Below are 56,605 nucleotides of genomic sequence, written 5' to 3' on the forward strand. Positions count from 1 at the left end.
GTTCTGCAGACCAGAGACAAGCTGAGGCTTTTAAACTTGAGCAGCGGAGTACAACAGTGTGCTGCTTTTCAAAAGAATTACAGCCTCTGACTCTGTTACTGTTCAGTAATATAACAACATGCCATCTAACCATACATGTTTTTATGCTCCTGCACATTTTGAGATACAAGTGTTAATACAATTCAACAGGTAAGTTCTCTTCTTGACCAGGGAAGACTGGGAAAACTAGAAAATGTTTTTCTTGGAGTTGTTTTCTCTCTATTTAACAAAGTTAAGTCTGATTTGGTAATTCTATTTTCCAGATTAAGTTTGGCTTCACTGGGAGCACATAATCTTTTCAGTTTTATCAGTTTGTTAAAAAGTTCCCCTTTCTGACCTGAGTCAAAAACTCCATGAAGACGTTAAATAATCATCAAAATCCTGCAGATCTAACATTGGACTGTCTAACAGGATCCAGGAAGATTGTATCCAAACTCCTAAGATTGATTTCAGTCATTTTCTGTGGTATTCTAGGAGACCATACTGTACCAAAGGATTTCCCTACTAAGGGATTTTCAATTGTATGCTATGTAATATTAAATTTTCCCACTACTATCACACGCACACGCACGCACACACACACACACACACACACACACACACTATCAAGGTTTAATATTGGTGCTAGTCTAGCACAGCAAGTACTTCAAGTTTACTGTTTCAGAGTTAAACTGAGTTGTTTAAGGCAGAAACACACTGGTCTACCAAGAAAGAAAGAAAGAAAGAAAGAAAGAAAGAAAACACAAAAAACAAAGCTTAGTAAACGCCTAGAAAAGTGATTAATAGATCGACAGTTAACCTAGAATTATTTAGCATGCAATATATCCTACTTCTCTACAGCAGCTTCGCCTACCATCCTCCGCTTTCAGACTGGTAGAGCAGGAGAAGGATCTTACCCCGGCACACAGCACACCTGCAGGCTCGTCTACAGGCGCAACAAAACCGCTCCTGCAATTTCCATCCTGCTGTGTCGGAAAATAACAGCTCAGGGCGACCGAGTGAAACTTTTTTTATTTTTATTTTTTTTACCTAGTTGACAGACTGGACGCTGCTGGATGTGCTGCACGCCTCGGACAGGAGAGGAGCTGAGGAGAGGAGAGGAGAGGAGGACGAGGAGGAGGAGGGGAGGGCGGACTCTGGGAGGAAGGACCTGACATGTGCAGAGGTAACCACCATGCAGCAGTCAGCTGAGCAGCTGCACGCTCCTAGTTATTACTCCACTTTGCTCAAGCATGTTTTTACCCTGATCTAGTGGTTTTAAACCCACCCAAACTCATTATACACAGTTTTTAATTCTCAGGCATACAGTTTTCTCGCTGTGTTTAGGCTAGTGTGGATCTTTATGATGTGAAATTCCGAGTGCACATAGTATTTGAGGTAACAGTTAAATTATATTAGGTGTAGAGAGTCTGTTGAAGCTAGAAAAGCTTTTAGCACTCATTAAAGACTCATTATGTGGTGTAATAGCAGGTGGCGACCAGCAGGTGTCCTCAGTTTCCACAGGTTCAGATCAGCAGAGCCACTGTTTGTCAAAGAGGTGTGAATGTTTAACTTTACATTATAACATCCCCAAAGGCAGGGCAAGAGAGCGGAGGTATTTAAAACAGCAATCACATGAACACAATTCAGTGTTGTTTTTCCCATATGGCTGCTGTTCTGGAGGCAATCATTCATTCTTGTGGAGAAAGATAACTTAGACACTGGGCTCTCACCACAGATGCTGATAAAATGTCATTACTTTTCCAAAACTAAATTGGAGCCCTTCCATGGTCTAAACATTTGATGCCTTCCTGGTTTGTTTGTGTAGCTGTTCAGCTCAGAAAGAGGAGAAAATCCAACTGAAAATCACCTTCTAATGCAATGAATGTTGGAGAAATACATTTTGGTGTATTCCTGTAAAGCGACCCAATTGTAAAATGATCTGATATTCCCTGTCTGGAATACACTTCTCAAAATTCCATGATATTTCAGAAATTCCATGACCAGTGGGAAACCTGGAGAGATTTAAAAAGTTGATCAGGAACAAAAATCAACAATTTCTGCTGGATGGATAAATCATGACTTATGCTGGTAATCAGTTTTAATAGTTGTGCACATGGCTAAAAACCCTTGGGAATACTAGGTACAGTCAGTAGACGTCATGGAAAACAGTAACACAGTAGAGGGTAATACAATAGTATTACTGTATACTGTTTTGCTTGGGTGGAACTGTCTGTTGTATAAATGCAAATGAGTCCTGTCTGGCTACTGACCAGGTAGGTGCCTCATTGTCTAAGCCTAAGCCTTATTGATCAGATAAATTGCCCATCAATCAGTGATAGAGGCATATACGGTAATGTAGAGTAAATAGTAAGATGGCTGGTATAGTGGATTGGTGCAAAGATTTACAAAGCATAAAAAAATCTGTCATCTTCATGCACATAATGTAACAAATCTGCCTCCCTCTTATGCCATATGCCACAGTGTCACCCGTAAAAAAATTACATGAAAAGAAGGTGCATCCAACAATGCTATAACACCTTAATAAAATGAATAAACAGCACTTTGTGGAAGCTGCTCTTTATTTGAAAAAGAAAGAAAAGACCTCAGTCATTGTCTGCTACACGTTCTAATTACATAAAGAAAATATCTGCGTGAGACAAACGCAGAGAATATCCTGAATCAAACTTAGGTAGAGTCAAATTTGATTGAATTGCTTTCATATTTCATACATCTTTCACTTTGCGCTCAACGAACAGTCAGTTTTTATATACACAGAGCACCGATCAACAGTGCTCCACTCCACCCTGGTCCTCTGGATCTTTATACAATTAATTTACATCGAAAACTGTGACCTTTTTTTTTTTTTTTTTTTTTTCATCACTGCAGCAACAGCCAACAACCAGACACACTGTCCTCTCATCCCACTCCGGTGAGGAACTGAGGAAGGGGCAGCTAGTGTAGAAAGATGTGTGCAACATGAAGACAACTCTTTCACATTCAGAGTAAAGGCAGCCTTGAATACGGTCAGTGAGTCAATGGCATGCCAAGCTTAAAGCAAATGGAGCCCACCACCCAGTGCGACGCTTCAGAATCGTGGATGAAGTGTTTTTCAACTAGACAGAAAACTGTTCCATTGCAAAAACCCTAGGCACAGAATCGACTATATACTGTTGATAACTGACTCATACTCTAACCCCTGCACTTTAAGTACAATGGAGATTGTGAAATCTTTCATCTAGTAAAAATTGTTCTTAACACAAAACTTGGAGAATATTTAGTGCTCTATCATTCCGCTTAATAGGTGTAATTTTATATAATAGCTATTTTTTTTTTTTTAACTCTACCTCTCAAAGATACAGTCTGAGATCCTTGTTTAATGCTGAAGCACTCCCACAGGTGTTCAATGTACTGTAGATTTTACAATAATTTTTTCCCCAATCTTAAACCAATAATCATAAATAAATACAAACAACACACAAGGAATGTCTACTGTAAACACGGTAAAAAAGACAAAAACTAAACAGGTGTAAACGTCATTAGCATCACTACTTAGTGACAGTTAAATAACTGTAGGAAATGGATGACTGATGATCGGATCAAGAAAGGGAAGGACTCCTCTCCTCTTTTTCCCCACCTTCCTCTCCCCTCCCAGCAGAACATCAAGCCTTTACATCCAACCACAGTATTTCCAAATACATAATATCAAAGTTTCTCAGCACCCATAACTATCTTTACAGATTATACTGTAAAATGGATGAGGAATCCTTATAAGGGGGGTTAGACAGCAGCATCACTCGACGTCTTGGACAAATTACAGAATAATGGGTGTGAGTTATCGCCAAACGTCATTTGGACATGGTTACCATGGTTTCTGACAGTCATTGCACCATTGTGTTCTTGACATGTCTGTATTTGGGGGCGTGTGAATGTTTCTCTGAAGAGTTAGACTGCAACGAGGACAAAGCTTTGCTGCTAAGTGCTTCATCTTCTGAGAGACACTTCCTTCAAATTACATGAACTGCATCTGTGGGGAGGAGAACAGACAATATTATTGAAAGTCAAAAATGTTGCAATTAAACAATTATTGTTCAATTAAACTCAGCAATGCCCGCCAGCTGGCTGGGTACTGCATGATTCAGAAAAACAGTCCATAGTTTGTGCAATAAGTGATGACAGGTATGAGAACAAAAGGTCAGCACAAGTCTGGCTATGTAAAAGACATAAGGTAAATCCTTCAAAACAGACAAGAAAGCCAAAAGCAACAAAGTCAAGATAAACAGTATAAACAAGAGAAAAATAAAAGGTAGCATTTAATCAGATGAAGGAGACAGCGAGTATGCAAATGGAACAAGACAAGATAAAAAAGAAACAAAAGGGTATTAGCTTTGGGCATGCAATGCATGCAGGTGCATCCGCAAGCAAAGAGCATGCTGTACCTAAAGAGATGCTCTACAAGAAATCCTTGAGAGAGAGCTGTGCAAATGGGTCCTGTCCAGGGGCTCGGAGAGGACTCTGGCTGGAAGGACTAGAGGCTGCAGAGGGCTATTTCAGGAGGGACAGGAAGAAACAAAGGAAGGAGGAGGACCAGAGGAGAAGTCAGAGAGTCAGTACAGAGAGTGAAGGAGTGAAGAGATTAGTTTGGAAAAATAAAGTTGTGACAAATGGAAGAAAGGTTAATACAAAGGAGTTGTGGGGAAAAAACAGGGAGTCATAAGGAGGGTGATGATTGACAGTTTTGTTCCTTTCTGCTCCAGAGAGTAAAGGGTCCAGTGTTAAACTGTCATCATCATCATCAGGATGGTAAAGTATCCACACTCACAACACGGCTTACACAGTGGCTAACTATGGTACACTACACAAAACAACACAACACACCTACATTCTCAAACTGACACTGCGTTAATAGATACTGACTTTATGGTGCACTGGTTCAGGACAGTAGTCAGACTCCCCTGCACCCACCTGAGCACTGGACACAGAGCCAAAGGGGTTGGGTGGCCTCATCACAGGCTGGGTGTACATCATAGTGGGTGGGTTCATCATGCCCATGGAGCCCATCTGTGGAGGCTGCAACAGACAGCACAGGGATAAAACAAGTTATTTCAGAGATACAGTGGTTTGGCAATGTGCTGTTCAAATTTAATTCAGCATGACTTTAGACAGCATAAGCGACTATGTGACTTTATAAGTGAATATAACTACTGAACCGGGGTGCATCACCAAGTGTCTACTGCATGTAGACACACATACATTTGACATAATACTAACCATGCCATATCCCATCATGCCTGTGGGTGTGGTGGCAGGGAAGGCCATGACTGAGGGGGGCTGTAGAGACACAAATGAGATGAGAGAACATAGGTCAATGAGAACATAGCATTTCTCAAACACAAATGACCAAAAGATTAACAATAAGGCACTTGAGCTGCCTGATGTCCCTCCACAATCACCATATTAAAAATAACCAGTTGTGCTATTGAGGTCATTAATTAAGCTAAGTAATGCATTAAATAGCAAATATTTCTAAGTCAATGTGCTTATCTTCAAGTTACACAAGTGGTATTTTAGATACTTTGTATTGTAAAGCACTAAGGAGATACAGTAGTTCAGTTTACTTCAGAAAATCTGTGTTTTCCTCATTAATATGCAAATGTATGCAGCAAGTTGCTCCAAAATCTAATCAGATCATCTACTCTATAGGAAACCTGTGGTGTAAGTATGACATTTCTATCATATATTGTTCTTGAGTTATTGCGTTGAATGTGTCATATGTCCCGGGCCATAATAATAAACAAACACAAAACAGCCTAACATTATAACAACAGTTACTTGGCAGTAAAAGATGAGCATACTGAGAAGAGAGTAACATTATAGCACAGACAGTCAGACGGCGCGAGCGCTACAGTAAAAGGCCTGTGTGTGTCACCATGGAAACAGGGTTCCAGGTCGTGGTCGGCGCCGCCTTGGGCTGCCAGTTGGTTCCGCCGGTCAGCCTCTTCTCCCCAGGCTGGCTCCAGTGGATGTCACTGTAGATTAAGACAGTTAATATTAGCACCAGCTTCTAACTGCTCCCGAACACACAGCGCAGTGCCGTGGCTGCCGCTGAGCAGCAGAGCGGCTGCGTAAAGGCGGTGGGCGCTGACCTATCACTTACTTTTTCGCCGTGCCGTTTCCAATGCCGAGGTCTGAAAGGAAATTTACAGGAAGATGTTAGATGTCTATCCACAAACATTTGTCTATAAGTAGAATTCTGTGATGCAGCTTATGTCATGTTATGCCCTTATGTGCTTTTAATTCTCCCTATTCTATGTTTATCCTCAATTAGAGCTGGACAGCACAGCAGCTGAAAGCATAATACTTACTGCCCACAAGGTTGGCCAGGGAGGAGTCAAGGTCATCTGACACCAGCTTCTCTGGCTGCTGATTGGATGGCTGGTTGGAGCCGGCCAGAGTGGGTTTCAGAATGCCCCCAGTAATATCTGACAAGACACACAGGGGTTTGACTAACAACAGATGATACATCTGTTATGCATCACTGGGTCACAAACAAGACTTTATAAATGTATTCTAAAATGCACAATGTGAGCTGCTGTGCACAACGGTGCTCAGTTTTCTGCTGATGTAAATTAATTGTACAAAGAAACGTTATGGTTTAAGGTTCATTTCCTGTTAGGTTTGGTCAGACACAAGGAGAAAGTGACATTCTGCACTTGTGGGGTGCTCCTCGTTATTGATGGCATGTGTTAAAAATAGTGCAGTGTAGACGACAGTCTGTTCTTAATATACTGCCAACTGTGGAAAACTTGCAAGGCATGGCCTGCTGTTGCAGGTGTTTTCAGTTACGAGGTTTATTTAGACCAATAGTCTGAAACAAATGACACAACTTAAAGTGTGCCAAATGTCAGGGGTTTTTTCTGTGAGAAAAATAAAATAGTTTGAGATCTGTAGCAGGTCAGCTAGAGGCGACCCATCGTAGATGTCTTTGAGAAACCCATTATAGAGGCTTGCAAAATCAGCGGACATCCCCATGACTGCATTCCGGAGAGTGTCCCTACTCCTTTTTTAAAACCTTTTATGTTTAACTTGTTTCTTTCATGACCCTTTTATTGGCTCACTTGAGTGACTTTTGTTTGATTTAGTTTTGTACCGAACATAGACAAGTGCTTTATGCAAGATAGGCCTTTGATACTTCAAGTGCGAACTAAAATTAAGTGCCTCTACCTTAGGAACACAGAAACCTGCGAGCATTACACTGTCAAAATTAAATTCAAAAGCGTAACATCCTCACCATCAGAATTGAGGCTGTTGCTGCCTGCGGCTTTGGCTCCAAAAACGGACTCAAAGTCCACCTGGAGTCCCCCCGCTGACTGCTGGGGTGGGGCCTGTGGCGTTGAGTATCCTGCAGAAAGTGATGAGAAAACAGACGATTCAGAACACCACAGGTGGGGTGACAGAGCTACAGAAAGTCACATTTCTGGTTAAAATAGGGCGCTGCTTGGACTCAGACTTTTGGATTCTGTACTGGCCCGTGGAATTACAGTGATCAGATCAGTCACTGGAGAGTTGGATACTACAGCCTTCTCTACAGAACACACATCTCTGGCAGGTCGCAGTGATCTACCACTGAATATGCTAGAGAGAGCCTTCAGTACTCTACCTCTGAATAGACCTGCTACAGTAGAGGGCTCAGTGGGGAAGGGAGCCTGGTGTGGGAGGTGCTGGGCAACGGACACTGGACCACAGAAGGAGTCTGACACGCCACAGGAAGCAGGAAGAGACAGAGAGAGAGAAGAGAGACCAAAAGGAAAGACATTTCAAGGCAAGACCAGAGAGACAGGTGGGAAATGACAGCAATACAGGTAGGAAGAAGACAGCCATAATGTGTAAAACTGCATACAATTCAATTAATTTTAAGGAAAGTTTAAGATAGTTGTAGAATGATAAAATACTGTCAAAAAGGATAGTACTGACCCTAAGGAATGGGGATTAGGATAGGTCTATGTCCACATTTATACGGTAAATGTAAGATTGGGGGCCGATGGGTATTGCATAGGATCAGGAGCCTATGTTTGCCAGGGCTCAGGAAACATAGACTGAGATGGAGAGCCATCAAAGTACCTGAGATGGAGTGTTCTATCCGCACTGTGCGTTTGTAATTGGTTGAAACGGATGAGTTTGTGTCAATAAAGGGATTGTAACGATCTGGAGAATCAAAGATAGTGTTGGTAAAAAGAAGAGCAGATTTCAACTTAAAGCTCTATGGTAATGTTTCTATTACAATACAACACAGCACCAAACTGTCACCATAAAGAAGAGAGAATGAGAGGTAGGAGAGGCAACTGTAAAGCAGATGGGCGTATGGCTTCTATAGAGGGAAATGGGAGTGGCCTGTTTGGTCGCTACATAAGGGAGATGTGAGGTGGTGTTTTAGCCACAAAAAACTAAATTTCAGCTTTGTATGAATTGCAATGGGGTATATTGACACAGACAAGGAAGGATAGATAATTTACACCTTTGCACAGACAGCTTATCAACAGAGACTACAGAGACATTAAACATGCGAGCTGGACGTGCGTATGAAGCGACTACAGATACATGGGAGAGAAAGACAGGACTTTTGAGGAGATACAAAATGAGTCATTACCACCAAACATTTCATGACCAGATGTCCTAGAGGAAAAGCTAACACCGTCTGAAGACACGACAGGTAAGTGAGCGGCATCGACAACGAGTTTTGAGAGGAAAGGGTTAAGGTTTGGCATGGAATCATCTCCAGCTTCAGCAGAGGTGAAAGGATCTAGGCAGGCAGAGGAAAGAAAGACAGAAAAAAAAGAGAAAGACAAAAAGAGTAGAGAGGAAGAGGTGGACGTCAGAGTCAGACAACAACAACAGAAGGAGAGAGCATGCAGAACAGGTCATGAAAGTCCTGGAACACGGACATCAGCTGAACACGGGGATCAGGTGGCTCCTCACCTGCCCAGGCTGTTGCCACTGGAAGGCCTGTGGAGCCGGACTGCATGGAGGGCTGGAAAGACGACTGCAGGTCAAACAGGTCACTCTCCATCTTCAGAGCACTGCACACAGAAAGGCAGAGGTCACACTCACACACATTTTAAACTTACATGCAACACTACACGAGGGTGGGGGGCCATTCATGAATTAAATAGAGAATGCATGGTTAATTCCAATCCAATTCCTGGAGCTGGTCACCCAGCTCTAAGGAAACAGAATTGGAATTGAATTGGAATGACAGGAAGCATAATTAAATTCCATTAAATTCCACTTCTAAGAGAGATTGTCTTGACTTGCTAAACATTATCAATCGAGCATTATGAATCAGACATTTAAGCAAATCAAATGCATTCAATCATAATGTATGTATTACGATTACATATTATGCGTCAAATACCACCTGAAAGGTACCTTTAACAGTTGATATTCAGTATTGATAATATATAACACTAACACCATTTAATCTCAGATATGTGGTAAGAAAAAACCTCCAAAAAAACCTTGGAATGTCACAGAATTTAGTTAAACTTCCAGAAATTTCAATTCAATTCCAATTTGTTCAGTTCCATTTTTTCTGTAGGTTTTTTTCAAAGTCCAATTCCAATTTATCAGTTGAATTGGAATGAATTGACCCCAAATCTAAAGCACATTTAACGCAAAGGGTTTAAGTTAAGATGCTCCGAAGAATGATTAAAAAGAGGGTGAATTTGATACAACTTTCTAGCAAGGGTATTAAAACAGTCATACATCAGTGAAATAATAAAAAAAATTAGGAGAAGCAACAGCAGCAGCAAACATAATCTCTCAATGGGGCATTCTTTATTGCTCTTTATCAAAAAGTTGTTTCATTTCTTCTGTCACAAATTTCGTTTAAAAAATGATTTCAGCTCATACAAAAGTCCACAGGTTATTGATTTCCACACAGTACCCATTGGAGCAGCTGGGTGTGGAGAAGAGGTCAATGGCTGGTGCTGTGCTGATGGTGCCCCCGGTGGTGGAGACGGGCGATGTGTCGGTGGTGGCGAAGGAGGGCCTCTTGGAGAGCTCCTTGAGCCTCTGTTCCTGGGAGGGAAGTCAGATTCAAACATTAACACACTACAGAGACACTGCAAAAGTAATGTTCTTCACCGTATGTTCAGGTTTTTTTTCTTCTTCTTCAAATAACACCGTTACCTTCAGAGCTTTGAGACGAGCCTGTTCTTCTTCGAGAGCCGCCTGTTTCTCCCGCTCATCCACTTTAGTGAAAGACATCCCTGTGCTTGCCAGCGACGACACTGCGTTTGACAGAGTGCTGGCCCTGAAGAAAACATACACATTCACACCGGATGAAGCACAGGCAGGTGGGCTTCGAGATTCAAGCAACAGAATAGGAGGAATTCAATGCAATAAACTGAATGCGAGGGCGAACCTACCTGCTGGCTGCGGTGGAGTCCTTGACTTTCTTGCCCTCTAAGGAGGCCAAGTGCTGCTCCAGAGCTTCGAGGAGGCTACTGGGAGCCTGTCATGACAGAAGACACACAGTCAGCATGTGATTCATACGGAGAAGATGCAGTCTGTATGGACATCAAGACTATTTAGGACAGTGGTGGGCAACCAGGCTTTCTAAAGCAGAACACACTATGCACAATATACCACACTATTGTAGCCTACGTGTAGTGTGCCAATTTATATCTCTGATTGGGAGGTTTCTATTTAATTTTGCTCCTAGTGTATTCTACAGATAGGTCTAATAGGGCAGACAACCTTGCACAATGAGTTGCCCACCACTGATCGATGATTGCATTCCAGCTGAAAAGCTATTTTGGATGAGAGTAACGTCTGTGTGGAATGATAAACCACGGCACTTTCAACAACCTGGGCATTGTTGAATTGACCATGTCTAAGCACAACAGGGCAGCCATTTCAGATGAGCTACGCTGCTTATACACCTCATGTGACAAAGTGTGAACGCAATTCACCACAGAGAGTGTTTTTTTTCCTTCAACTGTTTTCACCACGATGTAGGAGACAGAGTCAGAGCAGAGGCATGCAAAAGACAACACTAAAGCAAGTCACAGACATAGAAGAAGAGTGAGATGATAGTACTTACACAAACTGTGAACTAAAGTGGAAAGATAAGGGAAAATACAGAATATAAAGGTGGTGACAGTAAGAGAGGAATGTATTTTAGGGGTAAAATCCTCATTTTCATATTGGTCCCCATAGCACAATAGTAGTGCACTTCCAAGTATAACTAGGACACCCCTGCAATTCTTGCTCAACATCTCACTGTTACTGTGCAGATAAGCTGTGACTGGACTGAAATCACACTAGGCCATCTATTGTCACTGATTTACTTTTAAAACACTCAGTTTGGACTTTACACCTTTATTTACTGTAGAAAGGAGAGGGAGAAAAAGTAGAACGATAAGGAGAAGAAGACAAAGAAGAAGAAGAAGAAGAAGAAGAAGAGGAAGAAGAAGGGGACCTCCTTTGGAAACATGCTTTGAGAAGGACATCATGCAAAGTGTCTTATCTTTAAGAACATTTGTGCAGGGTGGAGTGTATATAGTTGGACAAGGTGACAACGCTGATTAAAAAGAGAGGAGTTAGCGTTGGAATAGAGACACAAAGCGAAACGCTAATGAAAGAAAGAAAGAAAGAAAGAAAGAAAGAAAGAAGACAGAAAGAAAGAAAGAAAGAAAGAAAACTGGAGATGAGAGTGGATATTCTATGTTTTCATTGTAGAGACAAACAGAGAAGAGTATGCCTGCTTTTTGTGTATTTGATTGTTTCAAGTGAACTGTGGGACTCCCTCTAAATTCTAGCTTCAGATGGTCCATGCTTACCTGAGAAAGGTCTGGGATGTCTCCTCGATCAATCCCCACTTGCTGTAGTGCGAGAACGGAAACCAAGTTACAATGGTGTCTCTATTAACACACACAGAAGACGAAGGAATCTGATTCATGACAGTAAAACGTAAGAAAAACGTTTAGTGGAAATCACCTCTGCTACTTTGAGGAACTCTGATATCCGGGTCATTCGGGTGAGGAACTTCTTGTAAATGTCCAGGCCTTCTTTACACTGGGTCTTCTTCATGTCAAAGTATTTCTCTGTTTGGTTAGAAATAAACAGATTGTACCCATCAGCATAAACTTAAGAAGACAAAGTTAAGAATTCTGTAACATAAACCAACAAGAGGCACTTGAGCTGCCTGATGTCCCGCCGTAAACACCACAATAAATTACACATAACCAGTTATGCTAATGAGATCATTAATCAACCTAATGAATGCATGCAAGTAGCAAATATTTCCATGTCATCATCAACATGTCTTTTACGAAACAGTCCACACACCTATATGTATTCCAGGTTCTCAGAGTATAGGTGCATCATAAATTGCACACTTGCTACTTTTCTTCTTGCTACTTTATGTGGAAATAATTGCCAACGTTTCAGCCAAACCTTCATCAGGGCTTGTTTACTTGTCTTCACATAATTCATGGGTGGTATTAATATGAACTCCGCATCTTAAAGCATTGAAGAGTTTCAAGAAAATCAGTTTTTCCTCATTAATACACAAATTTATGCAGCAAGGTGCTCCAAAATCTAATCAGAGGGGAACCTGTGGCGTAAGGATGAAGTTTATATCATGTATTGTTTTTGAGTTATTGTTCATAAGAATGAGTCTACACACAGAAAGACCATGCACCATGGTGGTGGGACATAATATAAACATATTCCCACTGCACGCTAACTAATGTGTTATTATGATTCCACCTTTGCTATATAAATACAAACTAAATCACTACTGAGGAGTCGTTTGGAGAAGAAGAAAGTTGACTTAAGGTCTTACCCAGCAGGTTGATAATGCCTTCATTATAAGCAGCGAAGAGCCTGATGGAATCTTTGAAGAGGAGCATGAAGGCAGCATTGATGACTCCATTAGTCAGCTCATTGGCATTGACCTGAAGGAAAGTAATCAAGCTTACATACAGCCTCAACATTTATCTTATAGGTTGTCTTCATAGCCGTAGCTTTGCTGACATACAAAAACACAGCGTTAAGATAATGCATCTCGCTTGAGTTGCGGCGCGCTCCAGCCTCTGGACCACCCGCGCAATCTGCACACTCCAGACGAGCCTCTTTTTATTACACGAGCAGCACAGCTACGGGTGGCTTCACCTTAAACTCACATTGAAATCGAGGAGGGCATCCATCTGGTTCTGAATAATGGGGATAGTCTTCAGAAGCTTCTCTGTATTCATGGTCCTCATCACACCATCCACTCTGTATGGACACATGGTGTGTCAGAGCAGGCGAGGACACAGACGAGAGAGAAAAGATGGAGAGGAGGGAGACAGAGGGAGGGAGGGACGGAAAAGGAAGCAGAGGAACTCCTAACGCATGTTAACAAACTGGTGCCTGTGTTTCACTGATTGTTCACTTCTTTTCGCATTAAAATCTTCAAATTATTGAAATAAATATGGAAATCTGACATTTGAAGTGACAGGTATTGTATTTTCTTCCATGGACATTTCAACTTTTTTTCCAGCAGCAATACTGCAAAGGGAGATTATTTCTACAGAACATAAAGACATTCACTTCCACATAGACAGCACATAGGTGACAAAAATGGGAAAAAAATGACAGTATACATTTAAAATCCTTACCCTCGTTTAACTTTAGTGAAGTCAAAGGCAACCTGTCTGTATGAAACAGCTTTCTCATTCAGGTATCGACTATACCTCCGGATAAATGTGGACATGTCGTAACCTGGGAAAGAAAGGCAGTAAGTAACATTAACCTACACAGGTTCATTATTGTATTGCTAAAGAAAAGCCAATAATCCCTCTTAAAAAGGTGCATGAATGAAGTGCAACTTAAAGCTGAAATCAATGAGAGCCAAAATCACATTTTTACCTTGTAACCCACTTTTGTCCAAAAAATTACTGAGGTTGAATAGTGTATTCCTTGAAGCCAAGTACTGGACAAAACGCTGTGTGAGAAAAAAAAAAGTGGTTAAACACAACAATTTTGCACTTTACTAATCAAAAAATCTGCTGTTATTATACTAAATAATCCATGTAGTTCTGAGGTAAGTGTCAATACAGTGGATTAGGGCTGGGCGATATGGTTGAAATCAATATCACGATAATGGTGATGTTAGGTGTGATGTCAAACAAAACAGAAATATTCAAATAATATTCCTACCATACCTCATTTTATGAGAGTTTTTAAGTAAAATTTGCTTGTCATCATCAATTCAGACAGCAGAAATGTGTGTCACGATATTAAAATATCTTCATATCATCACGATATGATTCCACTGAAAGACAATAAACGATAATATTGAATTATCGCCCAGCCCTACAGTGGACAGTGGATAATCTAACCATACTGCATAGTGAAGCAGCTCACCTCATTGCCGTAGACCATGAGGTGGTGTGTGGAGATAAGCGACTTGAAAACCACCACCCAGCTGGTGTTGGTGGTCCTCTCAAACAGCGAGTCAGCCAGTTGAGGAATGTTCACGTTCATCTCATTGGTGCAATGGATCAAATCTGAGAGGAAAAGAGAACGACCTGTGTCATCGCACTTCTCACACTATAGTACAATGGCAGTGCATTATAATAACCAATCATATTCTTGCCCTGTATGATGATGTGTAAGTTGTCCAGGCCTGCTAGCAGCAACACAAGCAAAGCAAAGTAAGCCTTCTAAAAATAAGCTACCTCCAACTGCAAATCATGTAAGTGTCATTTCATCCACAATACTGTGTAAACAATACATGCAGGGAAACTGTCCTACATGTAAGTTTACAGTCTCCATAGGGGGAGCAGTTGCCTTGAGGTCTGACAAGTGAAGTGACAGTCTGAATGACGGAATGTGCCGGTTTCTGAAGGGCTGACAGCCATAGCAGATGTATACAGTTCATGTATACACCCTGTCAACACAGCTACAGGGCAGCCACGCATTTACAATAGCAGAAACCTTGGAAAACAGTCAGCCAGTGATAGTGTTAAACTAAGCGCTTCAGGCTGAATATTGGATTAATTCAGCTGTAAAATATTGTAAAATAATTTTTATAAATGTGACGTGAATAGATGTTCTTGTCCTTGCGAAACATGACTCATCTCATGTTACACGTTTGTACTTTTAGTTTTACTCGTTACACACCCTGGACTGTGGTTCAGTGCCGCTCTGGTGTTGCATGTCTACTCACAAATATTCTATGGCGTGCTAAACCATTAGTCAAACATTTAAAACTTTATTTATTCATAAACCAGTTTTTGTCACTCAATATTTAATTAGTCATGGATAATTACATGGTTGGTAAATTTATCATCAAGCAGACAATGTGTTGAACTGGTGAGAAGACAGACACCTGCTACCTCAGACGCCAAAACTAATTTTGTCAGTCCGGAGCCAAAAACAGGCTGATGCTTCTCATGCCTGGGTTGACCATAACACGTCACATATGCGCAATTAGTGTGTATTGAATTTGGTTAACCTGTCAGCAGTATCAATAAATGCCCCAAGGTTGGTTTTAGTAAGCGATAAAGACCATTGCATTCAACTCAGTTTATTTAAGCTCTGACTGGCTGATTAAACCAAATAAAGTTACTATGCCATGCAGATCGCTTCTCTTCCTTTTTTAAATGGGTGTTTCTCAAAGAGTGGTTCACAGTCAATTTCAATAAAGACGGTAACAGTTCACAACCCTCAATTGAAAATAGTTTAGAACACCTACAAATGGAAAAGCCACCTCTCTCTACAACAGCTGGAAGCCTTAAGTGCTATTGGCCTGATCCACCACATGAAACAGTGCACTATCGAGTTTAAATCCTCAGTTCAATGGAAAACTTTGAATCAAGTTGTACTATACAACTGAGTCAAAACACTATTCTAATCACATTCACAATACTCTAAAACATGCTAGTGTAATATCTCAATAAAACGGGGCTATGGGTAAATGAGGATGTTTTCTAAATACGTTAGCGTAATACACAGTATGCATTAAACCATCATCTTGCAGCTCCAGTGCAATCAGGGATCTACAGTATAAAAAAAGACTTCAAAACCGCTGCAGAAGAAGAAATTGATACTGCACAGTGCATTTCTTAATTGGCTTGTCTGTCTCAGTTACAAACCATGGCTACAGTAGACTAGCATGCAGTGCAATGCAGTAAGATCTTAACCATGCATGTTTTGTCCCAGTTCATATGTTCATCATATGTCCATGTGCTAGTGGAGTGATGCTAGTCAAAGCAGCCCAGCCCCGGGTGCTAATGACCCTGCCATTCACAGCAATGATCAGACTGACAGGGTAATTGGGCCTCCCTTTCTGTCCTATATTTGACTTTTCAAAAGGAGGGGGATTCTAAGTAGGACAGGATAACCTTCCAGAGAAGCAGCAGTTAGCATGGCTGGCTGAATTGCCCAGAGAAGATAGAGAGAGATGATGAAGGGAGGAAGAGGAATATGGGGGAGGGAGGAAGCACTGACGGCACTGTCATGTTGTAATCAGCCTGCTAAGTATCCACATCAGTTGACAATGCTATTTGTTTATCCGTATTTATTTATTCATGGTGCACAAATGTACTCTTGTAGTATCCATTGTGGTGCGTGATGTTGGTATGTGTTGCAACATTTCACTGTCATAAATCATCAGCTAAGTGAAAACCTCTAATTGAAGGAAGTGGGTTGTTCAGTGTGCAGAACTTCCTCTAAAGTCAGGAAGTGCAACAACTATTTCAGAATTGTACACTAATAATTGCTTCTATCCTGTTGAATCAGTCGGGGAAAATAACATTTAAAATGCTGTCAGAGTTGACAAAAATGAATCCATCTAAACTTCTAGACAAACTTGGTGCTGTGCCAGTCTAATCCTGGCAGAGACCCCAACAAGCCTCCTTTACATTGCAGCGAGAACAAAGGGAAATCGTGTTATCTTATACAGGCTTTCTGTTCTCTGAGTATGAGTGAGAGGAGTTGAGGCTCGGTCACGTTGGATTGCTGGCTGGCTTTGGACGAGCCAACAGAGTCCCACTCTGCCAACTCTCACTCATCTCACCTCAGGGGAGTCGCAGCACAACAGGTGTGGAACAACAGTCCTGCAACTTCAACGTATGCCAAAACATTCACCTTAAGTGACGATGACTGCCAATGAGGAAATTAACGTTCTGCAATGTTTCTGTCACAGTGTTAATACCTGCAAAGCTGCCAAGTTCACCTGCCACTGTCATGGGTCTGGGGCCTGGAACATCATAACTTTAGAGACACAATACACACCTTGCTCCAGCACTGTTACTCACATGATGAAATTCAAAAGCTGTGAAGCGTGGCCTTCATGAATGCATGAGTGACCTTTATAACTGCCATCATACTGCAAGTGCAAATTGATATCCACAATAGAAAACCTACTGTTGCATACCCAAGTACAGTGACTAGGTGTATTCTGACTATGAGTGTATCAGACTATGATCACACGAGGATTTAAGGTCTTATGCTTACGTCAGGGTATATATAGCAGTCTGTTTGATGCCCTGGGCAGAGAGGAAACTCCTCCTCATGCCTGGCTCCTGGCTAGAAATAAAGCCCTCTGGCAAAGCACTGTCTTACCCCCACTGGCAACACACCCGCAGCTCCTCTACAAAGCCACAACAGCCACTCACAGACCTCAAATACAAACACCCTACTGTGATTTTCCATGCTTCGTTCCTTTAACTTCTAACCTAAGCTTGCCCTCACAGTATTACACTATTGTGTCTCCAGCTTCATGATCCCACCATGAGAAAGAGAGGTGTCACATTACTCAATCACTTCTGCGCCTGGGCTGTAAAGTGCCTGAGTATGTATGCAGCCATTAAAGCAGACACCTGTCTGACTGCAGGTGTATAAAGAGGAGAAGTGCATGTAGAGACAGCTGAGAAATGGGATTGGATGCATTCTTGTAACTGTTAATTCTAGGCCTGTGCAAGGGGCCCACTTGCTCACACTCATGTTTAGCAGCTAAAATAGGCTGTCCCATTAAAACACTGTTACAAAAATAAGTCCTTCCAGATTTGTGGTAGTCTATGTAAACATTCAAGCAGCCAACAGTGCCCCAGTCACTGAATACATTTAAAAAAAACAAAAAAAAACAGAAAAACAAGAGATTACTGCTCAGAAAGGTGGTGAAGGCTTTGCGGACTGAACAAAACCATAGACAGCTAGAGAGGCTAGTTTGACAGCAATTGATGATGAACACTGAATCGAAATAATGCGAAATCATGGTTGGGCGTGTCACAGTGCTATACCTTTATGATCCTCCTCGTTATTTCTATTCACACCTTACGCTGGCCTGTGCTCGATTTTATTCTAAAACAGTCTGTCTGACAAGAAGAAGCAATAGCATATAGCCTATCCTGAGGCTTTGAGGCCTTGCACCGCCACCACCATCGCCATAACTCGGCGAATACTGGTTTCACTGAGAGCCTACATGGTGATACATCGTGTTGTTTAGGTAGAGATACTCACAATCCAAATGTTTCTTTTTCGGGCCCATTATTTCGTGAGTAGTGGCCTTGCATACTGTTTTCGACACGGCAGATCCCGTTACACTGTGCTGGGCTGCAGTTATCCTGTCCGTAATGCTCTGCCCCGACATCTTCGTTTATTGATGCAACAAAGAATTGGAAAATGCAACAATATTATGTTGTTTGTATGTATATTATAGATCTTCAGCGGCTCAAAATGAAGTGAAAACAACAGCCACCTCCTCCGCGGCCAGACCCCCCCTTTCCCACCTTTTGTGAAATTAAAAATCAAAACTAGGCTATGGCAGACGAGCACCAGGGGAGGGCGGAATAAAGAGAAACGATGTAACAACAAAAAAAAAAAATGTTATATTGTAGCTCGGTTGTTCCGCCGCGTGCCTCCGTCCCCCAAAAAAGTGCGCTTTCTCTGCTGGGTGAAGTCAGATCTCATAGGGATGTGGCGGTAGGTGAGGTGCAGGGTCCACTCGCTGACTCATCCGACCCGGGTCTCTGTCTCGCTCTCATCCCGATCTGGCACACCGGATCCCTGCGTGTCTCCTCCTGCCTCCGCCGCTCCGCCAGTCGCCGCTCCTCCTCCTGCTGCTGCTGCTGCCTGCTGCCTGCCGCTGCTGCTGCTTGGCTTTAAAGCACTACAACCACTGAGGGGAAATGGCGGGCCTGCTCTGCTCTCTGGAAGGGCTTGACAGACCCAGAATCAGATTTTACACCGCTGAATTCCCAAGTGGTTTTTCCTGTGCAAGTGGTCTGCAAAACTGACTATAGTCTAGCTGGGGAAATGCACACAAAAAAAAAAATCAATCTCAAGCACTAGGACTGATAGTCTGTATGGATGGAAGGATGAAACCTGTAGCCTATTGATTGGGGAGTAAACACACTGAAATAGGAGGTCAGTGAAAAACGTGCATTGTTTCAGGCTGTTTTAGGCCTGAGAGAGTGAAGGAGGGAGTAAAATGTGAATTTGGCTTTTTGCCTTTTTTATCTACCTTTTTAAATCACTATAATATTTCTATATGTGTCTAGTAGGCGAAGTTATAGTGACCTTGTTACACTTTTTTAATCTCCTATGGTATCATTGTAATATTCCTATAATATAGGCTATAGGGACTGTGTTTTGCTGTGATATTGGTATTCTTCCAACATGTAGATTACTAGTCCAAGGAAGACATTAAGAAATTATAAAATATTTAAAAAAAAAATATATATATATATAAAGTATGACATTTTTGCAATTCTGTTTTTAAATAAAGGCAACGTGATTTGACATCAGACTGCCAGTGCAGAATAGACTTGGCAAAATGTCTGTAAAGCAGAGATTTTCAAAGTGTGACGCCCTCTCCTCCCCAAGAGGGCGGCGCAGGGACATGAGGAGGAAAAAACCTGCAAAAGCTTCTGCAATGATTGAATGAATACACTCATCATTTTCTTGGATGTTGGATTCATTCATAGGAAATAGCCATAATCTTCATTTAAAAAAAAAAAAGGCACGTTCATGTTCATCCCCTTGTCGACAGAAACAAAGACCGTTATTTCATTGATTGAGATTCGTCATCTTAGCTATTGGTGTTGCTGTCATGTCAAATGCATGAGTAGCACACTTGTAGCACACTTATGAATGTATCTGCAACCTTGTTTCCCCATAGTCTGCTTTATATAGCAGGAATTTCTAGTAGCTACACTAGTCTTGAAGGAAAATTCACCCTGACACTGAATTCCCAACAGTGAATTAATTAGATCCTCAGGTCATTTCAGTCTAGATTTGCACACAAATCTCTCAAAAAGAGAAAGAGAATTCTGTCTAGAGTTAGCAATGCCAGAAGCTAGTCAATGTTGCCACTCAATAAACAATTTGCAGCCAGTGAGTGAAACTTTGGCTAATGAAATGTAGTTGCATGAAGAAAAAGTGAAATACTGGAGGCTTAAAAAGTTTCTGATACCTGTTATTTATTTATTTATTTTTAGATACAAAGTTGTGCTTGAAACAAATCAAGAATCTCTTGGCACAGAGACGAATGACTTACTGTATGGACACAGTGGCTGTACCTAAGAAGATTTTAGACTATAAGGATGGAAAAATTATAACTTATAACATATAACACAATTAATCTGAAAGACTGGTCTTCTGATGACATCACAGATTAGAAGATTAGGCTGTCTGATTTCTACAGTTTGGGATAATTGGCAATGTTCATATTGACTGATGGTCATAAATCATATATAGGGATACAATATGAATTGTCATTTTTAAAAAGCCTAGCATATATGGGGACTATAAATTATATGCATAGGCCATGAGCCTATAGAGGAGCGGAAAAAATGAGACAAGGGTAAGAAGTGAGAGAAATGCATACCACCTCATTTTTAAAGGTTTGTAGTTAACTACCTGACCTTCATGGCTGAGAGCATTTAACAGGTTAAAAAATAAACTACTAAGATTTAAATTTAAGTAAACTTCCACTAAACTGCAAATTAGAAATTGTTAGCGTAGTCCCCCACAGTGGAGCTTGCCGCTGTGTGCCATGTGCTATGACACAGACAGCACAGGGGGGCAGCATAGAGCCATGATAGTGTCAACATTAGATCACAACATTACACCATGATGCTCAATTATGAACTTGGTAGTATCAACACCAGTTGTGATAACATGTGTTTTGTTGCAACTTAACATTGAAATCACACTTTCTGGGAAATTTCTTGGTAAATAATCAAAACACTCAAATCTGACCTGAATGTAACCAGTTTTTCTCTTCATTTTTCACCACAGTTTAAGGGTTTGCTGCCCATAATTAACTTAAGCCAAATATATTTTTACATCATGACAGCTGACTTCATATTAATCGACTGTAACTTTTGTTGTGTTATACTATATCTATTAATTCCCAACCATAATGCATCACAATTCCTGTTTTTTCAGGCCCATAAATAGTAAAAATAATGTATTCATTTACAGGGTTTTTATCATTACTCTACATAACCAGATGTAGTCCCTCACATTTTATCCATCCTTTATTTCCTTCATGTGCATATGGATATACGAACAGTATATGTGAAAGTCAAAAATAGCTACAGTTTCTTCTGAGTGATATCCTTGACAAGGTCATGCTAATGAAAAGGGGAGTTCCTTTGTGTCAGGTACTATGTTATTCTCTTAATAAAGGGTTGGGTTACACACATAAACAATAAGTCATCCTGTTGTTTTCTCTTTCTCACCTGGGAATTTTCGCAGGTTTCCAGCCTGACAAAAGAGGCTGTCAAAGACCTTTGCAAGCATCTTTTCATTTCAACAGCCCAGCTGAAACCTAGAATCTTGCTAACGTGCTTCCATGCAAACATATAATTTAATCAGAAATTCCCCCGTGAAATGAACTCTCAACATGATCTCAACATGATGAAAATGTATCTCCAAAAATAATGCATGCTCTATGTACTCTCAATATTTTTCAAATGAACATGTACATCACTCATTCTTCAATCCATACAAATATCATCAGTGTGCACAAACACCATGCAAATAAACTATGTATCTTTTCACCTGAATACATTACTTTTCAAAAAGTGGATTTGTGTTGCTCCTATATAGCGGAAAGAGGTTTATGGCTTTTGGAAACATTACTCACTGAGGATCAAATCACAGCACAGCCTTTGATGAGGGCTCCACTTTCCTGCTTGTGTAAAAACTGGAGCGTCAAATTACTGCCAAACTCTCACGGGTTTTTGCAATGGAGCCCAGATTGTGTGATTTACATGTCTGTTTGTTGAGTCTGGATGTTTCAGGGTGATCAGATAGAGACGGCTCTATCAGGCAGATCTAAGTGTGGCGGTTGGTCGGAGCCATTAAACCTGCTGGGACCTCTATGTCACAAAGCTCAGGAGATGGCTGTTGAAGAGGAATGGGTTATGATGCATTGAGACTAATGGTATTCATGTAGATGATAACAGTGCGGAGGAGGATTAGGGCCACATGAAAAATGTATTTGAGTTCTGAGATTAATCTCAGAACTCTGACTTTAAACTCAGAATTCTGACTTTTTCTCAGAATTCTGAGAACAATATAATAATGTTTTCATATGTGGCCCTAATCCTTAGGAAACACATTAATTAAACAGAAGTTTACCTTCAATAGTGATAGATGTGGTTGACAATAAGGTGAAATAGCAATATTAGTTTCAGCAAGATTAGATCCAGGTTTTTACCTGGTTGTACTTGTTGAATTCTAAAAGTAAAAGGCGATATATGAAGATATTCAAGATAAGACAGTAAATTGGACATTGAAAATTGTTGTTTAACATAACATAAAACCTACAGGCACATGTGTTTTCACACACACACACACACACACACACACACAAACACACGCACACGCAAACCTGTGCTTTGCAGTATAACCTTAGACTTTCTTAAAGAAAGGCATGTGACTGAAACACAAACACAGAAGTGGAGCACATGGCTATATGTTGGCCAAGTAGGTCATTTGCTGGGTGGGATTTGTAAAATAAGCTAGATGGTAATGGGTTCACTATATGTATTCATTTCATGTGTATATGGCCATCTGATCCTATTTGCTCTGAATGGCACTTGTGTACTTGTAAGCGCTTCATATTTGATTTCAGCCCTGCCTCATCAGAGGGAGAGATGAGTGATGAATAGCAAGCTCCTTCAGCCAGTTGTGTTTCTCAGGGCTTTGTGTCCAGCAGTGGCCTAGAGCTTCAGTCTGAGCAGAGTCTGACACGTGAGGCAGGAGGCCCGGCTGGCTCTCCACAAAGTGACGCACTGGAGACGTTGTTTGTTGACGACATCCGTATCATAGACTGCCAGGAAACAACAATCTGGGCAGAGGAAACAAACACTGCAAGCACATTATGCTCTTATAGATGCGCTCATAAACGCACGCACATATACACTGAATGTACTAAATATTAGGGACACTTCCTCTTTTCATGAAGCACACTGATGAGGTAAATCCAGGTAAAAGCCATTCTCCCTCATTGATTCCCTTTATTAAATCCGATACCAGTCACCAAGGAGGAGATGGAGATGGAGATAAAGAGAAGCCAACGAGTTAGAGAAGGATTTTTAAGCTTTGAGACAATTGGGATGTAGATTGTGCAAAAGGGGCTGCAACTCAATATCAGGTAGATGTTCCTAATATTTTGTACATTCAGTCAGAGACAGACACGCACACACATTGTATGCACAGATGCATGAGTGCACCCAAGGCAAAAGGACAATGTGGAAATCTTTACTGCAATGTATTCTATATTTCTGTTGAATTCTCACGTGACAGAGAAATAATGACCAAAACCAGAAATAAGTGATTGATCATATAATATTAACCAATCAACCAACCGGATTATGATTTATTATTTATGTGATATAAATCACAAAAAAATTGAACCAAGGTCCAGCCATATCTTCTTTTTAGTCTTTTGCTCATAAGCCACATGGTGGCTTTATTTTAAAGCTTTTATTTTTAGGGCTCTTTCACAAAAAAGGCAAAAAGGCAAAATCACCACTCCTCTCACCTCGTTTCAACTATAACGCATAAATCAGGTCAAAGGGCAAAGCACTCAGACTCAAAATCCATAGAAGAGGGAGAAAGTCTTTTATATCTGAAACTCGGCTCGACATGTTAATGTACCTTAAAAGTGATTTCAGATTTTGCTAAATGGATTACAACAAAATGAAAGGTGAGTGGGTCACCTGGAGGCAGAGCAACAAAAGTAACGAAAAATAGTTGAAAAACTAGGACTTAGTTTTCCACTTTTGCCTTCTACAATGCTGAACACATCGCACCGTATATGCCATAGCATGACTTTGCCCTAAGTGATGCCTTGTGCATCCCAATTACCCACACACAGCCCCGCATCAGACCGCGACTTGACTTTTATGTTCATGTGAATGCAGGCCGCGGTTCGCTCCCTGTACCAGCCGATGACAGCTTAATTCCCGGACCGGGCCCCCCTGCTGAGGCCCGCCGTTTGTGCGAGTTGACAGACACAGATCAGACTGAGGAGAGACGAGTGGGAACCCTCCGAGTACGCTCAAGTTTCTGGGCACTGTGAAAAGATTTGTCCAGGCCATTCAGATCTGATGGAGTTTCCCATGTTCCGCGGCGCAGTGTTTTTTGTTGAAGTGTTTGGATAATGAGTCCCTCTATCTTCCTCATGTGCGCACACACACACGCAAAACAGACACACACATATGTACAGCCACACACATACGTATGTACAGCGGGGCGAAGGTGATTCTCTATGTGGGTGCCTGGTATTTCGGGTGCTTGATGCCACCAAACCTACATGGTACACACCATACACCCACCAGGGTAAGAGGGGGTTCCAAACAATTACTTTGGATAAAGCATGAAATGGGCGAACAGGTGTGAAAAAAGGGGGAGTGAGGTGAAGGCGAGTAGGAGGGAGAGAGGGGAGTGGGATGAAATGGGCTGGAATAAGGGGCGACCTTAGTTTAGAAAGGGGCTGGGTGATAAGAGGTTTTGGGCCAACATGAGGGACTGAGCTAAAAGGGAGCAGAGGGAGCAGGATAAGAAGGATTAGGGGACTTGGGGAAAGAAGGTTGTACTACTCTGATAGAGGTCAGAGCTGGCAGTGGTCTAGGAAAACTGCAGGGCAGGGGAGCGTTGTTTTGAGCACCTCATTTTGAGATAAGTGCCATTTTTAACACCCGCGCCACACCTGAGGAATGTGGTTAATGCAATGCTGACCTTGTGAAGATGACAGTGGGTAAACCTCTCTCCGGCGCCGAAATGAAGCGAATGTACTTGATCTTCCTGCTGATGAGCGAGACCACTTCAGTCTTCGCACAATTTAATGGATACAACTGTGACGCCAACTACCACAGCAGGTTTCCTGGTGAGGACGCTCAAGATAAATGGTGTCATCTCAGTGCAGAATATTTTCAGACCCTTTCCCTCTTCTTTCATTCTGACTCTAGATTGGGAAAAGAAGATGATGTTTCTCTCCTCTGTTGTCTAAGCGAGTGGTTTTCGGTCCTGGTGCTCAGAGCCCTACTGCTTTTAATCAAGGACTATTTTACACCTTGGATCCCCTGGACCAGGATTGAATCCCACTGGCTCTAGGCTGTAGCTGAACTTTATTTCCTCTTCATCTTCCTATTTCTTATCTTTTACCCCTCTATTCCCTCTTTTCTCTCTCCGTCTCTCATTCTCTCTCTCTCCCTTCCTCCAGGGGAACGGGACATTAGTGTGTACTGCGGGGTTCAGACCATCACCTTGAAGATCAACTTCTGCCCGGTGCTGTTTTCCGGCTACACTGACGCGGACCTGGCGCTAAACGGCCGCCACAGTGACGCCCATTGCCGCGGCTTCATCAACAACAACACTTTCCCCACAGCAGTCCTGTTCAGCATCAGTCTCAGCACTCTGGAGGCCTGCGGGAACAGTCTGGTGGTGAGGACATACCCATACACAAAAGCCGGTGTAGTGTTAATGTAATAAACAAGCAACTTCATCATGCTGTTTATAGGCTTGAGGCAAAGCGAGGTGGCAGGACGGGTGGATTTAGACAAGATGTTCCTCTCCACAGGTCACCACAGCCTATGGGGCCAACGCCTATGGGAACATGTCTCTTGTACAAATCGGGAATATCTCAGGCTACATCGACACCCCCGACCCGCCAGCCATTATCAGCTACCTGCCTGGCTTACTGTATAAGTTCAGCTGCAGCTACCCCCTGGAGTACCTGGTCAATAACTCACAGCTGGCATCGTAAGTCGCTGCCAAGAATTCCCCTCAGCGTCCTGAGGAGAAGTCGACCTTTCATGAATTACCCACTGAAATTTGCTTGTGTTCATTTATATTTAGATGTATTCATTTGATTTACAGCTTTGTTTATTGTGTTCATAAACTGTGCTGACAATGATGTGACTGAGTGTAGAAGCCTGGATGGGAATTTGTTTCTTATAGTGTTTTCAAAAGTCTTTATTTTAGGATGGCCTTCGCATATTTTCTTCATTCTTTAATTTCTTCATTCCTCTAAATTGTTATCTTTTAGTAACCTGAGCAAATAAGCCTTAGAGGGAGCACTGATGATGTAGACATAGCTCTTTCATTATTTATGCTTTCAAAATGTTGCTCATTAAGTAAAGCAAAAATACTTAATCTATATAATATCTTTTCACAGTTCATCTGCTGCTATATCAGTCAAAGACAGCAATGGTACATTTGTGAGCACGTTGAATATGATCTTGTACAATGTGAGTACACAATATGTTCAGCATGTCAAATATTAATTTATTTTCATTTCATTTTATGAATATGAGAGCTTGGAATTCTAAGGTTCTGTGGTAAATAACTCCATTTTGTTATTCACGGTTATCTGCATTTTGATTTCAGTTATCCACATTTTGATTCTCTTCTTCTTTTGATCCATATATTCATGATATTTGAATGTTACTTCATACTTGAGTGCTGTTTTTTTTTTTCCCGAAGAGCCTTTTGGGGTTAAGTATTTAAAATGGTAGAAACTACATTACAGCCAAATCTTTTATGCTCAATATCTCAGTGTTGCTCTCCACCCAAAACTTTATAATTCCATGCTCACTAATTCAAGTCTTGCATGAAAGATATACTGATGCAAACACTACAGTTGCTATAGTTACAAAAATATCATTCCGATTGAGCATTTTGATTCTAACTCTTCTTCTTTTGATTCTGACTATTTTCTGTACAGGACTCAACATACAATCAGCCTCTCTCTATCCCAATGGCTGGACTGGCTTTGAAAACCAGAGTATTTGCTGCCGTCAAAGCCACAAACCTGGACAAACGGTACCAGATAACATTCAAACATTCAATATTGAATGTTGACTTTTCATCTAACTTTCAGATATGATAAATCTCTATTATTGCTCAAATATTGCTCAAATTACATATATAGGTTTATAGGCTACCAGCAGCTGGTATTATCATTAAAATGACTTCTGTAATGTAGAGGTACCATTTCAGGTAATACTATGAACTTGATGTATAAGTCAAACATTACCCATCATTCACAGCAAAATTTAATTGATTCTGCTTCTTTACCACTATCATCTTTTTTTCAGATTCAGCTCTGTCCTCTATGGTTTGCCTCCCATTCATTATGCCATTATGCTATTACGCTGTGTGAAGGCGCCAGCCCACAGCGGAGAATGACAGATCTGTGCTTTCCCTTGTGTAGTTAGATCTCTATCCTCCATCCTCTCACAGTTTCGTCTCTCCGCAGATGGAACATCTTGATGGACTACTGTTACACAACCCCCTCAGGGAATCCCAACGATGAACTACGCTATGACCTTTTCTTTGGGTAATCTTGCTTCACCCCCCCCCCCAGATGATGACTGGATAAACCACAAAAGGGCCTCATTACCTATTCACCCAACCACTCACTACACAGCCTCTCAAAACGGCTTATCTTCATGAATGCTACATTTTTTTTTTCTCAATGAGTACTTAAACATACAACTAGACTCAGAGTCGGTGCTTTCAATGTATGCATGTTGTGTGTGCATGTGTGTGTGTGTGTGTGTGTGTGTCTGTGTGTTGTGCTCCATCGACACAGCTGCTACAAAGACCCCCAGACGACAGTTTTTGAGAACGGGAGGAGTCAGAAGGGTCGTTTTGCCTTTGAGGTTTTCCGTTTCGTGAAACACAGACACCAAAAGATGTCGACTGTGTTCTTGCACTGCGTCACCAAGCTTTGCAGGGCAGATGACTGCATCCTGCTCATGCCAGTAAGCATAATAATTCACAAATCTCAAAGTGTGACTCCTGCCCCATATGAACATGTCTGGCATCTTTTTGAATCTGAACATGTGATTGGTAGATCTGTGGGCGGCGGCGCAGGCGAGATGGAGAGGAGAGCCTTGATTCCCGACCCGCATCATCTGGAGATGCCGTCATCACCGCTGGACCCATCATCACCAGGAGTGGTATGAACTGACCCTGTAACAACTATGAGGTTGTTTACTTTGAGGTTTTATATATACAGTATATTAAAGCAGGTGTCATTTGTATTTCTTTGTTTATTTCTTGAACCTGGCCTAAAAAAAACTAATTCCCTACATCACAATCCTAATCATTCATTGTTTGGTGCAAGATCATACACTTTGAAGGTTTACAAAAATAACCATGACATTTAATGAAAAATACTTTACTAAGGAGCACAAATGTAATGAATTTTTGTGTGAGAAATGTTATGCTGATATGACAAGCATATGAAAAAAAAACCAGTACACCCAAAGAATCACAATGATTAAGGTGTATAGTTTCTTTTATTAACTTTGTGGTCAAAATCTTGACTTTGAATGAGCGAACATGTATATATAATTAAAAAAAATAAATAATTAATTGATTTAAGACCACCATAACTAATCCTAACCCTATTCTAATGAACTCTATTCACCACTTTACAGATGAAACTCCAGTCAACAACTCCCAGCTTGGTAAGCTCTCTTTTTTATGTAATGTTACAAAACATAAGAAGGTTCAAAACATCCCTCCTCCTGACTATGATCTAGGATAGGATGAAAGATATGAGATCCAGGTGGAGAAAGATTGTTTTTGCCAACAGCAAGCAGGGTCCACTTCCCATTTTTGAAAAAACCTCAGCTCATGTTAGCCCATGTCAAAGAAAGTACTGTGTCTGTTTTAAGTTTCTGCCATTGTTCTCGTTTCCGTCCATCAGCATCGAGTGAATCCTCCCTGCCCATGAACCCGGTGACCAGCGCTCTGCTGTCAGGCGTGGTCATCCTGGGCGGAGTCAGCCTGGGCTTCTTCCTGCTGTCGCTCCGCCTCCTGCAGAAGTCCCGCCTCCCTGCAGCCTCATCCTCAGGAGTCTGGAACCCCAGCTTCAAATGAACAGACTTCTGTATGCGATGATCTTTGAATTGACGATCTACATGTGCAGCTCACATGTGCATTCGGTATACAAACTTAAGCGCACATTTAATTCCCATTGCATGACTGGGTACAGTGTGTGTGTGTTTCTTTTCTGGGTACAGTGCGTATGTTTCTTTTCTTTGTATGCCTCCATTATTAAATGTGTGTATTGTATTGTTTAAGGTGTCATATGTATTTTTTTTTCTTGAAGCTGGGCTAAAAAAACAAATTCAATACCTCACGATCTTTGTCGTCCATTGCTTGGTGCAAGATCATACACTTTAAAGGTTTACAAAAGAACTAACAATGGCATTTAACAAAAAATACTTTACTAAGTAACACAGAATTAATAAATATTAGTTAGTTTGTTAGTTTGTTTGTTCTTAACCTTTTTTTTTTAAATATTTTTTTTAGTTAGGGTGCACCATATGGGATTGGGGGGGGTGGAGTTTAAGGGTGGAAGGGATTGTTATGAAAATGCAAGAAGAAAGAGAATTTTATGACGCTATCTCTGTATACTGTATATACTGTATATCTGCTTTATAATTCCTAATAAAACATTTAAAAAACAATTAAAAAAATAAATACTAGTGTGAGTAACTTTATACTGATATGACCAGCAGGTGTGAAAAAAAGCAAAAAAAGCAAAATACGGTATAATACACAATGAATAAAAAAAAAATCAAAGAATCACAATGAATGAGGTGTATTGTTTCTTTTCTTTCATTAACTTTGTGGTCGAAATCGTTCAATCAATCCTTTGAATGAGCGTTAACACTGTACAATATTAAAATCAACAAATGATCATTGTACAAATGAGCATGGATCGTTGGATATTTGTAGTCTATTTCAGGAGTTCAAGTGCATAATATATTTAAAGATAATGTATTTGGGATGTGGAACTTTCACAAACATAAAAACCATCCATTTACTGTAACTGTCTTGTCTAGCTGTGTATTAGTGTATGTACACTGTTTTATATAAATATTTTACGAGCAGAACTGGATTAAAACAATGGATTTTCTTTTTTGCTGAAGAAATTATACTGTATATATTTATCTACATTTGCATTTCATAAATAAACTACAATCCCTCGAAAATCAGCCAACAGTATAGACATTTGGTAACATCACTGCATCTGAAAATGTAAAATGCATTTGCTCCATTATTTGACTTGATATTGTTAATATAGTTAATTTATTCTTCTTTACTACAGGCACATTCTGTATCTATGAAAGGTATTATAATGCCATGTCCTTGTGGGTGTCCAATCTCCTGGGGAAAAAAAAAACTAAAAACAAATAATGAACTGCCAGAGCCATGTATAGGATGTTATGTTTGATGTTTGCCAGAAGTAATCTTTCAATTTTTGCTGTATTGATTTCCTTTCCGTTGACCGTTATAAATGTCTGGGACTGGAAGCTTCGTCTGAAATGCCAGATTTTTTTTTTTCTTGCACTACTGTATTCACTGCTCTTCATCGGTCTAATCCCTTATTTCAACAGCCATTGTATGGTGCAGTTCAGCATCCACAATGACCAATGATAACTGAAGTGAGAGAAATAAATGCAATCATCACCTTCTCAATTTACTGTCACTGATGACCGAGTAAACCTTCCTCCCACAGTGGAAATGAGGTTTGGCTTCAACATCCAACTGGCAAGTTCAACTGCCAGGTCCAAAGCAAGGCAGGCACGTTATTCTTTGTGGAGTGACCTGAAAAATATGATATGTGCGTGTGTGTGTGTTCATGTGTGTGTGTGTGTGTGTGTGTATCTGTAACTGTGTGTGGAAGTGTGTCTGTGTCTGTGTGTGGGAAGGGGAGGAGGGTGCACCAAGATGATTGGGTGCAGGTAGAAGGGCTCTTAGCATGTTTAAGTGCACACGTCATGACTGCGATAATGTGAGCGGCGTGTCCGTAATCCTCTCCGTGGTTTCGTGCGTGTGACAAAAGAGTGAGGGCAACACCCACTCCCTGATTTGACCCTAAACACAGTAAACACTTTCCCTTCCCAGGTGGCTCACCTGACAAGATCTGGTTACCAGTGTCCTTCACTCAGGTCCTCTCAGTTCAGCCTCATGATGAACCAATTAAGTGATGCTCTGGATATGTGGGAACTTGAGTGGTGACTCACAAGCACAAACACAAAACACAAAAGTTTTATAGTTAAATCCTGGCCCATGTGTCACGTGAGAAAAAACAGATTGACTATAGGCTTGAAGCATAGTGAATTCATAGTGAATTCCAGTCACAGTCTCTATTTGATTAGAAAGCGCACACAGTCAGACGCTCTGTCTAATTTGTTCTTGATAATTTATTGGTGTTTCACTAAGTTAACACACCCGCTGTGATCATTTGTGCTAATTAGTCAAAATAAGGCTCATCTAGGTCATATTAAACTGAAAAACACCTTAGAGGACAACAGGACCTCCTTTTTTCATTGTGTGTGGTCCCAGTAGACCACAAACTATACATTCTCTTACTTTATTAAGTTTCATATTAGTAGGCAAAGGGGTGCATTTCACACACAAAGTCACAAAGCCATATGGACATTGTTTAACCGTGTAACTTTGAAGGTGACTGTGTTGGGTTTCATCATTTGCCTCCAGGAAAGGACCACAGTGCCTGAGCCACAAAAAGTGAATTGTTCAGGCAAACTGAGGCAGCCCCACCAAAGTGGCATTGACCCTGTTTCCATCCAATCCTAAGAAAGTGCTGCAGCCATACAATTCCTCAGCTTGACATATATATACAGCAGACCACTGCTCTCCCACCCAAAATCAGCAAAGAGATTGAAGAGGTAAGATACTGAGACAACCAATAGCATAACTCCTTGCTTGACACCATTGGACCTTACTTTGGACTTTTTCATTATACTGGACCTACAGATGTTTCCCTGTACATTGTAATGGATTTTAACTGACACCTGTGTGTTTGCCTCAGCTTTCCACAGAGGGCAGAACGGTGAGATGGCTTTTTTCAGCTTTCTCATACTGACCTCCTTGTGTATTGTGGGCCGAGAGGCCCTCACCCCGGCTGACTGTGGAGCGTACGCCAGACGACCAGGTACAAGACCTTGACCTTCATTCTCATCTTTTGTTTTGGATTACTGGGTCATGTTGATTTTAGATGAGATATAGAGACATAGAGGGGCCATATAGATTTAGGTAAGGTTTTCAATCAGATATTAAATAACCATACTTATATATAATGTATTGTTAAGGGTATTAGTTGCAGTTAATATATATGAAGCCAGAGAGGTAAAGATGTATTGTAAATCCAGTAGTAACTCCAAGTAGTGGAGTTTCCTTGTTCATACATGCAACTTGGTGTTTTTATTAAATTACAGGTTGTTCTGGAACATGTGTGCATGTATGTGGAATATTTTTCAGAATAAATTGCACCACAATTTAAATGTAATTCCTCCATCTGAACAATTCCCTTGCTAGACCGAGGTTCCACTGTATAACATTTGAAGTGTGTGAATTCCTATCAGTCTTGCTCAGTGACATTGTCATCTTATCTTCATCAGAATACACTGATATATCAGTGGTCTGTGGGACATCTGCCATTGACCTGGCTATCCAGATCTGCCCGGCTGTCTACACCGGATACAATGAGAGTTTACTGATCCTGAACCACATCAGGAACAATGTGGACTGTCAGGGGACGCTGGACACTTCAGTCACACCGCCAGTGCTGAGATTCAGCTTCCCCATCAGAGAGGGGAACGCCTGTGGGAGTAACTTCAGGGTAAGCATTGCATCCATGCAGTGTCTTGAGTCAAAATCTTGAGTGATTTATTTATTTATTTGCACAGTGAAACAATCATTCTACAAGACAGAAAACACAAGGGGTGAGATAAAAAAAAAAAACCCTAGAGACTTCTGAGGGGGAACTCACCTAAACAAGACAGACAAAAGAAAGTAATTATAAAGCAATTTGCATCAATAAAACAAACAAAGACATAATAAGTAAAATGAATTAAATAAACTCAACAATATCAGTGTATTGACTAAATAATAATTAATAAGGCGAGGAGAGAGAGAGTATTATGTTACACAGACGTTCTGGATCAGGTTCAGGTACTGTAGGTGAACTATCACAAAGACTGTCTGGGTGGAAATAAGAGACGATTGCAGTCTGACACACATAAAGTGAATCAATATACTATTAACTCACTGTACTATTAACATATGCATTCACACCAGCTGCTTTTTGAGGATAGCGAGAAAGTTAAGAGAGTTTTTTTTCCAGTTCTTGCTATGATTTCATCACTTGCTGCATGTTGTATGAAAGACTTTGGCCTCCATTCATGTTTAACCATTTCTAAAATAATCATGTTCTCATTAAATAATTCCTCAGACCACAAGCGCTCCAGGGACGGGCGTATTCTCTGACTTCTCCAACATCCAGTCCGTCAACGTGAGTGGATTGGTCCGATCGTTCGACCCCACCGTTGGAACGGTCACCTACAACGCAGAGCTGAAGTACTTCTATTCATGCGCCTACCCACTTGAGTATCTCATCAACAACACCCAGGTGGACGTGTAAGTGCGCTCTCCCCTTATATTAATGCATGGGTTGTAAATCAACAGGGACTTTTCTACATCAAATCAGCAATCAAATCAAAACAGTGAGTTCTGAGCTTTGAATGATAAGGTTCCATCTGGATAGAGTGCAATATTTTCTACATTCAGTGTATAATATAACCTTTCTCTCTTTCTGCTCTTCTCCCCCTCAGCTCGGCCTCCTCCATTGCTTTGGAGGACAACAATGGGAGCTTCATCAGTACCCTAAGCTTGTCCTTGTACCAGGTGAGAATACACACACCTGGTGCTGCCACTTGAACCCCCTTCTCACATACACACATTTCTGCCTGACACAGATGGCCAAATGCCAGCATGTAAGCATTATAAAAGAGCAGCGCCTATAACTCTGTGAGGTTCTGACAGCTGTAAGTCTAGACGATCGATCTTATGTAAGGGCTTGTATAAGGTTTTTGCCTTAATTGTCGACCCTTCTTCCTTTGCCAGGATATAAATTACACCACACCCTTGGTAATTCCGCCTCTGGGTATCGAACTGAGAACTAATATCTACGTGCAGGTGGTTGCCTCCAATCTGACATCCCAGTAAGAAACTTTATCGTTACATCACAGCTGCATCTTTTCATAGGCTGATTGAGAATTGGATGTTGGATATGCATGAATGGCTGGATGAATGCATAGATAATTCAGTGTACTCTTAGTCACTCTTAGTCTCCAACTGAATGTGTCTTGATAGATTGTGATTAGAGGATTCCACCTGTGACCTGGAGTCTCTGACTCGGTGCTGGGGACCTCACTGTTTCTCCACAGGTACTTTGTTCTTCTGGACCGCTGCTACGCCTCGGTGTCTGCACAGCCCTCCAACTCTACCTCCTTTAATCTCTTTGTCTCGTAAGTCAAACACAGCAATACAAAAGCAATACACTTCAATCGATATTGAGAATAGAGTGTACGGTGCCTTTTATTATAGCATAACCTACTTGTCACTTTCTTCCACTCCATCAAGGCTTGATAGTGAGTTCTGTCCTGTGGTCTGACAGGCAGAGTTAAGTATCTCTGCAGGTTTCTCTGCAGGTTTCTCTGCAGGTTTCCATAAGTAAACACAGCCACCTCATCATCTAGAAGCCAGGGGAGCCATGCTCTTGATTTTATCTTCCTCCTTTCTATCGTTAATACACTCTCTGTATCTATCCATGTGATGTGCAAATGGGCACTTGTGAGGTTCGCCTTTTCTTAAAAGGTGCTCCATAGATCAGCTGACCACCATGCTGGAGAACGGGGATAGCCAGAAGGCCCGCTTCTACTTCCCGGCGTTCCGCTTCATCGAGCAGCAGAATGAGGCCATCTCCACCTACTATCTGCACTGCATCACCCGACTGTGCGAGCGCAGCACCTGCAGTACCTTCAAGGTAAGATGGTACCACGCGCATATAAAGCAGAACTCTTACACTCCACCTTCTCCATCCTCACCACCTCTTTCACTCTCACTTATTCCACAGCAATGCAACGGCAACAGGAAGAGGAGGAGTGTGAAAACCACCGTTGTCACGGACGACATCACTACGCCATCTCTGCTCACAATGCCCATCGTCATCCAGGAAGAGAGCCGTATGTCTCCCATTAGTCCATCTTTTTGTATGCATGTGTACATGTCTAACACATGGTGTAGCCATTGATCACATCTCTCTGTGTCTCTCTCTGCTCTTCCTCTCATGAATAATCTTTTAATTCATATTTCTAACATTTTAATATATTTTGGCAAGATATTTATCAGTCATTTAGAACTATCCATACTGATACTGCATAATTTTTCTTCCAGCCCTTCTACCCAAAGAAGAGGGTAAGTATGTTTTTTTTATTAATTTGACTGCCATAACAATAACCATTCACAAAGTTATTATTAATTACATTCCACCAGAAAGAATAGCATTTCTTATCTTCAGCAAGACATAACGTCTTCTATTGTCTACTGGAATAATGCATCATTTTGCTGTCATTCTCATTTGTGCACAGCGCTGTCTGGTGGCCAGCCTAATGGCAAGGGTGCATCTGTTGGCCTGGGAATTGCTGTGGCTGTCCTCATTGTGATAGGTGTGGCAGCCATATTGATGGCTGCATCTTTTTATCGAAAGCTGAAGCAGCTAAGCTAGCAGTACCACTGACTGGACCTTGATGATGATGAGTTTGACAGGGTGACATTCACATACTGGTGGAGGTATGAATGTAGGACTCTCTTGTACTTAAAGAAAGAAAGACAGCCTGGGTCAAAGGGGAAAAAAACAAAGCAATACATTTTAAATATTCCATTTTTGTCCAACATTACATTTTGTATATGCAGCCAATGTGTATATATTCTTGGATACAAGTGCTCAGACTTCTGTTTTATGTAACATCCGGTGGGGGGGGGGGGAACTATCTCAACATCTGTGTATGAACCATGAGCATGGGTGACACAGACAGGGGATTGCAGACAGTCACAATCCGTATCTAATTTTGATCGTTTGACAAACAACATTGATGATTTTGTGCAAGCCAGTGCTGACTCAGTTGAATTAGACTGCTATACGTCTCATTTTTGTTGCATGTTATATGTAGAAAAGCATGTATAATTAAATTCTAGATGCAAAATAAGTGTGCTATTACCCTGCATTCTATTGGTCATATAGGCCACAGGGATAAATGAAAAAAAAATCCAAAGATATCACATTAAGTACAGTGATATCAAGACGATAAGCGGGTAAATTCACTTATTTATTTGCAGAATTAATTCCATACGATAGCATGTTTTGCTTGTTTGAACAATTTCAAGCTAAACCAATATTCAAGCCTGCATATCCTGACTTTTAATGAGGCTTGGGAATTTCCATGGTGTTAGTTAAAATATCTGGAATAATGTGTACGATGTTGTGGCAACTGTTCTAAGAAAGTTGTATATTTCCATGAAGCGAATGGTTGCTGTTGTGTATATTTGTGCCATTGTTTCATGTTTTCATGCATTAAAGCTTGTAGGATATGAATCAAGAGATTATTTCTGTAAGAAATTCACCTGCAGCCTATATAGTATCTATATAGTGCATGCCATGATATCAACACTCAGACATTCTTATGTACAGTCCACATTTACAAGTAATGCATTATATAAACATGGCATTGGTTAGCTTGAGTTTATTTGGGGGGATTTAAAGGAAATTAAAGTGATTCATTCATCAAACTGGGTAGAACTGGCACACACTTCAATGCTGTTGTATAACTGGAGGAATGTAGGCTATACACGGAGGGTAAAATAACAAAGAAGAGCTCTTCCATATGCATATCAGCATTGCAAATTCATATGTGAAGAGTTTCCTACAGTTCAAGGTTTGCTATTCTTTGCTTTGCAAGCAGGATGAAATTAAGTTAGTGTGGAGATATGTGAAGTGAGGTTTTTCTAATTATTCTCCACTAGAGGGTGTCTAATCACCATTTTTCATTTTGTCTAATTTCACTGAAGGCTTTCACTATTATTGTGGCTTTACCTGCCATTACATACATTTTGTGGATAGGTTGGTGTCCAGAAATATGCATAATGCTGCCCACCAATTAATCATTTGAGTTGATGAATTTCATAAACCACTGAATTAGTCAGGATTAGATTTGTTTCATTGCTCAGTCAAGTCAGTGCCTCCATGTCATGTTGTACAACACGGGCTTAAAGCAGGCTTGTCAGCTTTCAGAAGGGCTAAAAGGTAATCAGCTGCCTATATTTCTAGCTTTTGCTGTCAGGGAAAGGTAAGATGAATGTTTTCTGAATGACCCAGTGAAAAGTGAGATGTCTTCTCCTGTACACCATAAAAAGAACAAGCAATGCAATCAGCCAGTTTGAAAAATGATCTAATTACGACTTCCTGTATTGTTAACTAGGCCATGACAAACTCCATGACAAGACGACCCACTTTGAAACATTAGGGGATAAATCAGCTGAGTTGGAAGGTAGAGCTCCATTAGGACTGCAGTGATTGTATGTTAGGGATAAATCCCCCTTTTTATAAGTGTTCCCTCTAATTTAATTAAATCAACAGGGATAAACGCATGCTCTGTCTCTCTCTAATGGTGTGGACATTAACCTTTAGATCCAGCTGGTGCGCCCTCTAAAATGTTAATAGCCTGGGGGGAACAGGAATGAAGAGGAGCTGGGAATTTGTATTGGTGCTGCTTATGTTGCGGCTGACTTTGCATATTTTGACCACATGGAACAGCTGAAGGAAAGCATACCTGATCAGTAAAGTAGCATAATAAAGTCACGCCATGATGTGATTTATCTTTGTAGGCAGTATTTGTAAAGCTACCTTCATAATGTCCTATTTTAGACTAAGAGAAATCTCTCTGCTAGGATGAAATGTTGCTCTGCAAAAAGTTTTTACCGGCCTGAACGTTTTGGTCGGTTTTGTTCTCAGTTGAAAGAATAATTGGCCTGTCATTTTCTTTCTAATTAATATGCATTGAGTCAGTCTGTAGGCTATACATTTCATTTAGTAGACAGGACAATCATGAAAAATTGATGGACCAGCTTTCTGTAATTTAGGTCAGGCATACGAACATGGAGATTCTATCATTATGATGACTTTGAATAAACAATGTCAGAGTTGCCCTAATGGGCTAATGTGATGTGCTAATGTGCCAAAAAATGTTGGCATGGCTTCACTGCAGGTAAATTGTGAAGTGAAAGCCTGTGTGCTACACAAAGCTAAGAGTCATTAACTGCTGAGCAGCCCATGTCAAGCCAGGTTCAATTGTGCCATTAGTCGCTCTTTGTTGAGACTCAGGGTGAGGCCGAGATACTGTGGGCAAACTGTAATGCCGCATTCACGTCATATCAGAAGAAGCGGAAAAACAGGATGACATTTTGTTGCTACGACTCAAGAGCGTTCATTTGTTTAACTCGTTAGAACGGCCACATCCAAAATCCAAAGACGGAGATATCAGAGCCTGCAAAAAAAATCTCACATATCCTACTTGTAATTACCACTAGGCAGTTGATGTGAACATTTTTTTTCCCAGTTGGCAGCTTATATTTACAGTAAATCCGATATAATTTGAACGCAGCATATGCCTAAATGTAGGCACAGGATTAGTGAAGTGTATAAGGAAGCGTAAGTGAGTATTGGTCTAATTAGTGCTGAGAGTGGATGTGGAGGTGGGGGTGGGGGTGGGGGGCTGTTGAGCCTTCAGGGAATGTTGTGGGATAAATTCAACTAAATATCTGTGATGGGAGATGCCCACTTGACAACCTCAGGACATGCTTGGGCTCACCTTCCCTCCTCTCCTCCACACCTAAGCCAGGTTTCTCTACTGGTGCTCACCCCAGGTAGTGCAAGGGAAAGTTACATCAGATCCTGTGTAGTGGAAGGTTAAAAATTCAAAACAATCACATCGAAATGAGGGGAAGAAAGTGAATGCCTAGTTTGAAAACTTGACTGCCGTGACACTTGTTGGATTGTGTGTGTGTGAGTATGTGTGCTTGAGCCTCTGATTACCTTTTTTTTTTCAAAAGCAAATCAGGTGGCTAGACCCAAAACACCAGGAAAAAAAAACTTACTTGACATATTTTAGGAAGGGAGTTAAGGGAGTAAACTCAGAGTAGCCAATCAGGTTTAAGTGGGTTTCAGTTTAAGTGCCAACACTGAAATTACTTGTGATGACACATTCTAATGATGGCGAGAAAGTGAGTCACTGTAATAAAGAAATAGTGCCAAAATGTGTTTTGTGCTTTCATTTAGTTACATTGAAAACTTCCTTTGCTCTAAATGCCTGTGATCGATTACTTTGATTGCCAAAATTAGCGAGGAAGGGAAATAATGAAAAATGGCAACAGAAAGTAGCTCACAGGGTAATAAAACATAGTATTGGTGGTTGTTCTCACGAATTGTAGGATCTACAGTATTTAGAGAATTTCTACATGTCTTACTTTCATTTTAGATGTAGTGACAGTAATGACAACTTCTTTAAATGTGTAAGCAAACAGTCAAATAGCAGATAGCAAATAACCTTTTCTGTTTTCATGAGTGGGCGATACCGCAAAATACAACAATTTCACATAACAACAATTTCCCAATGCTTTTGTCAACAACTGTATGTCTTCAGCACCTGAATCAGATTTTGAGATCTCACCCGCCTCAGGTACTTTCCCTTCTGAGGCATGCAGATGGAGGACAAATATGTTTTGATTTGAGGTTTTGGCCCCAATGCAAACATTAGTGAGAATAAAGAGAGCTAGAATGGCAAATCCCTGCAAAAGGAGGAATAATCCTATTCTGGATGAGCGGCTCTAGTTGTCCTGCATACCAGCACTTTAAAATCCCCTCACAAGTTTTTTCAGGACTTCTAGATTAACAAAGTGCGGATGCCTTACGACTGGGGTAAGTACAAGAAAAACACTGGAATTTCCAGAAAAAGAGCTGGCCACCCAAGAGAAAGGTATTGAGTGTCACCAGCGCACTGCCACCTCCGAATCCCTAAAAGCATCTGGCAGATTCACTCGGTGAGTCCAGTTTAGTCCAATTTAAAGCTTTCTGAGAGAGAACCCCATTAAACATTATTTTCTTCCTCTTAGAATTATGGCAATTTCCATTTGGGATCATTTCATTGCCGCCATCTGGATATTCTATTGTTGTGTCTTGAATAAATTGTCTGAAAAGTGAAAAAGGCCAACATCACCTTGTCCCACTTCATCTTAACTTATTTGTCAAGCTGTCCATCATCCTTTCAACAAGGGGCTACTTGTTAATGATTGATGCGGCACCTCTTAATGTGATGGATGAAACGCCTGCTGCATGATGGGATAGGGTGAGTCACCCACCCCGTTCCCCTCCCCCACCGCTCATCACCACTCCCTATGTTGGGGAGACACACGCCTTGTGTCCATCGATGGTGGAACAAAGGCACATTCAATTTAAGCCCCATCAATAATGTACAGCCAAGAGGAACCCTGTTGCTAAAGTAGCCTGTGTAAACTGAGGCATTGTTGTGGGCAGGCAGTGTTTTTTTTTGCCTGATACATTATCTCAGGATCTGTATATACTGAGTCTCTTATAGAATCATCATTTTATTCCACACTTTATCAAAGTATTGTATGAAAGCATCACTGCTGCATCTGAGAGTCTCTTAGAGACTGAATTTGGGGCTTGGGAGAATATCTCAAAGGGAGATAAGAAGAATCTATTTTTTGATTTCTCACATATTGCACATACATTTGCATACACATACTGTGTATACAGAAGGGATGCAACCACATATTTGCTTTACATGGATTTATTTGACTAGCATTTTGTCCCAAAACATAGGTGCATCTGAGCTGGATGGAAGCATGGACAGGAGTGAGACATCTCTCTGACATTTCTGACATTTCTCAAGCATTTTCTTTAAGACATAAGCAAAACAAAAAATCAGAAAATATACTTTTCATGTGTACACACAGCAAAAATATCCTCTGTCAGTCCACTTGTCAGAGTTTGAGGAACCTATCAGGTATCACAAGCAATGTGTGATCACTGATCAGTGGCTTGAGTGGCTTCAGTTCCCAGCAGCATGGCCAGGTCTTTCTCTCAGTTTTGTTTCTCTTTCAGTTTGTTTCAGTTTGTCCTCACACTGCGCCAATGCAGGAGACAGTTTCTGACTTGGATTTATTTGTTTTGGATAAAAATCTAAATGTTGGCTACAGTGGAGAGGAACCCACAAAGTAAAATATTTTTTCAGCACGAAGGCTAAAAAAACACTCTGCCAAGAGCATGCCACTGTTGTTAGATGAAAAATTGCATTTTCAAAATGTTGGAAAACAGCTTATAATGTCTGATAGCTTCTTCAGATTGATGATCGTGCGTTTGAAATTTTATCATGGGTTCTGAATGGGTTTCTTGGGCTGTTTGGGCGATGAAACTTACTCTACTGATACTGCATATGACCACATAAACTTTCAGTTCAAGTAAAAACATAAAACCAATATTGGAGTTTTGAGGTTTTTCCTCGACAGCAGCGAGACGCAAGTTAAAGTAGACTCCCTGATTCTTAAAATGCTGGATGGATAGCTAGATACTATTCTTAGGGGTTTCTTGGTTACATTGCCGGGTTGCCCACTCATCAAAAATGCCCCAGATCTCATTACAGTGGAGAGTTAGGAGCAAACAGCAGCCACATCCGTTCATGTGCAGGAATTTAACCGCTCTTTTAACCCAGTATTAATGCAGTCTGAAGAGGGCAAGTGGAACCCAGCACTTATTCAGACAACTGTGTCCGCTCATACAGTACAAACGCCCTATGACACCTCTGGCTAAGGTGGTTCAGCATTGCCCCGCTCCATCTGTGGCCACTGGGGGACCTGTGGGGATCACGTTTCATAATTCATAGAGGGAGCCAGACATCCAGAAAGAAGGGGCAGACAACCCCAGGCGGGGGGCTTGCCAGGATGAGCCAGCCCTTTTCATTATGCATTGGATCTCTGACTCGAACATTCAGAGCCAAACGCTGGATGCTCTGTGATTTCTTGAGAGCTATGAATGTGGGTTATTAGCTTAGTCAGATCTGCACACACACACACGCACACACACCCCCACATACACACACTCCAGGCTGGCATTACGTGGTTGATAGGATCTATATAATTGCATTTCTACTGTGAAGAAGACCCCACTCGGTGCTTGCAGAGGTCAATGATTGATTAAGTAGGATGAGCTAGCAAACTGCTGGGATGTAAAGCAGTGGCAAACAGAAACGGCACTTAAGGTTTTGATAAATCCCCTTAGTGCAGTCAGATTCCCACTTCTCAGGCAAATCCTGCAGAGCCGCATTGTTATGAGTTAAGTGCGAAGACGAATGCTAATAGCACACCGAAAGCCTGCGAAAGAATTGAATTGTTCTATTTTTGGGATGCTGGTGATCCCTCTACCCTAAGCCATATAGTAAAGTTTGGGTAGCAGAGTGGCATGGTGAGCAGGGAGATCAAGCCTACAACTAGAAGACCTTGGCTCTCTAACTCGTGTTGGCAGCAAGCGTCCAACCTGCTGAAGTGTCCTTGAGCAACACCCTGACTCCCTGTACCAGCTACAAGGCCACTGCTCTGTAGCTGACTCTGCACTTTGACAAACATGTGGCGGGGCGGCAAGTGAAACGAGAATTACCCTGTGGGGATCAATAAAGAATCACATTATTATTACATCATCAAAATAATTGTTCTAATTTAGGGGCTCTTGAATTGCTCTCTCTCTCTCTCTCTCTCTCTCTCTGTCCTTAACCTTCTAGTAAAATGTCAACACTGTTAGTGATGGAAAGCTGTTTGTATCAGGCTGCCACTCTTTCATATATTAGAAGAGTGTTCAAAGGTTAGAATGTTGTTTGGTTGTCCAGCAATAATCGACTCCATAATACACTAACACATTAAAAAAATAAAAAATAAAAAATGGAACTCCACCGTGGGTAAAGCAGAATGATAAATTGCATTTTGTGCTCCACATTTGTTTGCTCTCCCTCATTTTTGTCTCTGACAGAGTGTGAAAAAGTGAGATGCAAAAATTCAATGACTTCTTCTCCTGGCAATCATTCTTGAGCCTCACTTTGCCTATAACAAAAGCAGTCTTTCTCTCTTTTCTCTCCTTTTTTCTCACTCCTCCTGCATCTGCCTCTTTGTCTCTCTGTCTCTGTCTCATTCTAAGTCATTTTGTATAGTTTGATATATTTAACAAGAATTCTGAACTAATTATGCATACTGATCCCGTATGTTGTTTTCCCCAGCCCTTCTTTGTTGTTTTGATCATGTGTATCCTCCTCCTCTTATTCAGAAGGGCTGCTTGCTGATTGGGTGGTGTGTTTGACTTTTGCCTCCCCTTGTGTGTATTGCTGTGCGTACACAGATTCATATGCATGCTTTTATAATTATGAAAGTGCAATTCCCTTTGTTTGTTATTTATTTTTTCTTTTTATCTTTGTTGTATGTATGTGTCTGTTCCTGTGGGCGCATATGCATATGAACTTGCAAGAGCGCACACTCCAAGTAAGTGTAATGTAGTCTCTTTGAATTTACTGTTCTCTTCACTGAGGGAAGATATGACATGGTGTCTGTCTGTGTGTGTGTGTGTGTGTGTGTGTGTGTGTGTGTGTGTATGAGTGTATGTGGCACCATATTAGCACAATATTTCCCCTAGTAAACTCATATATTGAGTGGCACAAGCAATTAGATCAATAGGAACAATTTATTGGATCAATTAGATCAACAGGAACAAATTATGAAGATAAATCTGCTGTTTGGTGTATATACGCTTGAGACCACACAGTCACACGAAACATGCACAATATGACTCAGTGCACCTGCTTTTCTGAAATTGTAACTTTCCTATGATTAAAGTATAGTCATGCATTGTACGTTCATAGGAGAAAATGGGAACATAGGTAAAACACTCACTGATGAACTGATTTCTGCAACATCATATAAAAAAATACATCAGCAAACTAATGCACCACATGGCTGTTTAGCTGAAATTTACATTCCTTGCGGCCATTAAATCTTTTCATTCATAAATAATCACTTCCTCCTTTCTCTACAACCACAGTGCATCATTTGCAACCAATAAAATCTATTTACTGTAAGATGCCTTTAGTGAGAGGCTAAGAAGAGAGACACTCTAGGAAGTAATCGATTAATGCAAAGCAATTACTTGTAATATAGTAAAATGTGTGCTATTTTGACATTATAGATGTGTAAAAACATGGGATCTGGGTGTGATATGATGTAGATGGAGGTGTCTTATCTTGCTCTTCTGTCATTATCATCAAATAATTTGAGCTGCAACGTATTCATGAAACTTGAGTCAGTATAAAAACCCACATTTCATGAATCTCCCATGATTTTCTGGTGTGTCATTTTCTTATTTGGCTCACAGTAAATATGCTGTAAACTTAATAAACACCCTCACTGTTTGCATGTTTATATGAGAACTCTGTTTTAGATATTTAACTGGAGGCAAAATGATTAAGTATGTGCTTCACTACCTCCTGTTCCATGCCCCTTTTAAAATGCTGAAATAGTACGGGGTCCCAGTGGGAGCGACTGAGGAGGGAACCCAAAACACAGCAGCTTCAGTGCAGAGAGACCTTCTCCCATGACACATTTGTACTGCAGAAGGGGATTTATCCTGTTTGGGGGGAGCAAGATCTGAGATCTCAGCATCCTCTATCCAGCTTGGCACCGTGAGTGCTGGAGGCAAGGCACATCACCACCGTTTGATTAAAGATTTATACCCTTTCAGACATGTTTTCTCTCATTTTTAGCAAGCCTTATCTCCTGCATTTTGCTGAGAGCTGTTTAAGATGAGGGAGTGGCTCCTGTCTCAATTGTTTTGCTACTGTTTTCAGTGTCTGGAATGCCAAACAATAGGGGTGTGGATGTTCAATATATGTTTTCAGTGTTGCTGATTTAGATATGTAAATAATGAAGGGGCAATATTATAAGTATTTGAATTTTGATAAAGATAGATACATTTGCTGCACAAAATTTACCATTATAACATTTTCAGAGATCTATTCATTTTCACAGACAGCTTTGGATTATCCCCAGTTAATGCATGACTGGACTGGACTTGCACTTGATTCACACTCCATCCTAAACAACTGTTTAAATGCTTCACCTCAGCAGATTTGCATTTGAATTGGTGGAGATGACTCAGACAGGGCAGCACCCCTGTCTGAGTCCACTATTGTAGCTGTTTTGCATGTGAATTTTTTTTTTTTTCTTCAGATCCATTCAAGAAATACAAGAAATACTATTAATCAAACGAAATTTATTTGAAAAACATTGTGAAGCAATATTAGCAATATTCTCATTCTGAGTCATGGTATGTCAGACAACACATTCATGAAAAGGGAAAAATATGAGCCCTTTAGGGAAAAATCCACACTAAAACATTTTAACTGCCTTGCATTTCCATTTCCATGCCCATTTTGTTGTTTGGTGCTCTATTTTTATTGTTCCCATGGATGACTGGCCAAACATACACCATGTGCAGCTACAATTGAGTTTAATAGGAGAAACATTTTTAACATTGAAAACCTCAGGTTTTAAACGCCAGGTTTTGGTGTCAGACCCTCAGAATCAAAGGGCAAGGGCTTCTGTCTAGACTCATCATTTTGCATCGACGTTCAACAATCATGCAGGGAGAAATCCATCATAGAAGAGGCAGAGAGACCAATTTCTCCACTGACAACAGCCTCAATAGACCAGAATGCAATGCAGCCACAAGCCATGTTGTGTTTTGAGTAAGGGACTGGATATCTTGCTTTTTCTCAACTGGAAAAAATCTATCTCTTGCTCTTACTATCATTATCGCTATCACTATTGTTATTGCTCTCTCCACCAACACGCAACGACTAGATGCAACAAGTCCAGGCGAGTTCTCTCTGGGGGTTGTCGAAAGGCTTTCTGGGAAATTTCTGAAATCGCTAACTGAAGTAGAAGCAGATAAGGCAGAAAGTGGATACAACAAAAAGGTAATTTACAGCACAGCATCGCAAAATAACGTCTGGAACACACTGAGCATCACAGATTGATGATATATAACAGTGTAAGAGTATCAGAACGTGGATTTTTTCCTCTCTCTCCAGTCTTTAATGAAAGCCACCTGAGTGGGCTGTTTTCTGCTGGAGGTGTCAGTCTGTCTGTGCCCTAAAGCTGTGGACAACACCAGTGACTTTTAATTGGTCCCTCTGTCAGAGAATGAAAATGTTAAGCTTGGTCTCAGCCCTTTAATTCTCCACTGGTTGGTTGGAGTAAAAAGTCTAAGAAGCTCCACTTTTTACATAAAATTTAAATGAGTGAGTAAAGGGATGAACGTGTATTCCCCCAAAACTCTGTATTAAATGTAAAATGAGTTTGACTGATATTTTGATGGGGAACAGATGGGAACGGGTCAGAGAATTAATTAGCTCTTTAATTAATTGGTTCTTTAATTAGTTCATCAATATTTCCTCAAAGAGAAAGGGAAAGGCTGTCAGATCATCTCAGCAGTGTGTGATGTAAAGAAATATGAAATAAAAGATGAAATAGTTTCAGGTATTGATGTTGTTAATTTTTAATATATTGTTTGTTGTTTGCAGAAGGTTGAGAAGAATATAAACTAATGACTCATGAAAGGAGAAATTACAGTTTGTGTGAGTGAGTGGGTGAATGTGAATGTGAATGTGGTTTATAGCCATTCATTACTTAGGGAACTTGATGGACTTGCTCACAAGCACATCATTGTTGTTCTGAGACCTCTGGAAATAGAGGTCTCATCTTTGAATTGGAAAGGGTAAAGGCTCTCAGGCTTCGGGGAAGGCTAGGGAGCTGACCTTTGACCCCTGTAATGGAATGTGGCCAGTGTTGGCAAGAAAGCCTTGTTTGGAGGGAGGAAAGCGCCAGAAGGCCTCGTGGAGGCCTTGATAATACAAGACCACAGTGGTTCAATCATCCTTGGAAGCAGAAATACCAACATGGAGATGAGTTGATGACCTGTTGTTTACCGCTGCTAATATAACACGGTGAAATGAAATGCTCCTGTAAAGGCTTCGAGCATCACTGTGAAGATGCATTTTTTTTAAACCTGTGGAAAGAGAAGTATGTGAAATAATTATAGTATACATAGATATTTTACATATTCACATTGTTTTCACCGAAAAGCAAGAGGAAAAAGACAAATAAAGACCAAGGAGGACCTCTGGCATTTCAGGTAATATCACACATTAAAAATCACCCAGAGCAGAGGCACTGGAAGGTGTTTTCAAGAATGTGAACAGGCCATTATGCTGTCCACGTATCAGACCAGATTAATGGTTTGTTGTCCTTGTGGCAGTTGCCAAGGCTGCTGGAAGATGAATGAAATGTGACTTTTTTTCTCCAGAAAGAGGAAGCCAGGATACATAAAGGAAGAGATTTGAAGAGGTTGTCTAATTAGAGTTGGAGATAGGCAGTCCTACTCATTATCAATCCAGACAGATTCGCTAAGGGAGAATAGGGTTGACATCAATGAATAATTGCATTACCCTTCACCTCTATATCCCCTATGCACTGCAGTTGTTGCTGCACACACAAACACCATGCAGTAGGATCGCCTGTTTTCCCTCATGAGTAACAATTTGGATAGACCGCATCAATGTAACTGGCACATATTTAAACACACCTTGAATCCCAACCTTAATCTCTACACACGCCTCTTTTCCACTAACAATCTTATTTTCCCGCTTTCGTGGGAAGCTTTCGCTTTCTGCAATTTCATTTTATCGATTTGTCATTTTGCAACCCTAGAAAACTGCTTATTTTTTTTCTGAAAAATCCTGCAATTACGCTATAGACTGTATGAGAAGCTATTCATGTGACAGGAGGGCTGTCAGTCATTCATGGGTTTCCATCCGCCAAAACACCCAGCATGTCTGTGCCAGGCTGCTCTTGGTCTTGGTGACTCCTTGGGGAGGGTGCTGGAAGGACCTTTCCGCTTTTATATATAAACTATTCAAGCCTCTTCTTTTCCATAACGGGACTCTCAAAGATTCCTCAGTGTCTTTGGTATATACAGTATACTGTTCCAGCACCATACATTGCTTGATGTTTAACATATCAAAAAACTAAATAAGGGATTATACATAAGAAGGTTTCCATTAAACAGTTTTAATGGACAGTGCTAAAGCAGAGAGCCAATCAGCGTAAAGATTTCAATGGACGTCTCAAAATGTATTATCCTTCTTACAACATGGCTACTTTTAAAAATAGAAATGTTGAGTCAAATGTTTGGCTTATAGTAACTGTGATACTCGCCTGACTTGAGACACTTTCTCTCGGCAGTGCGTGATAAGCTGCACCTCCTGATTCAGCCTGACAGTGGGCCGATAAGCTAATAATGGCTCACCAAAACACTCAGGTTAGCCTAAATATTTTCCATTTCAGTAATATAAGGGCTATTTTTGAATGGCAAGTGCAGAATGCATCAGTTTGACTCAAATGTTCATTTAATGAGCATTAGATGTTTCAACACTGTAGATATCACAGCATGTATCTGCCCTAAAGTTTCATGCATGGAAATCCTTTTAACTGCATTTGTTAACTCGATGAGAAACATTACACTAGAAAAAGACAGAAGCCAGTAGATTCCAGCAGCACAGAATTATTTAGAATGGTATCGCTTTTAGTAGAGAGCATACTTTTTTTTTAATTCTGTAAGGAAATACAATTCATTGAGCCTTGTCCTTCATAGAACAGAAACTCAAGTTGCTGAAGCTAACTTTAAAAAGTTTTAAATATTCAAACTGGTTGACCTTGGATTTAAGTAAGTCAGCAATATCCATTAAAAAAGTTCTCACACTAAATATATCAGATTTGACTTTGCTCAAACCCACTGTGCGAAAAGGGCGTCCAATCAAACATTGCTTATGAAGCAAAATATTTAGTAAATTAAGATTTTAAAAACCGGTCAATGTTTATAGCTAAATTGATTGCACAGCAATTAAAAAGTAGGCCTTCCTAGTCAGAGTCAAAACTAATTACCTGCTCTTAAAAACATCACCATCAAAGCATTTCTCCAATAACACCATCTTAAGAATTATTAAGCTTTACTGCCGCCTACTTAATGTGTTATACTTAAAGGTTTTTTTAAAAGTCAGTCCCTGTATTAAGAAGTCATGAAATTCAGAGCTGCTTCACCAGAGCAGGTTTGGTTTGAATGGCACAGCCAGCTAATCTCCATATGAAATGCATGCCACAAAGGGGAAAAATTAGCCCCGAAGAGTAATTGTTTAAAATGAGCCATGGAGAAAGTAAGCACCAGAGAGTGAAGGCACCAGAGCAGGGACACGTCAGCTTTAGTCAAGTGCTGAACTGCCCTGCAAAAGTCCCATGAGTTCACCGCACTGAAACCTTTTCTGCTCCGAAGTAAGAAAAATCCACAGCAGCCGCTTATCAAGATTAATTCCACCTTCAGTTCCTAAATAGGATAAGATTAAGGACTTGGAAGTGCAAAATCTAAATTCAACCTGGAGTATTTACCAGGAATGAATCAGTAGCCAATCAAAAAGCCGATATAAGCCATTCAAGTCTATATCATTTTTACCATTTAAGATATCATAAGCAGTTCTTTGTCAAGGGGATCGTCGACATGTAGCCTGTGTCTAGGAATGCTAAAATATTTTTAGCACAAGGCAGTGAATTCCAATAAATCCACAGAGAGAATAACCAAAATAACACACTATCTTTATATCCTAAAGCCAACACAAGTCAAACAAGTTAGTGTAACCCAAGGCACATCATGGCTGTTTAAACATAAACATGTTTATGTTTAAGGCAATGCATACAACTGCAGAGTTCAAAACACGTCAGCCATGTGGGATATGTACTGTATGTGTAATCCATGATTCATGACTTCAGGCAAGTTTCAGGGTCATTTACATTCTTCCAAACAGCCTCAGAATTTAACAATACCAAACACCATGCCCTCTGACCCAGCAAGCCGCTACAGTAGGCAGCTTTGTCCCGCCCAGCTGTCTGTGGAGCACATAGTCGGCGTTGCATTGTCATGGACACGGTATGAGGCAACCAGTTGAAAACAGTATTGACTAGTATGCTAATTTTGGTTTGTTTGGAGGTGCGGTGTAAAGGTAGGTGTGGCTAATTATGTTCTCGTAGGTCGTAAGTGAATTTGAATTCTACGGCTGTTGCGTTGTTATTCAGAGCCCAGGGGCATTGCACAGATAATGTCAGCCTGGCTGGGACCAACTTCCACCAAAACAGAGCGCTACTCCTGCCCTGTTGTAAAAACACACAAACTGGTATTTCTATTGGTAAAAACCCTGGGGCGAAAGATACTCCAATCCCTCCAGATTCCAGCTTCACAGGGCTTAGTCTCTCCTCTGCTCGGCTCTATCTTGTGGGCAGACTCCCAGTGCAACTGCCTATGTTTAAACAGTCTTAATCAGATCTATCTGTTGGACCGTTGACAGAGGGCAGGGCTGGATCCACATTGTTACCTTAAACAATGGCAGGGTTTATGGCAACAGTGTGAGGTCTAGACCTGCAAGGTCCTTACTACACACACAGCAAACAAGGTATAAAGTAGCTGGAAAAAAAAAACTTCTGCAGGAAAAGTGATTAAATGGCGATTTCATTTTGAAATAATTTTATTCTATTTCAACTTCAAAATGTAATTTGTTGCCATTCTTGCAGTTCAAAATCCTTGGGTAACAACAAAAAATGCAGGTCTCATCTGCACAATGACAGTTAATTGTTTGGTTTCTTTCCCTGGCATAGCAAATTGACCGATCCGATCACTGGATTTGGTTCCTATAGAATTGTTTTGCAAAGGATTCACTTTTGATATCTAGCACTCATCTAATTATCAGAAAAGACTGAGAAGAAATCAACATCATCAGCAACTGTTAGCAAATATGTTTCAACCTCAAGTGGAGGACAATATTGAGTATAGCACAAGATTTAACTGACTAATTACTGAGAAACTTGATGCAATCAATAAATTCAGCAAAATGCATGAGTGTCATTGATGTGTGAGATGTGTTTATTTGTGTGAGTGGGACCTGCACAAGGAACTTGAACAGTGGTGCATTCAGAAATCTGACACACCCTCAGAATAAACCACAAGTCCTATTCTCTGTTGGGGAAGAGCATAAACTCAGAGGGCGTTGGGGAACTAGATATGTATTGTCTCTACTCCAAACTAACCAACTTCGCTGATTACAAATGCATATTGTTTGTGAATTCCCAATGTCAATGTTTGTTTTAAATGCTAATAGAAATTGAACATACATCACTGCACAGATAGGGTTTGAATGGCAAATGTGACAAAGGGAAGATGAGAAAGTGTCGACCAATAGCTGTATGGTACACAATTAAACTAATAAAACTGGCTTGCATGTAAATAGAAGGCTGAAGGAGAGTTAGTATTCATTCTAAAAGGTGCACTTGCATCAAAAGGTGCTGGTCCCAAACACATCTCCTTGTAATGGCACCAAAAGGAAATCATATTTTTGGTCATTGGTTATATGTACAACCACCTAACCCAAGGAAATAGTTTAACACCCTGCTAGCTGTGCTCATTGATATTCACCAGTTTTATGACATGCATGATGGTCCATTAATCAAATAATAAAAATACTTTTATACAATTGAAAATATAACCCCCCAAACTCTCAAAAACCTTGTCTGGTGACACATTTTCTAAGAGCGGAATGGGAGAAGGATTACTGTAATGTATGTAAAGCTCAAAAACAGGGAAACGTGCAGGGCCTCAAATGGTTCAAAGCAATAGTTCTTCTTCTCAACCAACGTTTTGATGTAATCACAGTGTTTTCTCTCTAAGACCATAAATGGCACCAGTTGATTCAGTTGTTGTGGATGAAAATGTTCATCTTTTATATCTGATTTCTTTGTCATCTGTTTGATATTCTTGACATGCCCTTTTCACTCCAATATATCAAGAGATCGTATCTTCCCTTGGCTGGTATCTACCCCTTCTGCTTTAAAGATTAACTGGCTAATAGAATGTCAACCTGCTTTCACCACTGTATTGTCAGAAATTATTTCAGGGAATGATAGTGTACAGACAAATTATTCCAACAACTTTGCCTTTGAAATCCAACGCAGCAAAGAGTTGGAACTTTTTAATTATGACACAGAATTACCATAACATAACATATCTTTTGTTTAAGAGTTAATTTCATGGAACATTTGGGTGTTGCACATTATTATGAGAAAGTGGCAGAAGAAATATTGTAAAATATTCTCTGCCACATTAAACAGGGATAACAAGAATCTGCCATTTGCGCTTACTCTGGGTTGTTGTTCAAAGCATAAGCCTGCAGCAGCCGGCATTTAAGTACTCTTGATTCCACAGGCATTCAGCCACCATTAACTGACAAACCAACAAATAGTTTCAGGCTTAGGTGAGGAATAAACAATACTGACAGCTGACAGCTGCCTGGGTTGTAACAGACCAGTATACGTCTTCATGAATAGTTTCTCTGCCTCTCACATTGCCAGTGAATTACATTTATTCATTCACAACCAGGTAATTTAGGAAGACGGAGACGACCAGCAGCCGGCTTGGTATAGACTCTGTAATGGATATCAAGCGGCGGCACCAACAACTGCATCCACGCAGAAGGCAGGCTGAGACAGACTGTGAGCATTTCACCTGTAATACATCTGACTGCTATATTTTTCTTTTAATTGACTGTCCTGAAAAGCCGATGTTTGGTTTCCCTGATGTTTTTTTTCTTTTTTAATTTAAATTCCTAAAAAGCCCTCTGTTCACTGTCCTACCAATATAAAACAACTTAATTACTGAGATTGTTCTCCCTGCAATATCCTTCCAAAAGTCTTTATTCAGAATCAGAATCGGAATCGGAATCCAAGTCGGAATCCGAGTCGGAATCCGAGTCGGAATCAAAATCAGAATCAGAATCAGAATCAGAATCCCTGTTTTTCCGCCAAGGAAAGCAATGGGTTCACAAGGTATTTCCCCCCGGTAAATTGGTGCCGACATACGACAAGACAGTTACACAATACAGGATTAACACAATAGGCACAGGAAACAAACACAATAGGACCTCACATATATAGTGCAGACAAGACGTACAGCATGAAATTAAACTGAACAAACTACAAGTATCCATTCATTCAACTGTACCAGTGTAGCAGTGTTGGCATTGTTGGCAGCAGCATTGGCATCAGTATCAGATATGCAAAGTACAGCTAAGTTGATATATAGCAAAACATGAATCTATGGCAGATATGCAAAATACAACTAGGTTCACAGATAAATGGCATTGTCATCATTTATAATAAGTGTCCTGTGGTTGACATCACTTGGTGAATAAACTCACACCCATTAACTCTTAGATTCCAAATTAATTTGTCCAAGGCTGTGTACAGTTTTGGAATATGTGTGAGATTGTGTACATAACTGCATAATGAATATTTTTTTGGTGCAGTGCCAAGAACCACGAGGGATATATCAACCTAACAACATAAAGAAGTGGCATTTGGTCTCCTCGTTTGTTTTACTGATGGTATCGAGAAGCCATTTCTATCGATTTGCCTTAATATAACTGAGGCATGGATGGTATGGGGACCTCAGACAAAGACATCCATTTTCCTTTTCTGCGTGTAAATGTGAGGATTAGTTGCAGGAAAAAGTTAGGCTCTACAGAGAACAATGAAATCAATATAACACCGACTCTTCACAGAAAGAGAGGTAACTCGGCATCGACTACAGGCTGCTCACACACTCAATCAGATTAACTAATGAAGCAATTATTGATTGAAAGTGGGGCTGCTGGCCGACACAAGACTGACCATTAAGTGGATCTTCCCCTCCCTTGGCCACGCTGAAAATGTCAGGGTCACTGTGTTCACGGCTCGACACAGTTTACCAAAGCCTATTCTGCAGGAGACTAATCACTCCTCTGCCTCCCAGGTGCAGCTCTGAAGGGGCGAACACTCCGCGGGACAAGGGAGGATTTGATTTTCACAAAACCTTGGAGAGGAGCCAAATTAACCTGTGCCATTCTTGCTGCTTCAACACAAGTGAAATGAAGGAATGAAAAACAGAACTGACCATTGTGGTGCTGCAAATGGGCACTCTTGAGTCCCTGCTATGCATTCACTGTGCAACCCATGCTGCAAAACCAGTTCTGACTAGTGGTGTTTGGAATGAATCTTTACTCAAGCAAATAGTCCATTGCTGTATTAAAACACTGAATTTAATCATCATTATGTACGAAACACACCTAAAATAATGAGTGTAGCAGTGCAACATGAGCCAGTGAAAAAGATTTCCTCTCTGCAGCATCTCTGAATGTCAAAAATATGTGTACTTTCATTGCCCAAGTCCATGGCAACGCAAGGTTGTTTGTACCCATCCTCATAGCGGGAGCAGTGTCACAGGATGCCTCACAAGATGTCAAAATAGGAACGCTCATTCTTTCATCAAATAAAAGACAGCAGGAGCTGGTACAGTTCCTCCGATATGACATGATATATTGTAATTCATTATTCCTTGTGTAATCTCTTTCCCCAGCCATGGGGACTGACTGAAAATGCTCTCCAATGAATACAAAATCCACCTGCACTTGACTTACATTCATTCCACTGAAAGAAAATGCATTACATGAAGTTTTAGGAGTACCTGTTCATATGTTGCTATAAATTTACAGTTGTAAGAATTTGTGTTTTGAGTATCTGGTCCTTGGAAATGATGTGCCTTTCTCAGATCTCACCTCAATTCCCAATTATAACCGGAATGTTTTTGTTTGGTAATTTAACACCAAACTCAAGGCTTGGTCATCATGCAGCCTCAATCACTTTCACCCACGCAGAAGAAAGGAAATAGTTCTCGTTTTCTCTCTGTGCAGCGAGGCAGGGAAAATATTGCTTTGCGGTTAACTTCTAATCAAATTGCATTAGGTTTTCACAGCCTGTGCCCCCACTACATTTGCACAAACCATCACAGGCCTACATGAAATCCTCACCCGGGGTGAGGAGTTCTTACTTCTTCACCCCAGTAACTCTCCCCCATACCCCAACAGGACACACACACACACTATGCACATAGAACACACACAGACACACACACACACACATGCACACACACGCACACACACACACACACACACACACACACACTGTGATCAGCCAAGCATGATCGTGCAGTTACAGCACAGTGGTAAATGATTTTAGCTCCAAGTATGGTTTTTAATTACATTTTACATGCTCAGATGTTATTTTTTACCAACTTCTGAAACTGAAACTTGTACTGCCATGCCTGGTTTAGGATGTGGTAGGCTATTTCTCAGAAAACAGCCTTCATATATACTCAATATATGAAAGTTGTAGTCAGACCATGACATTCAATACAAATAAATATAGAAAACTAGTGACATTGTACTGGGTCAAAAGGAGTAATAAGTGAACGCTCTGTCACTGCCATGTTAAACCCTCTCATACTGTGTGGATTAGTCTTTTACATTACAACTTAGTACCTCACATTAATACTAATTATTAGAACTAATACTCATTACAGGAATATTAATGTGCTGTTGACTTCAATGTGCTCAGTGAAATAATTGAAAAGTAAAAAAAAAAAGCTATGAGCATGGAGCATGGATTTTAAATAATTAATAATTACTAAATTATTAATTTAAATTATGTAATTATAATAATTAACCTTGGCCCCACATGTTATATTTACCATCAACCGTCTGTCCTTTGCCTAAGGCGCAAGGGAGTTCATGCAGCAGCAGATAGCAGTGTGAGTGGTATCACATCGGTCAGTTGGTATTCTGTGTGAATCAAGTCTAATGCTGTCGGTGAGTGAAAGTTTCGCCTTTATGTGCGTGCGTGCATGCGTGTGTACGTGTGCACTGGTGTGTGTGTGCGTGCGTGTGTGTGTGTGTGTGTGTGTGTGCGTGCGTGCATTTGTGCGCGCATTAGTGTGTATGTGCATGCATATCTGCCATGTCACACATATATCTGTCTATGTCTATCTGCTGGTGTGTGTACGTGCGTGCATCTGTGTAGTGTGTGTGTGTGTGTTGGGGAGACAGAGAAAGAA

General features: G+C 40.7%; 3 protein-coding genes across 4 annotated transcripts; 2 read left to right on the plus strand and 1 right to left on the minus strand.

The window, feature by feature from the left end:
• Positions 1-2,599: 2,599 nt before the first annotated feature.
• On the minus strand, positions 2,600-19,043 carry LOC139657079 (phosphatidylinositol-binding clathrin assembly protein-like). Of its 2 annotated transcripts, XM_071534788.1 has the most exons (23): positions 18,535-19,043; positions 14,434-14,576; positions 13,936-14,011; positions 13,686-13,788; positions 13,209-13,302; positions 12,869-12,980; positions 12,019-12,125; positions 11,862-11,903; positions 10,446-10,531; positions 10,207-10,330; positions 9,962-10,095; positions 8,995-9,095; positions 8,666-8,818; positions 8,140-8,223; positions 7,679-7,771; positions 7,310-7,420; positions 6,384-6,500; positions 6,176-6,206; positions 5,948-6,047; positions 5,290-5,349; positions 4,984-5,088; positions 4,458-4,563; positions 2,600-4,045 (listed from the first exon to the last, which is right to left on the minus strand). In XM_071534788.1, the coding sequence occupies exons 1-22, from the start codon at positions 18,662-18,664 to the stop codon at positions 4,471-4,473; spliced, it is 2,199 nt and encodes a 732-aa protein (XP_071390889.1). In that variant the 5' UTR covers positions 18,665-19,043; the 3' UTR covers positions 2,600-4,045; positions 4,458-4,470. The 2 variants fall into 2 exon arrangements, with proteins under 2 accessions (XP_071390889.1, XP_071390890.1); XM_071534789.1 differs by lacking the exons at positions 7,679-7,771; positions 8,140-8,223; positions 8,666-8,818.
• A 6,238-nt stretch (positions 19,044-25,281) lies between these two features.
• Positions 25,282-29,427, plus strand: LOC139657082 (zona pellucida-like domain-containing protein 1). The gene is made up of 10 exons (XM_071534792.1): positions 25,282-25,420; positions 25,757-25,977; positions 26,114-26,295; positions 26,711-26,783; positions 27,260-27,357; positions 27,794-27,874; positions 28,130-28,301; positions 28,394-28,499; positions 28,983-29,012; positions 29,255-29,427. Exons 1-10 carry the CDS (start codon positions 25,282-25,284, stop codon positions 29,425-29,427), a joined length of 1,275 nt encoding a protein of 424 aa, XP_071390893.1.
• A 2,991-nt stretch (positions 29,428-32,418) lies between these two features.
• LOC139657080 (zona pellucida-like domain-containing protein 1) lies at positions 32,419-36,148 on the plus strand. Its single transcript, XM_071534790.1, has 10 exons — positions 32,419-32,515; positions 32,982-33,202; positions 33,815-33,999; positions 34,194-34,266; positions 34,486-34,583; positions 34,809-34,889; positions 35,239-35,407; positions 35,498-35,606; positions 35,818-35,838; positions 36,012-36,148. The coding sequence occupies exons 1-10, from the start codon at positions 32,419-32,421 to the stop codon at positions 36,146-36,148; spliced, it is 1,191 nt and encodes a 396-aa protein (XP_071390891.1).
• Positions 36,149-56,605: the final 20,457 nt, after the last annotated feature.

The sequence above is a fragment of the Centroberyx affinis genome, unplaced genomic scaffold (genome assembly GCF_046629955.1).
Source record: "Centroberyx affinis isolate AG114_WGS23_722 - 3 ecotype Tasmania unplaced genomic scaffold, CSIRO-AGI_Caff_v1 ptg002624l_1, whole genome shotgun sequence".
In the NCBI taxonomy this organism is placed as follows: Eukaryota; Metazoa; Chordata; class Actinopteri; order Beryciformes; family Berycidae; genus Centroberyx; species Centroberyx affinis.

Bases quoted from the DNA above. Each gene is read 5' to 3' on its own strand.
- LOC139657079 (XM_071534788.1), bottom strand. From the start codon at position 18,664: ATGTCGGGGCAGAGCATTACGGACAGGATAACTGCAGCCCAGCACAGT. The intron at 12,126-12,868 runs GTAAGACCTTAA...CTAACCAAACAG, and splicing joins AGGCATTATCAACCTGCTGG to AGAAATACTTTGACATGAAG. The intron at 7,421-7,678 runs GTAGAGTACTGA...CACTTTCTGCAG, and splicing joins TGTAGCAGGTCTATTCAGAG to GATACTCAACGCCACAGGCC.
- LOC139657082 (XM_071534792.1), top strand. From the start codon at position 25,282: ATGACAGTGGGTAAACCTCTCTCCGGCGCCGAAATGAAGCGAATGTAC. The intron at 25,978-26,113 runs GTGAGGACATAC...TCCTCTCCACAG, and splicing joins CCTGCGGGAACAGTCTGGTG to GTCACCACAGCCTATGGGGC. The intron at 27,358-27,793 runs GTACCAGATAAC...GTCTCTCCGCAG, and splicing joins GCCACAAACCTGGACAAACG to ATGGAACATCTTGATGGACT.
- LOC139657080 (XM_071534790.1), top strand. From the start codon at position 32,419: ATGGCTTTTTTCAGCTTTCTCATACTGACCTCCTTGTGTATTGTGGGC. The intron at 32,516-32,981 runs GTACAAGACCTT...TATCTTCATCAG, and splicing joins AGCGTACGCCAGACGACCAG to AATACACTGATATATCAGTG. The intron at 34,000-34,193 runs GTAAGTGCGCTC...TCTCCCCCTCAG, and splicing joins AACAACACCCAGGTGGACGT to CTCGGCCTCCTCCATTGCTT.